The 54,306-nt window shown below is 49.8% G+C and overlaps 2 protein-coding genes and 1 pseudogene across 3 annotated transcripts; 1 reads left to right on the top strand and 2 right to left on the bottom strand.

The window, feature by feature from the left end:
- The first annotated feature begins 3,942 nt into the window (after positions 1 to 3,942).
- Positions 3,943 to 8,133, top strand: LOC311612729 (uncharacterized protein ANP32CP; annotated as a pseudogene). Its single transcript has one exon. The product of its transcript is annotated as an uncharacterized protein ANP32CP (transcript).
- A 1,549-nt stretch (positions 8,134 to 9,682) lies between these two features.
- Positions 9,683 to 29,251, bottom strand: ELK4 (ETS transcription factor ELK4). Its single transcript, XM_084865902.1, has 6 exons — positions 29,134 to 29,251; positions 17,572 to 17,787; positions 15,310 to 16,134; positions 14,253 to 14,369; positions 12,167 to 12,665; positions 9,683 to 11,956 (listed from the first exon to the last, which is right to left on the bottom strand). Exons 2-5 carry the CDS (start codon positions 17,776 to 17,778, stop codon positions 12,567 to 12,569), a joined length of 1,248 nt encoding a protein of 415 aa, XP_084722028.1. The 5' UTR covers positions 17,779 to 17,787; positions 29,134 to 29,251; the 3' UTR covers positions 9,683 to 11,956; positions 12,167 to 12,566.
- Positions 29,252 to 44,448: 15,197 nt separating this feature from the next.
- On the bottom strand, positions 44,449 to 50,625 carry SLC45A3 (solute carrier family 45 member 3; the record flags this gene model as incomplete). The annotated part of the gene is made up of 4 exons (XM_084865882.1): positions 44,449 to 46,191; positions 47,628 to 47,893; positions 48,593 to 49,381; positions 50,454 to 50,625. 4 exons carry the CDS (start codon positions 50,623 to 50,625, stop codon positions 45,754 to 45,756), a joined length of 1,665 nt encoding a protein of 554 aa, XP_084722008.1. The 3' UTR covers positions 44,449 to 45,753.
- Positions 50,626 to 54,306: the final 3,681 nt, after the last annotated feature.

The following is a 54,306-nucleotide window of genomic DNA, read 5'->3' as shown; positions in this document are numbered from 1 at the left end:
CCGGCGTGAAGAGGTGCGTCCTGGGCCTGTGGGCACTGCTGTCGGCAGCAGGAGGGATGTGGCCTCCGTGTCTCGCTGTGACCCTGGGCAGGGACGTCACTGAGGCTCCTCCAGCTTCGCTTTTGTCATCTGTAAAGTGACGTTTCTAGAAGGAATTGCCCTACCTCAAAGGAGTTCTGAAAAAATGTGGTGAATTTGTGGGACTATTCATATGCCTGACAAACTGCTTATACAACCTCCTCATAAGCAGCTTAGAAATGGTTCCTCTGTTTGTTATATGTCTATGGTTAAGTCAAACAGATCCAAATTCTTTTGAAAGCTGGTGGTCTCTGGGTATAGTTTTAAATATGTCAGTAAATACTTTAAAAAAGTTGCCGAAACTGGTTTGGCTCAGTGGATAGAGCATTGGCCTGTGGACTGAAAGGTCCCGGGTTCGATTCAAGTCATGGGCATGTACCTTGGTTGCGGGCACATCCCCAGCAGGGGGTGTGCAGGAGGCAGCTGATGGATGATTCTCTCTTGTCGATGTTTCTAACTCTCTATCCCCCTCTCTTCCTCTCTGTAATAAGTCAATGAAATATATATTTTTTTAAAAAGTATTTCATGCCAGCCAAATGTAAATGTGTAGCCTAACGGTAGGGAGTGCCTAACCGGGACAAAAAGAAAACAGCTATATTCTCTCCCCGCCAGGAAAATATCCTTTTTATACAGAGTTAGAAAGAAGAATCCGTGGCTATATCTACAATGACCAAGATTAATGTGTGACTATAGAAAACAAGACTGAAACAAATTTAAGACTGCCTTTTCTAAAATAAAACATTTTAAACACATTGAACAAGTGTGCTATCTATTACCAAGGGCCATTGATCCTTTTATATAACCCCAGAAACGAATGACCAAAGGTCCCCCCAAAGACAGGCCTATATCCCAGTGTGAGATCACATGGCTAATAAACAAAACCTTACCAGACCGGCCCGAAAACCACGATTCCCTCTTAGGATCAGAATGGAGAGAGGCGGGTGGGTGCTGACGCCAGGCTCACACTCAGCTTCCTGGTCTTCTTTTGAGTTGGGAGATTCCAGGCTGCTGTGGACGTTCCGTCTCCGGAGTTCCCTCTGCGACTGGACGCGGGTTCGCTAACGGGAGGTACCGTGACAGGAGCTGGAGAGAATTCACTCATTCGTCCAAAGGGATTTGTTGTGCCCCTACTATGTTCAAGGCACTGATCGATGTGCAAAGATGGAGCAGAAAATGCGATGGAAGGCCCTGCCTCCCAGGGATCACTCTGCAGTTGAAGACACAGACGGTGAACAGAGAGAGCACGCCACAGGATGCGGGATACCTGAGGGCCACAAAGGAAAGTAAAGCCGGGAAAGGGGTGGGAGAGGGAATGGCACGAGATGGCCTGGAAGGCCTTTCTAAGGAGGTACCGCTTGTGCAGAAACCTGAAGGACAGACAGGAGTGAGCCATCCAAGTACCTGGTCGAGACTGGACCAGGCGGGGGCCACAGTGCAAGGGCCTTGGGCTGCACTGCTCAGACTGTGAGGACTGGCGAGAGGCCAGCGTGCTCCCGTGCATGAGGGAGAAGAGTGGCAAGAAATGGGTGGGAGTGGGAGCTAGGGGCCAGATCATACAAGCCGTGTTAGGAGCTTAGATTTTTTTTTTTTTTTTTAAGTTATGTGAGTTATTAGAAGAGTTGTGAGCGGGTGTGAGGGGCAAGAATAAAATTGTGGACACAGGCAAGGTTACAATTGCAATAAACTACATAGGAGATGGTGCCTAGGACATAGATGTGAGAGGAAGGAAATGAGTAATTCAAAAAGCCATTTTGTTAAAAACATTTACTTAAAAAAATACAATTGTCCATATCTAGTTGCACATGTATCTATTAACATATCTATATAATTTGGGACTTTAGTAAATTTGATACAGTGCTTAAAGCCAGCTAGCCATCGTACAAAGCAAATTCCTGTCAGTTCTTATATAAAATAGTTTTTAATGTCATCTAATAAAATGCTTATTGTTACAGAATTTAACAAAATTTTTGCATAACACTTGAAGTGATAGGAAAAAAACACATGATCATCTGACACATCTCTTCTGTGTTAATGCCACAGCAGACTTTTCTTCTGAATTACTGACTGGGGGAGTGGAAGTTAAAAGTTTATTATTTAATACCATTTAATTTTCAAGTGATGTCAACACTGAAAATGAGTAGAACTCATTTAAAAATTGTTTGTTCTTCAAAATACAAAGTTAAACACTTTATTTTTTGCCAACTTGATTATTTGGTGACTAAAAAACATAATTTAAAAAAACTAATTTTAGTAAAATTTTATTGCCTCAAACCAAAGCTAACCAGTAGCAAAATGACTGGACTGAGTTTCATATATAACCTTCCCTACCCACAAAGATAAACGAAACTGCCAGAAGGCAAAAGTGAAAAAAGAGATATGACTATAATTAGAGACAATTGAATGGCCAAATGGGATAAATAGGCCTTAAGTAATAAAACAGTAATTGTATTGCTTTCTATCTGCATCTTAATTTCACTGATACAGAGCAGGGAAGTTCATCAAACATGCTACTTTACCACATAAGCAATGAGTATAATGTACATACAAAGGCCACGGTTCTATAGCCCTCAAAAACAACAATAAAAAAAATATGAAATATCTTAAAAGGAACTGCACCCCCTAAATAACAGACAGTAAACAACCATGATTACACAGAAAAGGAACTTAAAACTGAAGAGTTTACAAAGTTGAGTATCATCTACCAATTGCAAATCATCAAAAGTCATACATTTCTACCAAGCAGAATATTAAAAGCTTATAAGTTATTTAAAACATCTTAGGCAAAAGAGCACACCTACGGCAATTCATTTACCACTTCTCCAAACAGTCTTAAGCTCCAGAAAACATAAATGATAAATAAACTTTAATTCCCTGACTCTTAACATCCATAAGTTGGAATTTGACTAACAAAATAATCATTAAGTGCTTCCAGTTATTAAAAACATAAAAAACAGTGCTAATAATGGTGCCCCCCCCAAAAAGTGCCACGTGAATTAATACCAATATTTGGCATTCCCAGCCCTGAACTCCAGGCACACTTTAATGACTGCGTTGGCTAGAACTCTGGCACAGCCACGGGACACCCCCACCCCTGTCCAGAAGACCCCAGGCCTGTCCTAGCACTGCTCACAATCCTCAGAATGGACAACAAAGATGAGATGGAAAACAAAGCAAAATTGAGAACCTTCAGCCCAAGATACGCTGAGGTTTCTAATACTTATTACATACAAGTTAAGAGGTTAAATGAAGCTACCATGTCAGAATTCCTCCACTATCATACTAATCCATGGGCAAATCGGTACTTCAGAAATATGACAGTATAAACCTCTCCTGGAGAAACTTAGAACACAACGTAATAAGGGCTTTACACAAAAGCAAAAGTAAATGTAAGAAATGTTAAGAAAGGACATCCTTACTTGCTCAATAAAGCATAAGAGAACAGATTAAGATGACTTTAAAATATGTCACATACAGCACTGTAATTCTTTCTAAAATATTGGCAAGCAGTTAGTCTTTAAGGCCTATGAGTCTACGCATTTTAAAAAACTGAAAAGTGCAAGGCATTGATTTTTAAAAAGTGGCAATTGCAAAGTGCGCCCATTTCTTTTCAGTTTTAGTATAAAATAGCCCAGGAGGATGAAGAATAAATGGTTCCTCTGAAAAACAGATTCTCACATACACACAGTCAATATATACACATACACATTCCATGTACTCAGCCAATACATCAGGGCACTTGGGAAGAAATGTTCTAGTCTCCTAATTAAATATTTAAAAATAAAATTTTAAACCTCATAAAACTTCCTGATGTATGTTATACCCAAAAGACTAAAGTTCAAGCCATTTACTATGTTTGATTGTATTCCTCGTGAATTTTCCTGTTAAAGGTTTCATTTTATATTATGTTAACGGCAACCTGAGTTTCCTGGTTTCTAAAGAAAGCTTAAAGCCAACAGGTCCCTGTCCACAGACCACGCTGGATCCCAGCTTTCACAATGGCTGAGCGTGAGTGCAGCACCAAGAAACTGCTTATTCTGACAGGCTGTCAACCTGGCGATCGCCCCGCACCCCCACCCCCCGCCACCCCCCGAAAAATAGCCTGAAGAACCTGGCAGCTTCCAGTGGAATATTTATACTACAACCACCACCCACCTTTCAGATCTGCTCTGTTTACAGGTCAAAACTTGATTTTTATATATAACAGGTTCCACCAAGTATGAGAACTGAAATCAAACCACCTTCTTTTCTTGCCTAATACACTACCACCCACAGGATTTCCAGATCCTAAGACGAAAACATTGGCTTTGGAAAGCAGAATTCTGACCTCAGAGCAAGAACAGAGCACCTTGTTGCAGGCTATGCCTGCAGCATTAAAAACAGTAATAACACATTTACTTGCTGACCCCAAATCGAGAAGGTAACTAACAAAATACTTTCCATAGAACCCGTTCTCTGGTAAGAGCATCTGCTAAAGAAACACAACTATGGTTTACCTCCACTTCACTACTATGGATTAGTTAACTTCTTGATTCCTTTTTAGAAATGATATATCCTGTCACACCCTCAGATAACAGACTGCATATATTATGCGTCTTTTAACTTTCCTATTGGTTTGGTGGTTCTTCAGAGCCCAGATTTCCGCTCAGAGACCTGCATTTGCCTCTGTACCTGTGGACACACCTAAGAATGGTGCCTCAGCATAGTCCTAGCTTTCTGGCATGGACAAGTAAAATAAATGAAGTGATAAAGAGAACAGGCCCATCAAGAAAAGTATTTCTTCAGATGCTGAAATGTTACAAAGAAAATTTACTAATGCAGCAATAAAATGGAGGTTACTATGTATTGTAACATAAAAGCAACTTAAAATAATTCTGAATTTGTTGGTTAAAATATAATACTAATTAGGCTGGAGAAGTTTGTAAGCAGATTAGTAAAATAAAAGTACATTATAGAGTTACACTTACTATGAAGGAAAAAAGAGGTATCTGTCCAAAACAATAGCCCTGGAAAGCATTTGGTAATGGGTTACTTGGTAATTTATGAAAAAGAATATGAAATTTCAGAAAGTTGATGACAAGCCCTCCTGAAAAATTCCAAATCTCTCTGAGAGATTTTACATGAAAATCAGATCAAATATGTAAAGGATTTCTCTATACATCCAACAAAAGCATCCACAGTTGGTTTTGGGTTGGTTTTTTTTTTTAAGATCAGACTGAGAAACAGATCCTGAGTCAGCGTCCTTAGCATGCATGCGGCCAAAGCCGCCAGTGCAGGAAGAAATAAAACTTCTACTCAAGTCTTACATTTCTTTTTTCTTTAGAGAGTAAGGATGAGAGAAAAAGAAATGTCGATGTGAGAGAAACATCAAATTGGTTGCCTCTGCCCTTGCCCCAACCAGAGATCGAACCCACAACCTAAGTATGGGCCCTGAGTGGGAATCGAGCCTGACATCTGTTGGTGTGCAGGACCAGGTTCCAACCATCTGAGCCACCCAGCCAGGGCTTCAAGACCTCCTTTTTATGCCATCCTATTTCTATTTCTGTGTATGTCTCATGTACATATTACTTTAGTTTAGCGGTATATAACAGGTAAGAATTTGCAAGAGAGAATTTGTGTTCAAAAACTTTTACTGATGAAGGTGTATGGTCAAAAAGGTTGGAGACTGATTTTCTGAAATGCCAATGAGGGACATTGAGACTGATTTTCTGAAATGCCAATGAGGGACATTGAGACTGATTTTCTGAAATGCCAATGGGTGTCTCTAAGTTGGTTCCATTGTGTAATGGTTAGCACTCTGGACTCTGAAATGCCAATGAGGGCCTCTAAGTTGGTTCCACTGTGTAATGGTTAGCACGCTGGACTCTGAAATGCCATGAGTCTAATTTTTAAAATTCACTAGAATCACACAAAACTGCCTTTAGAACTTTAGAATCATAACACACACTGAGGTCAGGATGAAACAATGTCACCAGATGACGTCATACTCTGCCAGATGTGAAGGGAACTGTAGTAATAGCAGCAACAGAAAGCCTAAGTGAGTGGGGAACCGAGCGGAGCTGGCCGAGCCTTCAAAGTGGCCGGCCGTGGGTTCGGGGATTATCGATTGAATTCCGCCGGCGCGGGAGCCTCTGCAGAGAGAGAGCACGAGAGATGGAGAATGACACGCGGATCCATTTGGAGCTGCGGAACAGGATGCCCTCTGATGGGAAAGAGTTTGTGCTGGACAACTGTTGGTCTTATGAAGGCAAAATCGAAGGCCTCCCAGATGAGTCTGAAGAACTGGAGTTCTTAAGTACAATCAACCTGGGTTTCACCTCAGTCGCAAACTTACCCAAGTTAAACAAACGTTAAGAAGCTTGAACGAAGCGATAACAGAATCTCAGGGGGGCCTGGAAGTATTGGCAGAAAAGAGTCCGAACCTCAAGCATCTAAACATAAGTGGCAACAAAATTAAAGACCTCAGCACAATAGAGCCAGGAGAAAGTTAGAAAGCCTCAAGGGCTTAGACCTTTTCAATTGTGAGGTGACCAACCTGAACAACTACCAAGAAAGCGTGTTCAAGCTCCTCCCACAACTTACATTATCTCGATGGCCATGACCATGACGACAGGAGGCCCCCAGATCCCGACGCCGAGGGCTATGTAGAGGGCCTGGAGGAGGAGGAGGAAGAAGAGTATGATGAGGATGCTCATCTACTGGAAGATGAGGAGGAAGAGGATGAGGAAGAAGGTGAAGAGGAGGATGTGAGTGGAGAGGAAGAGCAGGATGAGGAAGATTATAACGACTGGGAAGTAGACCTCGAGGAAGATGAAGAAGATGCTGGTGAAGAAAAGGGTCAGAAGCGAAAACGAGAACCTGTGTTGGAGATCCGTGCAGATGGCGCATGCACAGCTGCACCCCCAAAGGTGTTGAAACATGAATCCTTCATTCTTCTTGAGTGCCCTTTACTTAGGAATAGCTTCGGCTGCTCCAAAACTTGTTGGAAGTTAAGAGGCACGATGACAACGGTGGAAGGCAAACGCACAGAAAACTATATGGCTCGAATGAAGGAGGATGGAGATCAGTGTGGGAGAATATGAAAATGATTGACCTGCACAGCCAAGAATACAACCGAGGGAGAGAGACCTTCACCTTGGCAATGAATGCTTTTGGTGACATGACCAACGAAGAGTACACGCAAGTGATGAATGGACATCAGAACTAGAAACACAAGAGGAGGAGTGTGTTCCGGGAACCTTTCGCTGCTGAAACCCCCCCAGCCGTGGGTTGGAGGGAAGAAGGCGGCTATGTAACCCCCATGAAGAACCAGGGTCATTGTGTTCTTTTTGGGCATTTAGTGCAACTGGTGCCCTTGAAGGACAGCTGTTCCGGAAAACTGGCAAACTTCTCTCACTGAGTGAGCAGAACCTTGTAGACTGCTCTCAGGCTCAAGGCAACGAGGGCTGCAATGGTGGCCTAATGGATAATGCCTTCCAGTAGGTGAAGTCCAATGGAGGCCTGGACTCAGAGGCATTCTATCCCTACCAAGCAAAGGTTGGACCCTGCAAACACAGGCCCGAGGGTTCTGTGGCCAATGCCACTGGCTTCGTGGACATCCCTGAGCAGTTGAGTGCCCTCATGAAGGCAGTGGCAACCGTGGGGCCCATCTCTGTTGCTAGAGATGCAAGCCACCTTAGCTTCCAGTTCTATGAAGATGGCATTTATGATATGATAAGCGGCCCTGCAGCAGCGTGGGTCTAGGTCATGGCGTTCTGGGGGTTGGCTATGGCTTTGAAGGAGAAGACTCAGTAACAATAAATGTTGGATTGTCAAGAACAGCTGGGGTGAAGCTTGGGGCAAAAAGGGCTACATAAAGACCAGAACAACTACAATGGAATCACCACCGCGGCCAGCTACCCTCCTGTGTGAGATGATGGCGATAAAGAGAGCACTGATTGAGAACAGGATATCCAGAGGAGGCATTTCTATCTTAAAACTGACCACATTTTACTTAATGGGATACAGCACTTGAATCTTGAAGATCCAAACTGTGATTTGAATTCCGTGATGTTTTACATTGGTGAAAATGTTATCATTTCTTTTATAAGGATGTATAAATTGTTACCTTTTTAAAAATAAAACTTAGTTTTTATTTTAAAAAAAAGATTAAGTGACACTTAATATGGAGAAGCTAGAAACTGTATCAGATAGTCCTGCCCCCTTATTTTTTTATCTCTAACCTAGTAAATAAATCTTTAAGAAATTCTTCCAGTTTTAAAAAAAATCCAGCCCTAGCTGGTTTGGCTCAGCAGAGTGTCAGCCTGCAGAGTGAAGGGTCCAGGGTTCAATTCCAGTCAAGGGCACATGCCTGGGTTGCAGGCTCGATCCCCAGTGGGAGGCGTGCAGGAGACAGCTGATCAATCATTCTCTCTCATCATTTATGTTTCTATCTCTCCCTCTCCTTCCCTCTTGGAAATCATTTATATATATCCAGACCCTTTTACTATATAGTTTAGGCCCATGAGCTCACCTTTCCAATCAAAATTTGAAGAAAAAGAATTAAACTTACTTTTTAGCCATAAATACAAGAAAAATTAAAACTATATTTTAATTCTAAGAAGCTGAAGGAGAGAGTTCTGGGAACCTTACGGGAACCTTACACTGTTGAAATCCCCCCAGCCGTGGACTGGAGGGAAGATTTTAAAAATCAATGGCAGGTGCCCTGGCCCAGGATCCCAGCTGGGGAGCACCTCTCACAGGCTCCCTCTGCCTTGCTGGTCCAGGTCCAAGTGTGTCTCCTGCCACCACATCTTTGAAAGCATTGCTAACAGATGGAGCCACGGAGCTTACTAACAGCGGTCCTCCAGGAGGAAGAGGAAGTGCTATCGAGGGAAGTCCACCTGGAGCAACAGGAAGCACTGGCCTTTGACAGGGCACCCAGAATTCGGTCCAAAAACAGGAGAGGGTGTATGCGGACGACTTTCTTCTACGACCCAGGCTGGCCAGACCGCTACGTTCCTGAACGTGGAGGATACTGTGGAGCTACAGAACATCTCAACTGGAAGGAGGTGAAGGCGGCCGTGGTGCACACGACACAGGCCATCGCTGTCACCAGTGCCATGATGTTTATTGGATTCGTGGTCAACGGCCCGAGGGGACTGGCCATCGGGGGCGCCGCCAGGGTACTCCTAGGGGCCTGGATGTCGTGGGGTAAGTTTAAGTCTGACCCTCAGATACTCAAGGAGAAGGAGAAGCTACACAGGCAGCCAGGTCATGGCCATCGCCAGGGACCTGAAGGGAATGGACATGAAGGAACCGACTAAGCAGGTCATGGCCAACAAAGCTGTGTAGGAGAAGCTGCTGGAGCTGACCATGGTTTCTTCACCAAGAAGCTGGAGACTATCTTACCAGTTAAGTTCAGTGAACAGAGCATCAGCCTGTGCCCTCAAGGGTCCCGGGTTCCATTCTGGTCAAGGGCATGTACACCTTGGTTGCGGGCACATCCCCAGTGGGGAGTGTGCAGGAGGCACCTGATCAATGTTTCTAACTCTCTATCCCTCTCCCTTCCTCTCTGTGAAAAAAAAAAAAAAATCAATAAAATAGAATTAAAAACAAAATTTAAAAAAAAAATCAATGGCAGTTTCCACCTTTGTTTGAACACACAAAATATGCCATGAGAAACTTAACATCACAAAAGCACTGTGACAAACCATGAGAAAAAAGATTACTGAAGTCAGACATGTGGTTTTAATTTTGTATTTTTAAAAATCAGCATGTGAAAAACAGAATGCTTTAGAAGCTATGTGAAAATCCACCACCCCAGGCAGGGAGGAAGGCAGCGGGCTGCTGGCTGAGGGCACGGCTGTGCGCATCCCTTCCCAGCTCCAACGTGGTCGCTAAGATCAGCCCTACGGGGAGAACTCGCACAAGGGAATCAGCAAATGCTACAGAGAAGGGCTTCTTCTCCCCTTCAGAGAGCCTGGCAGTTAAACAGTTTCCAGCAAACAACTGAGTAGATATGGACCAGGGCAGACAAAGAGCTAAGATCATCGCAGCAGATGTCTCAAAAGACTCATGCAGCCACTCCCCGATCTAAACTCAGGCTACCTCTGCCCACCAGCATTCATCCTGGCAAAGTGACTCGCGATGGATACCAGCGGCAGCTACCAAATGGAAGTCCCTCCAGTGTGCTGGTCCGCAGTGGCATGTCACTCCATGGATGTTAAAAAAATATATGAAGCTGAGACATCTCCAGGGTGGAGGTAGTTTACAAATAGAACTTGAGCGAAGGTTGTAAACTTTCATTTAAAAAAGCACACACACACACACACACACACACACACACACGAGCGTCCCAGATTAATGGATCTCACAGAGAAAGCAGGTCACCATCAGCCTCCTAGAGGCCCACACCACTCAGAGGCCTCCAGGATAGGTTTATGGACCGAGGGTTCACCAACCCTCGTTCCTAGGAAGTTGCTCTGAATCAGTTCCAATGGTGTCCTCGCTTCCCAGGCACCCCTGTGCTGAAACAGTTCATTATTAAAGAGAGCATCTGGGAAAACAAACCAATGGCTTTTCTCCTTTAATTCCAAAAGATATGTTTTGTGCTTCCACAATTTTAAATATCTAATTCAGTCAACCCATCAATATTTACTTATTGCCCTAACTGGCTTGGCTCAGTGGATAGAGCATCAGCCTGTTACTGAAGGGTCCCAGGTTCAATTCCGGTCAAGGGCATGTACACCTTGGTTGTGGGCATATCCCCAGTGGGGAGGGTGCAGAATACAGCTGATTAATGTTTCTCTCTCATCAATGTTTCTAACTATCCCTCTTCCCTTCCTCTCTGTAAAAAAATCAATAAAATATATATATTTTTAAATGTACTTATTCAATGTACAAAATGTTAACCTAAGAAAACTATTCCAAAGTGCTGCTGAGAGGTCCACCTTCAAACAGGCATGCGGAATAAATGATGCAGGGTGGGGGGAGGAGGAGGGGGAAGTCTGGGAAGTCTGCCTGCATCACTGCTGAACACCACGACCTCTCAACACGGCTACCGCACATCTCGGGGACAGGAGTATTTTATAAATTTGGTACTCTTGAGACAAAGGCCCGAATTTTCCCCTACTAATGAGGACCATCTAATTCCTGTGCATGGGAATTCCCAAAGGAATTCTGCTCCTCCCTGATTTAAAAAGAACCATACAAAGACATCAGCACACCTTTACCTTACTGCGGATCTGGAGGCTTTTCACCTTTCTAATTACAATTTCACAACTGTCACAGCCTCTCTTAACCTCACATTTAAAGGAAGATCAGCATACGGTAGAAAATGAGGCGCCAGGAACAGAAACGAGAAAGGGTCCTTCGTACAGGGATGTATCCTTGAACTGGGAAAGGCCACAGATGCTGTTTCAAGTTATTCACCTGGATCTTTTACTCAGAGATGCCTCCAAATCTCAAAACCCGGGCTTATTCTCCTAAAAGCGTCGCCCACGGATGTGGGACTGGAACACCCCGCCGTGAGCAGCCAACTTTTCTGTGCTGGAGACGGGGCCCCCTCTTCTCACTGGCTGTCGCAAACTGTGTTAAACCCCAGGTTGAAAAGTCTCCGTCTGCTGAAACGGACTAGCTCCACGCTCTGTAGACAGGCCCAGACAAGATCGCACACGTGTGGCTGAGAGACCCTCCTGAACAAACATGTAAGTAGGAGGCGTTTCCGCAGAGTTACTTCTCATTGGTCAGACTCCACAGCAATCCAGAGCACTGCTCCGGTCTTCCTCCGTGTGGACAGAAATGTCTTTTTCCTCTCCTGTTTATGCATAGCTCACTTCTCGTTATCCAACAAAGGACACTTAGTCTTAGAGAAATGGCCAATTTCGTTTAACTAATATTTCTTTAAATCACATGTGTCAAACACAAGGCCCGCGGGCCAAATCCAGCCCACCAGGCCTTGCAATGTGGCCCGCACCGCGCTGTCATCACTGCACTCCGCTGTCAGTTTATGACATTGTCAGTTTATGACTGTTCAGTAAACCATTCAGCCCGCGATTTAGGCTGGATTTTAGATTTTGGCCCCTTCTCTGATTGAGTTCGACACCCCTACTTTAAATAATATGCTCAAAGCATGATTTTTTTTCCCTGACCAAAGGGTCTCAAGAAGGCAGAAGGAATAACTTTGTTCTTAACTACTCTGGCAAAACATAGCTAGCTGCTAAACCCCACCAAACATTTCCTTAACACAAAGCTCAAGTTTTTGTTAGAAAAATAAAAGAAAGAAAAAGAGGAAGGTGGAGTTCAGACTCCACTTAAGGCATTGTTAAACACAGTCCAACTTGAGTCTTCTTGGAAGGGAATCCTAAAAAGGCATTTTGACGGGAATAGCAAAAACCACGAGAGTCTGTTACCAGCACTGTGCAACTGTCCGCCACTCACTCTGAAGGCAATCGTGTGGAGTGGCCCTCTGTCTCTTTATTCCTTGGTTCTCTCTTTCTGCAAGTGCGTCGTTATGTCTTCTGTAGATCTGGGGAAAAGGGGCCAGGGGTGGAAGGCCCATCCAGGCCAGACAGAGTGAACGGCCCATGACTGTTCAGAACAGAAGGAAACTGAGAAAGAAAAGAGAATACATTGTCATCCTTTGACTCAACCGAACGTTCACTTTCTGTCCCTTCTATGTTTCCTGAGCCAGAAGATGACAACCATCAGCAGTGGCTCATAGGACAAACGCAGTAACTGTTTATCATGAAAGAGGATGATGTTGTAACAAAACTTTAAAGAAAAGAATGTTGCCCAGCTGGCGTGAGCATCAACCTATAAACCAGGAGGTCGAGATTCAGTTCCGGTCAGGGTACAGGCCGGGGCTGCAGGCTGGATCCCCAGTGTGGGCCATGCAGGAGGCAGCTGATCAATGATCCGCTCTCATCTTTGATGTTTCTCTCTCCCCCTCTCCCTTCCTCTCTGAAATCAATAAAAATTAAAAATAAATAAAAAGAAAAGAATATTAAATATTAATACTCTTCAGCTTGCCCTGATGGAATGCAAAGCACAAACCTACACCTTTCCTCATATCCTAAGGTGCACAGGATGGCATTTAACTTCAGTTGAAGGTTTTAGAAAGGTTGGTAAATAACCCTACAGAGTATATTCAATCACAAAGCAAATCGCAGACTGTCCAAAAGAGGTCCAGAAAGAGACACTCACCTGTTAACTCTATAACGGTGCAAACAGTTACAGGGTGCTCATAGGAGAGGAGGGTTCCCCATCATATATGTGTATTTTTAAATTTCTTTATTGATTAAGGTATCACATATTTGTCCTCATCCCCCCATTCTCACCCCATCATATATTCTGAGGCCAATTCTAGAAGGAGATTCTAGGCCGAAGCTACCTGAGCAGGACTTTGCTTAAGGTCTCAGATCCCTCTATAACGCAATCACCAGTTTGCAAGAGGCAAAGAAAAATGAAACAAGGAAAATTCTCAACTTTTTCTACTCAATAATTTAGAACTTTTTGTCAAAAAATTCAGAAGTAGGAGCATTTTTAAGTTGTTTTCTTCTTTAACATTTCATTTTCATAAGAATTAATGAAGAGTTAAATCACAAAAACATAAGAAAATCCTCCAGGGAGTCACCTCTAAATAGTAAACGAATCAACCATAAGAAAGCCTACCAGTTATAAAGTCTAGATGTTCTGGGCAAAATAATTAAAAGCTGTGAGACTTTTCCTAAGATCTTGCTTAAGAGATAATGCAATAGTCATTTAAAAAATATATTTAAAATGTTAATAAATGTATATTTTGAGGGGGAAATGGGAGTATTTAATACATTATCAAGAGTTTTCTCTATTTTTTCCCCAAAAAAATCCCCTCCACACACACATACATTTCATCACTGTAGATTTTGAGACTATTCAGTTTTTTATCACTTTAAACTGTAGAAATCCTTTTTTATTAGGAAAAACATGTAAACACACAGATATTCATACAAATACACATACATATATTCATACACACACATATATGTTGTGTGTGTGTGTTTGTATGAATATATGAAATTCAAAACCAAAAGTAGTAAAGAATATTTATTAAATAGGAGTTTTATATAATGCTTAAACCAAAGAAGGGGATACTGTGTTTCTGCCTCTCTCTCCGTTCACCATGCCCCCTTACAAGAGACGGGCTTTACGCCACTTACCTGGAAAAGCGTGTTAGCACCTTGCAGCCTGGCTGGGCTGAGGGGAGCGACAGGGCTGAGGGTGCTCCAGAAGTGGATGCTGGAGAGCAAGGGGCTGGGAGTCAGTAAGATGGGCGTCTGCAACACACAAAGCAAAACATTCACTGAGCGGCGCATCGGGCTTATGCTTTATCCTGGTGATAATACCATAGCCCTGAACCCAAATACTGTCCTCGTCACTGTAAATCTCTCCGCGTCTGACATTTCATCACGAGGAAATACTCAAAAGTTATTTTTTACATCTTAAGAAAGATAAAAGTCAAAATATTTTCTAACCTATTTTTTGTAGAGTCTTTCTCAAACAGAAAAACGAATCTGAATTCAGCTATGGAAAAATAGCGGGTAACTGAGTCACAAACGTAGTTTTTCCTTAATAATGAGAAGGTCTGTGAGCGAGCCATCCATTTAAATGTTACACGTAAGCAAGTTGAGATTATCCCTGTTTGTTTGTTTTTAGTAAGATTTTTATACGAGAAAAAAAGAGAGAGAGAGAGAGAGAGAGAGAGAGAGAGAAAGAATACTTATTTTCTATAGAAGGAAGTGGAAAGCCAAAATATTTCTTACTTGTAGAACAATGAATTATTTAACACAGTGCTCCAAACCTTCTGTGTTGGTGATCCTAACCAAGATAAGGGACTGGGTGACTTTCATGGGGTCATTTAAAAACCGAAATAGCAGCTGAAACCGGTTTGGCTCAGTGGATAGAGCATCGGTCTGCGGAATGAAAGGTCCCAGGTTCGATTCCAATCAAGGGCATGTACATTGGTTGCGGGCACATCCCCAGTAGGGGGTGTGCAGGAGGCAGCTGGTCGATGTTTCTCTCTCATTGATGTTTCTAGCTTTCTATCCTTCTCCCTTCCTCTCTGTTAAAAATCAATAAAATATATTTTAAAAATAATAATAATTAAAAATAAAAACCAAACTAGCAGAATGAAAACTTGAGGTTATAAACCTGGCTTCGTTCGGGAAGGCGAGTGAACGCAAACCACGGTGGCACGGGAGAGAAGGAAAGAGCTACCTGTGAGAACAGTGCTGGCGTCAGGGACGCTGTGGGGAGGGAGGGGCTCAGGATGCCCCGGGGGCTGGGGTCGCTGCCCGTGATCAGGAGGATGGGGGCCAGCTCCAACCCCTTGGGCTTCTTGGATCTGGATGAGCTGTTTGTTCTGTCCTTTCCCGGCAAGGCCGAGTCCTGGTCCCTGGGCTCCAGCGCCAAGCTCTCCGGCAGCCCCACGGGCTGCGAGGCCACGGAGTCGATGTCCGTGTCGATGTCCGGGTTGGAGCTGAGCGGCGGGGAGGGTGATCTCGGGGGCTCCTGGAAGGAAGGGGACGGGACGGGTGTGCTGGGAAAGGCCGGGGCTTCCAGGGAGGGGGAGGCCAGCGTCTCCAGCACTTGGAGAGTCTCCTCCGGAGATGGGGAAACACCGGCGCCCGCTGGAACGGGGGCAGCGACGGGATCCACCGGTGGCTTTCTGGAAGGCGTTGTTACGAATTTAATGACGGACGGTGCTGGCTTCTGAGATTTCTTCTCTGCCAGTCTCTCGGCTGGGTTCTCCATCTTTATAGACTTGAGGAGCTTCCTCTTGGAGGCGTTCAAAGAGTTGAGGGTAAAGGAGGAATACAAGCCGGAGTGGATGTAGTCGTTGCGGCTGGAGGCCTTGGCACCGGCCTGCGGGGGCCGCTCCTTCCCTCCGCTCTCCGCGTCCCGGGAGCCGCCCTCACCGGCGCTCAGGGCCTCGCAGTCCCCCTCCATCCTGCCCACCTTCATCGGGTCCATGCTCAGAATCTCCGGGTAAGAGACGAACTTGTACACAAACTTCTGACCGTTCACCTTCTTTATGATATTCTGTAGATAGATAAAAAGCATTCTTATACTTTCTTATAATCACATCTCGAGTGAAAAATATTGACCTAATGGTGTCTTCTGTGTGACAAGCAGTTTACTTCAAGCCTCCAATTCATCCGACATCCTCTAAGTTACTATCTAGTCACGCTCGCCACAGTGCCTACTGCTGTGGAGCGTAAGTTAAGAGCATTTACATGTCATATTAACAACTGTACTGAATACATTACATAAAAGCAGATCGTAATTGCTTAACGCTCTCAACCAATGACCTGTATTGTCAAAAATCGCTGACCTACACACAATCTACAATAAGTCCAAAGGTACAGGCCATACACATGCAGAGTAAGCAAAAAGGAATTGAAAACATCACTTCTACTAAGGTTCCTACTTCCTTCAAAAACTCCAGTTGTTGCTTTTACTCGTATCTCAGACAGCAAAGCTGATAAGACCAACCACTTAAAGGTGAAAGAAATAAAGATCTCGGCTTCCCATTCCAGTTCTATCTATTTGAGTCACTTATTTTACCTCAGGGCCCAACGTGTATTCAAAATGAGAATTTAAAAATTTTAACTAAGAAGTCAATTCTATGGGTAAACAGGCATGCATTAATTGTGTTCTCTGGATTAAATTAAAAAGTAAAAACTAAGTAAAGCTAAGAAACAAGTACCTATGGCAATTTTTAAAGTAAATCATGATATACAAAATAATATTTATCTTCAAGAATCTCAAATTTCTTTTTCCTTATTTCAACCCTATCCTTACTTTTCCAGACAACTGTTTGGAATAAAATAGGTGCAATGGGGTGGGGTACTGAATAAGTTTGCAGAAAGACAACTGGAACATTTCTAGCCCCCATCTTAATTCCAAACTGTTCAAGTTATAAAATAAATTGGATTAAAATAAACCATGACAGTGATCATTTTGCAATGGAAACAAATATCAAATCATGTTGTATACCTGAAACTATTTCAATTATATCTCAACTAGAGGTCTGGTGCACAAAATTCATGCACAGGTGGGGTCCCTAGGCCTGGCCGGCGATCAGGGCTGATCAGGTTCCACCCCTCCCCGCCTCATCTTTCCCTTGCCACCTATATCTGCCACCACCCACCCCCAGTTCCCCATCCCAGCCCAGAGCTAAGCCCCAATCAGGTGATCAAGACCTGCAGACTAGGGGGAGGGACCAGGAAGTAGGCTGGCAGGCCTCATCAGTGATCGGGGCCTGTGGGCTGGGGGCAACTCTTGCGTTGAATGTCTGCCCCCTGGTGGTTAGTGTGCATCATAGCGACCAGTCATTCTGGTCGTCCCATTGTAATGATCGCTTAGGCTTTTATATAGAGAGATTTTAAAAATTAAGTAAATAAATCAGCATCTTTGTACCTATAACCTGAACAGAAGAGAAGGAATGCTTCTTGTTCTCGGGTGGGCGTGTATTACCTTTACATAATAGTATCTGAGGGCTCGGCTGAGCTTGTCGTAGTTCATATTAGGCTTGTTCTTACGAATCCCCCAGAGCCGAGCCACCTCTTCCGCCTGCAGAAGCTTGAACTCCCCGTTGTCAGAAGTCCAGCAGATCATGTGCTTGTTCTGAGGCTCCTGCAGGAGCTGAAGGAGGAACTGCCATAGGGTGATAGCACTGTCCATAGCAATGAGCTGGAAGAGGCACACAGGGAGAGACACAACAACATTAGCAGCTGACACTCCCAGATCACTGTACATCAGACACTGTTTTAAGTGCTCCAAATATATGACTTCTGTTCATCCCAACAGACATGATTGCAGCCTTATTTTATTTATGGAAAAACTGATTCATAAATAGCTGCAGCAATCCTGAGAAAGAAGAACAAAATAGGAGGGATCTCAATATCAGATATCAAGCTGTATTACAAAGCCACTGTTCTCCAAACTGCCTGGTACTGGCACAAGAACAGACATATAGAACAATGGAATAAAGAACCCAGAGGAGAAACCAAGATGGTGGCATAGGTAAACACCTGAATTTGCTGCCTTGCACAACAACTTCAAAACTATAACTAAAAGACAAAACAGACATCATCCAGAACCACAGGAAGGCTGGCTGAGTGGAAATTCTACAACCTGAAGGGAAGAGAAAAGCACACTGAGATTAGGAGGAACTGCAGAAGTAAAGGCAGAGGTATGGATGCTAGCACACAAAGAGGGCTGGCAACTGTGTAGGTGGCTGACATTTTCAAGTGAGAGGGAAACAAAAGCTCCCAACTGCTCTGAACTCCAGTTCTGGGTGAGACTCTGGGGACCTAAACTCATTCGGGGAGAAACTGGACTGTCTGGCCGTGGGCGAAACTCGAAGGCGGCTTTCTCTCAGAGGTGCTTGCAGCAATTACCAAGGAACATTGAGATCCAGGCAGGGCTGAACAGAAGCCATTGCTGTTTGCTCTGCCCTGAGATTCTACCCCATCCAAACTGTGCACATATGAATGGCCTGGTCCTTTGAAATATAAATTTACCTAAAAACTGCAGCTGAGTCACTGAGACCCAGAACATCCAAAAGAAGGCCCAAGACCCCACAGCAGCTTGCACTGCTTCACAGCTGGGCCTCATCTGGGCACCTCCAAAATCCAAACAAAGAAGAGAAGTCTGCAGATCTCCACATAGCTTCTAAATTAGCACCTCCTTGGAGATCCAAGAGGCAGTGTACCAAAGGGTCAGAGTAAGACCTCCAGATTACAACTCCTCAGATCCATAAGGGACACACTCAGGGGGAAGACTCAGTGAGCACCAAAGCCCCATTGAAGCAAGTCTTGCCTCATAAGGGTGTCTCCAGCACAGAAGATCACCCATTGTAGACACAGCTGATCCTTACAGCCAATTGGCCTGGAGGTCAATTCTTCTCAGTGATACCAACAACAATCAAGGCTTAAATACAACAAGATGGTGCACACAGCCCACAAAGGGGTGCACCAAGAGTTTCCACCTCAGGTAACTGGGAAGGCTGAGCCACTGGGCCCTATAGGACACCTAGCATACAAAGCCACTCTATCAACCCAAGCTCACAAATGAAAGAAATGGAGGAAAGCAAATGACTGGAAATAGAGTTCAAAACCACGTTTATAAGGTTTTTCGAGAATTTCCTAGAAAAGGCCGATAAATTTAGTGAGACCCTTCAAGGATATGAAAAAAGACCAACTAGAAATTAAGCATACACTGACTGAAATAAAAAATAGTATACAGAGATCCAGCAGCAGACTAGAGGATCACAAATATCAAGTCAAAGGTTTGAAAAACAAAGAAGCAAAAAACACTCAACCAGAAAAGCAAAAAGAATCCAAAAATATAAAGATAGTGTAAGGAGCCTCTGGGACAACTTCAAACATACCAACATCAGAATTATGGGGTCCCAGAAGAAGAGAGAGAGCAAGATATTGAAAACCTATATGAAGAAATAATGACTGAAAACTTCCCCCACCTGGTGAAAGAAATAGATCTACAAGTCCAGGAAGCACACAGAACCCCAAACAAAAGGAATCCAAAGAGCACCACACCAAGAAACATCATAATTAAAATGCCAAAAGCAAAAGACAAAGAGAGAATATTAAAAGCAGCAAGAGAAAAAAATTATTTACTTACAAGGGAGCACCCATACGATTGTCAGCTGATTTCTCAACTATGCAGGCCAGATGGGAGTGGCAAGAAATATTCAAAATGATGAATAGCAAAAACCTACAACCAAGACTACTCTACCCAGCAAAGCTATCGTTCAGAATTGAAGGTCAGATAAAGGGCTTCACAGACAAGAAAAAGCTAAAGGAGTTCATCACTGCCAAACCAGTACTTTATGAAATGCTGAAGGGTATTCTTTAAGAAGAGAAAGAACAAAAAAGGTAAAGATAAAAATTATGATCAATAAATACATATCTATCAAGTGAATCTAAAAATCAAGTGAATAAAAAATCTGATGAAAAGAATAAACTGGTGAATATAATAGAATCAGGGGCATAGAAAGGGAGTGGACTGACAATTCTTGGGGGGGAAAGGGGTGTGGGGGTGCAGAAAGAGACTGGACAAAAATCATACACTTATGGATAAGGACAGTGGGGAAGAGGGGGTAAGGGCAGAGGGTGGTGTGAGAACCAGGTGGAGGGGAGCTATGGGGGGGGGGGGGGAAGAGGAACAATTGTAATAATCTGAAAAATAAGGATTTATTAAAAAAAAAAAAAAAAGAATAGAGAACCCAGAAATCGACCAAAACCACTATTCTCAATTAATATTTGACAAAGGAAGCAAGAGCTTACAATGGAGTCAGGATAGTCTCTTCAATAAAAGGTGTTTGGAAAATTGGACAGGTACATGCAAAAAAATGAAATTAGACCAACAACTTACACCATACACAAAAATAAACTCCAAATGGATAAAGGACTAAAACGTAAGATAGGAAACCATAAAAATCTTAGAGGAATCCATAGGCAGCAAAATCTTAGACATATGCCGAAGCAATATCTTCACCAATACAGCTCCTAGGGCAATGGAAACTAAAGAGAAAATAAACAAATGGGACTATTTCAAAATAAAAAGCTTCTGCACAGTAAAAGAAACTATCAATGAAACAACCAGAAAGCCCACTGTAGGGGAGAACATATTTGCCAATGTTATCTCCAATAAGGGTTTAATCTCCAACATTTTCAAGGAACTCATACAACTTAACAAATGGAAGATAAGCAACCCAATCAAAAAAATGGGCAACGGACCTAAATAGATACTTTTTGAAAGAGGACATAAGGAAGGCTAAGAGACACATCAAAACATGCTCACAGTCACCAATCATCCAAGAGATGCAAATCGAAATGACAATGCAATACCATCTCACACCTGCCAGAATGGCTATCATCAACAAATCAACAAACAGGTGCTGGTGAGGATGCAGAGAAAAGGGAACCCTTGTGCACTGCTGGTGGGAATGCAGACTAGTGCAGCCACTGTGGAGAACAGTATGGAGGTTCCTCAAAAAACTAAAAATGGAACTTCCATTTGACTCAGTAATAATAATTCTAGGAATATATCCACAGAAACCAAAAACACCAATCAGAAAGGATATATGCACCCCTAGGTTCATAGCGGCACAATTTACCATGGCTAAGATTTGGAAACAGTCTAAGTGCCCATCAGCAGATGAGTGGATTAAAAAACTGTGGTACATCTACACAATGGAGTGCTATGCTATGGTAAAAAAGAAGGAACTTTTTACCATTTGCAACACCGTGGATGGACCTGAAGAGCATTGTGCTAAGCGAAATAAGTCAGTCAGCCCTAACTGGTTTGACTCAGTACATAGAGCATCAGCCTGTGGACTGAAGGGTCCGAGGTTCGATTCCAGTCAAAAGCATGTACGTTGGTTGTGGGCACATCCCCAGTAGGGGGTGTGAAGGAGGCAGCTGATCAATGTTTCTCTCTCATTGATGTTTCTGTCTATCCCTCTCCCTTCCTCTTTGTAAAAAAATTAAAATATATATTAAAAAAATAAGTCAGTCAGAGAAAGATAAATATCACATGATCTCACTCATTTGGGGAATATAATGAACAACATAAACTGATAAACAAAAACCGATCCAGAAACAGAACCATCAAACCTCAGAGGGAAGGTAGGGGAGGGTGGGGGTAAGGGAGAGGTCAACCAAAGGACTTGTATGCATGTATATAAGCCTAACCAATGGATACAGACACCAGAGGGGTGAGGGCATGAGTGGTGAATGGGGGTGAGAGGCAATGGGAGGATAAGGATACGTATGTAATACTTTAATAATAAAGAAAAAAACCGGATTCATATAAGAGCTAAATAATTTGTCTAAGATCACACAAGCAAACGATGGAGCTGAGACTTAAACCTAGGCAGTGGAATCCAGAGTCTAAACGCACAATCATGCCACACTGCTTAAGGGAAGTCTTGCTTGGGAGACAAAGCCAGTTCCATAAATTATAGGAGCAGCCTGACGCCTGCCAATCACTAGAGTATCCCTGTTATTAAATTTATCGTACAAGCTCATTGTCGTATTCTCTGAGGAGACCACCATCCCGGCATCTATCTTAATCAGCCCAGTTGATTTATTTGCCAGGATGTGTATGTGTGTGTCTCAGTGTGGCCCGGGGGTATAGAATAATCCACTTCTGCTCCACTGGTATTTCTCCTTCAAATGGTTTCCATTATCACAAATATAATTTACATATAAATTGGCAGCACTGAAAATTGGGCAAAATGTTCCCTGATTTCACCTGCAAATTCTGTCACCATCTATCTGCCCACAGGGGTTTTCTCCGCATAGATCCGCCATTTATTTATTTATTTAAGAATCGTTTGTTAATTTCTAGAGAGAGAGGAAGGCAGCGGGAGAGACAAAAACATCCATGTGAGAGAGAAACATCAATTGACTGCCTCTGTACGCCTCCTACTGGGGATCGAACCCACAACCCCAGGCAGGTGTCCTCACCAGGAATCAAACAGCAACCTTTCCTTGCACGGTACCATGCCCAACCAACCCAGCCACATTGGCCTGGGCAATCCACCTTTAATTTGATTAGTAACCTTTATTTCATTATCAAGACATGAGCTGAAAAATCCTTCAATATCCCAAGTTTTAGGACCTCCCTAGTTAGGTCAGAGTTTCCCAACTACTGACATTCTGGGCCAGACAATTCTTTGTTCCTGGAAGCTGTTCTGTGCATTGTTTAGCAGAATCTCTGTCCTCTACCCACCAGGTGCCTGTAGCACCTCCTGCCCACCTGTGACAACCAAAGATGCCCTCAGACACTGCCAATGTTCCCCCAGGGTACAAAGCCAACCCACCGAAAACCACTGGTTTAGGCAATGGAGCAGCAAGGAACTGCTTGCACAAAGTTATTTTTCTCATAAAACTTCAAAACACCTTGTTTAACAGGAAGAATTCTTTAGGGCAAAAAACTCTGGCCAAATACATATTGGCACATCTAAGAAGCCCGTAACTGAACAATACCAACCCACACACAAAAAAACAAACAAACAAAAAAAAAAACTTCCTTTTTTAAATCTAGAAATGAGATCTCAATGAATCGGGATAGGACTTGAAAACTATTAAGTCAAGCCATTAAAATACTACAAAAAACTCAAAACTTCTGTGCTGCACAGTAAAAAGAAGACTCTTTTACCCTTTGAGCAGCATGGAGGGACCTGGAGAGCGGCATGCTAAATGAAATAAGTCAGTTAGAGAATGTTAAGTATGACATGATTGCACTCATATGTGGAAGCTAAGTAACAAAATAACCTGATGAACGGAGTGGATGCAGGGACATGGAAGCATGGAACAGAGGGCGCAATCTCAGTGGGAAGGCGGGGGAGGTGGGTTGGGTGGGAGGTAATCAGCCAAGGACCTTGTATGCATATCTGCATGGCCCTTGGACACAGATGAGGCCATGCAGATATGGGGCAGTGAGGGCCTGGGGCGGGCTGGAGGGGGTCAATGGGAGAAAAAAAAAGGAGACATGGGTAATACTTTCAACAATAAATTATTATTTAAAGTAATAATAATAAAAATGAAACTTTATTGTGCTGCAAAAAATATCATCAAGAAGACAATCTGTAGAATGGGGAAAATATTTTCAAATCATAGAGACCTATATAAAAAAATTATAAAGAACTCTTACAATTAAAGAAGAAAAGAAAACACAGAAAAATAAAGGATTTGAAAAGACATTTCCCCAAAGATGGACAAATGACCAATATGCACATGAAAAGATGCTCAATATCATTACTTATTAGGGAAATAAAAATTAAAACCATCTTAGATACCACATAATTCTTAGTAGGATAGCTGTAATTAAAAAGACAGACAGTAACAAGTGTTAGCAAGGATGTGGAGGAAGTGAAACCCTCATACATTATAGGTGGGAATGTAAAATGGTATAGCCACAAGAAAGACAGTTTTGATGTTTCTTAAAATGCTAAATACAGAGTTACTTCAGGACCCAGCAATTCCACCCTTAGCTCCAGACCCAAGAAAAATGGAAATGTATGTCTACACAGACACTTGAACAGGAATGTTCACAACAGCATTACTCATAATATCCAAAAAGTAGAAAGAACCCAGATGTCCACCAACTAATAATTGTATAAACAAAATGTAACACAACCATACGGTAGAATATTATCCAGCCAGAAAACAGGATGAAGTACTGATACATACTACAATGTGGATAAACCTTGAAAACATTAGGCTAAATGAAAGAAGCCAGACACAAAAGGACAGGTATTGTGTAATCCCATTTATATAAAATGTCCAGAACAGGCAAATCTATTAGACATAGAAAGCAGATCAGTTGCTGAGGGATGAAGATGGTTGGGAAGAAGAGTGGAGAGTGACTACTAATGGAGTGATTTAAATTATTCTAAACGTAGATGGTGGTGGTGGTTACACAACTCTGTGAATAAACTAAAAGCATTTAATTTTACATTCTAGGTAGGTGAATTTTATGGTATGTGAATTATATCTCAACAGATGTTAAAAACATTAACTATAAACATTACAAAAGGTAGGCCTGCCTTTTGTAATGTTTATAGTTAATGAGCAGCTCAATCCAAGCCTATATAATAAAAGCCTAATATGCCAAGTGTCCAGTCATCTGTTCAACCAATCAAAGCGTAATATGCTATGATATGTTAAGGCCATTCAACCGCTCTCTATGATGTGCACTGACCACCAGGGGGGCAGTCGACTTGTCAACCAGTTGCTATGACGTGCACTGACTACCAGGTGGCAGATACTCTGACCGGTAGGTTAGCTTGCTGCTGGGGTCTGGCTGATTGGGACTGGGGGAGATGGGTCGGACATGCCCACAGTCCCTCCTAGCTGCCCAACCTCCCATGTGCCTCCCCAGCTCCGATTGTGTACCAGTGGGGTCGCTAGGCCTGGCCTGCGCCCTCTCGAAATCCAGGCTGAGGGGAACTCCCTCCCTAAGTGCACGAATTTTGTGTACCCGGCCTCTAGTAAGGTATAATTCATAGAGGCCAGGATCCTTAGGAGTCACCCATGCATGCTCCCAAAAAGGAGCAGAGATAAGGACCTGAAGTGGAAAATAGTTGGGTTCCTATTAACTTTTCTGAGACACTCAAAATGTCCCCCAACTACCCTCAGAGTTATCATGTTGAAAGCCGGTTATGTAGAGGTACTGTCACCCAAAAGCAGAGGAGGGGAAATAGCCAAGAACAGAAAGGGGGAGATGCCTCCCACAGTTCCCGAGTTCATGGAGAAGCTGAAGCCAGGAATCCAACTCCCTTTCACCACAGGTCACCAGCTGTTCATTAGGAAAAGTAGTCCCTTCATGGACAAAAGCATCCACACCTGGCCAGTCCGGTGTAAAGAACTATTACATATTAGATACTAAATAACCTACAACTATGAAGTGCTACTTTAATGCTAAGTAACAAAGCCCACTAGAAACCAGTTTCCCAAAGTCTCCCTTAAGCTGGGTTCAAACAGTAGCTTATATTCTATCCATCAAGCACTGGGGGGCATAAGAGGAGGTTTGCCTGTTATTTCTCCCAGTTTACCAGAGAGGCCTTCTTCTGATGCGTTCAAGGTAAGTTACTTTTTAACTTACATGTGTTTCCCATTTAAACAACTGCTTGTTACTCTAAACCTGTTAAAACTACTCCCTAGTACAGTGGTCGGCAAACTCATTAGTCAACAGAGCCAAATATCAACAGTACAACGATTGAAATTTCTCTTGAGAGCTAAATTTTTTAAACTTAAACTTCTTCCAACACCACTTCTTCAAAACAGACTCGCCCAGGCCGTGGTATTTGTGAAAGAGCGACACTCAAGGAGCCAAAGAGCCGCATGTGGCTCGTGTGAGCTGAGGTTTGCCGACCACTGCCCTAGTAAGTTTTAGCTAAGCCAAAGAAAGTGTCTCTACAATTCCAGGTATCATCTTCATTATCAAGAATGCTTATAGCTCTGGCTGGTTTGGCTCAGTGGCTAGAGCGTCAGCCTGCAGACTGAAGGGTCCTAGGTTCCATTCCAGTCAGGGCATGTGCCTGGGTTGCAGTCTCGATCAATCCCCAGTAGGGGACGTGCAGGAGGCGGCGATCAATGATTCTCTTTCATCATTGATGTTACTCTCTCTCTCTCTCTCTCTCTCTCTCTCTTCTCTTCCTCTCGGAAATTAATAAAAATTTTTAAAAAAATAATGCTTATAGGAGAAGTGTGAATGTTCGAATTCAATGATCATGGTGATGGAAAGATGGGGGAGGGAGAAGGGAAGACGGGAAGGGAAGAAGAAAGTAAAGATTACTACAAATGTGGTGCCTATAATTCCTTGTTTTGGGAAAAAGTCCCAAAACCAAATCCTAGAGTCTTGATACCTCTCATGTAGATCATACCTGAGCCGCACAGATTTGTAACAGCCAAGCTGTACGTGCAAAGACAGAACAACATCAACAGCGCCACGGTGAGCACGCAGGTGCCTCTGAGCCAAGGGGAGTTTCCCAAGTACAGGTGTTTCCGAGGTGCCTGTGCTTTTACAGGCTGGTTACTGGGGAGCGAGCGTACTCGGCTGTTTGAGATTTTAAGGCAGAACCTAACTGCTGTGGAAAATGCTGGGATAGACGGCTGTGAGAATAAAAGAAATGGCATTGTGGTTTTGGACTGAGGTACTGCAAAAAACAAAAACAAAATCCCACAAACATACAATGCATATCTTCAGAGGGCACTTTATTTATTTTAAATATATTTTATTGATTTTTCACAGAGAGGAAGAGAGGGGGATAGAGAGTTAGAAACATCGATGAGAGAGAATCATCGATCAGCTGCCTCTTGCACACCCCCTACTGGGGATGTGCCCGCAACCAAGGTACATGCCCTCAACCGGAATCGAACCCGGGACCTTTCAGTCTGCAGGCCGACGCTCTATCCACTGAGCCAAACCGGTCCCGGCCAGAGGGCACTTTAAAGAAACATTTTATTCACTCAATTTTGATACCAGGTTATTCCTTGTTTGAAAAGTTGGGGGACCTCTGGGTATAAGGTTAAGTTCAATGTCTTCATTTTAGTTCCTCGGTCATAGAAGAGAACTAAAAGGAAAAGATTTCAGAAGACCGTTTTAAAATTACAAAGGTGACATGAAGGGTCAAAAAATATACTTTTATTCTTGCCACCTACCAATCAAAAAAATAAAAACAACCCTTTATTTTTCTTCTCACGAAAATCTCATTTCCTACAATTACAGTTTTAAAAGTTTATTGTTTTGGGGGTTTTTTTTAAGAAATATGAGGGAGGAAAACATCTGATCCAAATTAAGGAATCTGGTTTTTGAGAGGCTAAATGGTGAAAACTCAACTGATTCTACCTTAACACTTCCAAGACAGTAGACAAATCCCTGAGCTACAATGAAAGAGGGAGCATGTTGAAATAAGCTATTAGGGAAAGGAAGTCTCTATTAAATGACAACTTTTCCACCCTAAATATGTTTATAATACACAAAGTCCAGTTGCTGTGGTGACCCACAGCCCAACTTTTTTTTCAGAAACAGTAGCTAAGACCCAGAAAAAGAAATGTCTCCAAATTCAGCGGGCTGCTTAAATGAAAACACCGGATTATAAAATGTATCAAGACTTGTCTTGAGTCAAAACATTGTCGTTGTCAAAAAGTAACCAGCTGTCTAACTGTACAGTAGCCTATACTAAGAGAATATTACTAAAAGTAAAAGTATACTGCACCCTAACCAGTTTGGCTCAATGGATAGTGTCTAAAAGGGTCCCAGGTTCAATTCCCGTCAAGGGCAAGTACCTTGGCTGCGGGCACATCCCCAGTGGGGGAGGGGTGTGCAGGAGGCAGCTGATCGATGTTTCTGATTATCCCTCTCCCTTCCTCTATGTAAAAAAACAATAAAATATATTTTTTAAAGTATACTGCTATGTTACAATACAACTGGAAGACAATAGTTCCCTAGGAATGTCATGAATTCCACTTATATAACTTTAATGCTTAAATAAAATCAAAGAGAGAGCTGGAGGGAGGGATTGAATCCTAACTACATTTTAACGAAAACACCTCTGACAGTCTTCAATGTGGAAGCACCAAGTTTTGCTTTGCAAGCAGTGCGGAGGGAAGATCCGACCCATTCACCTGAGAGATGGGCTGAACCGTCCTGAAGACTACAACTCCGTCTTTATATTTAAACTCCAAACAGCAATCAGCTGGATCATCGCCAACTGTACGCGCATCTTTCCCCCCAAACAAAACCTCTTCTTTCCCAGCAGAGCCAGTTAAAAGTAAGGTGACCAGACGTCCCGATTTTTAACAATTTGTCCCGCGGCGTTTTAAAAAAGTCCCGATTTTTGGAAAGAATCCTTAAAAAAAAAAAAAAATCGGGACTTTTTTAAAACGCCGCGGGACAAATTGTTGGGAATCGGGACTGTCCCGCCAAAAGCGGGACGAATGGTCATCTTACCTAAAAAAGATGACCCCAAGGGATCTTCCTAGGCATGAAGAAGTTCCTGGCCCCGCTCCCACGCGAAGCGGAAAGTGAAGGGGGAGGAGGTTTGCAGGCGCGAGAAGTAGGGAAAGACACGAAACTCGACACCGGATGAACGCGAGCTCGCGGGGCGGAGGCGGCAGCGGGGACCGTGCGCCGCGGGGAAGATCAAAGTCCGGAGGAAGCGCCCGCCGCACGGGCCCGGGGAGCGCCGAGTGACTGCACTTTCAGTTTCCGACTTCCTGCCACTGGGGCCCGACGGCCCCGCTGGGCGCCCCCTCCCCCCGCAAAACAAACAAAAACAAACAAACAAACCACCGCCCCCTGCGCCCGCGGGACCCGCTGGACCAAATCAGGGGCGACGCGAGCGGATGGGCGCAGCGGGTCCACCTGCGCGCGCCGCGGGGCAGGCGGGACCCCGAGGGGCAGCGCCGCGGAGGGTCCCAGGGGAGCCCGCCGCCCCCCGGCCCCGCTCCGCGCTCCCAGGGCGGCGTCCGCGAGACCCCGACGGGGCGCGCCGCTCACCGAGGACGCGCGCGGGGCTCCCTCCGGGTCTCCGTCTCCCGCAGGACGCCGCTCTCCGCCCGCCGCCTCCTCACGCCGGCACCTCGGGGACGGCGCGGCAGCCACGGCGGCCCCCGCGACGGAGCCGGACAAGGCGGCTGCGGCGGCCGAGCCCAGCCTGCCCGGTGCCGGCGGCCGCCCGCATCTCCCTGCGCCCCGCCCTGCCGCCCCCGCGCGCGGTTCTCGTCGGGCCGCTAAACGCGGGCGGGCGCGCGCTCCGCGTTCCGGGCCGCCGCTCTGCCAGTCGCCCCGGCCGCCGCCCGTCGTAAACCCCCCTGCGGCGCGGGCCCCTCCCGGACGCCGTAGCCGCCGCGTCACTTCTAGGGGCGTGGCCGCGGGCGCCGCTCCCCGGGGGTCCGAGCCTCGCCCGCCCCTGCCCGGTGCGCCCGGTTGCGCGGGCCGGCGTTTGCCTTGGCTCCTCTGACTCGCCACTCTCTGCCCCGCGGTGTGCGAGGCGCGGACCCGATCCCTCCGCACCTCCGCCGCCGCCGGAGCCTGGGCCGCCGGCCCGTGTTCCTCCCGCCCGGGGGAGGGTGGCGCGCCCGGCGCCCCCAGGGACCGCGTCTCTCCCTGCCCAGCCGGGTGCTGCCCTAACCGCCTTCGCCCCCGCGGCGAGGACGGAGAAGTTGGCGCCACCGCAGCTCCCCCTTCCACGTGCCCGGTCCCGGGACACCGCAGACACTGGATAAATGTTAAATCCGCCGCCCTGAGGCTCTCTAGCCTGGGGACTGACCCATGGGGCGCGGGTGCCATTGGGGTCAGACCTGAGTCCAGTCCTGGCTCTCCTAAGGTGACCACATCGTCCCGCTTTTGGCGGGACAGTCCCGATATCTAACACTTTTTCCCGCGGCGTTTTACAGTCTACCCCCCCCCCACACACACACACACACGCATTAACTCGGTGATCTTAGCAACTTTCTTCACCTCCCAAGACAGCTAGTCACCTATAACACGGAGAAAGCGCCACCGCTTACACTTGTACTAATGAAAGGAGATCAGGTGCATACATCACCCTGCAGAGCCTCTAGCCCAGTGTTTCCCAAACTTCTCTCATGATGAGAATCACCTGGTGGAATTGTTAAAACACAGATTCCTGAATCCCAACTAAGTGCTAAACTAGAATTTTTGGGAACATATAGGTAAAATTGTATACTTAACTAGTGATACAATTTTACCTATATGCTCCCAAAAATTCTAGTTAAGTATACAATTAGCACTAGTTAATAGTGCTATTAGTTAAGTATACAATTTTACCTACATGTTCCCAAAAATTCTAGTTTAGCACTTAGTTGGGATTCAGGAATCTGTATTTTAACAATTCCACCAGGTGATTCTCATCATGAGAGAAGTTTGGGAAACACTGCTCTAGCCCATAAGGTTTTCATTAGCTATAATTCCTAAGGAACAGGTCACACGTGGTACAAGAGGCTCCTTAAATAATTAAGCAGCTGAAAGGATGTGCCAGTCAATTAGCTGAACTGTGAACAAAACCTCCACGAAATAGATTGCCTGTTCTACTTCACAGGAAACCAAAGACAGGCCAGTGTGGGAGCTGCTTGTGCCTACCCATGTACCACGAGCTGTGTGACCTGCAGTGAGTTGAATAACCTCTCTGAACCTCAGTCCCTTCCTCCGGTACAATGCAGGTGATGATGAGCATTGCTGAGAACACTAGAAGAGATACAGGCTATGTTAATGTGCTGAGGGTATCACGTGGCACAGAGCAGGCACCTGGTGAATAATGATGTCCCTTATTCCTCCCCCACCCACAGCTGGATTCAGGGTAAAATTCATTTAAATATATATATTACTGATTTTTTACAGAGAGGGATAGAGAGGGAAAGAGAGTTAGAAACATCAATGAGAGAGAATCATTGATCAGCTGCCTCTTGCACACCCCCTACTGGGGATGTACCCGCAACTGAGGTACATGGCCTTGACTGGAATCGAACCTTTCAGTCTGCAGGCCGACGCTCTATCCACTGAGCCAAACCGGTTTCGGCAGGGTAAAATTCATTTGAATTCACTGAGTGAAACATGACCCTATCATTACTTTATAGGCTTTTGAAAGAGAACCACTTCTCCCTTTGGTTTCTAACCTCCACTATGATACAGAGTAATTCTAATACACAGAGGTATTCCTGTAAAAAGCAACGCCATCAAAAGATGTGAGATTCTCTAAAATAATTTTACCAAAGGATGTAAGAAATAACGTGTTTTTAAAGGGACATGGAATAAATATATGAAACCACCTACCACTCTTGGCACCTAATAATAAAAATTTTCCTTGCAATAGCTTTCATTAAAAAAAAATTTTTTTAAAAGAGGAAAAATAAGAATTTCTCAGGTCGGCTAAGGTGCATCCACTGGAAACGTTTGTTTATAGGAAGCTTCCTTCTTAAAGGCCCATACTAAGAACAGTTGATGGTGGTGGAGTTCTACCCTGCTCTGCCCTGGTGAGCAATGAACACCTGAGTCAGCCTTGGGGTCCACAGTTGCATCATAACCCCCTGAGACTGAGCCGACAGGATTGTCAGTTGCAATGCAGTTTAGGAAAAGACCCTGCTTTGGGAATTCTTAGCAAATCTGTCTGCTATTAAATTGTCTTAGAACAACAACAACAGTATATGTTGACAGAAACTAGAAGAAAAATAGATTTCAGATTAGTGGACTCAGGAGAAAAAAGTTTATTCACGTGCCTGATTTTCCCACTTAAGATTCTATAAATACAGAATCTCTCTCCATGGCTCCTCACACAGCAGATGGTCCTGTTTTTGCAAATTCTGTCGTGGTTATATTGGTCAACCAAAACAGTTGTGCTTTTTTTGTTATCTTGTTGGGTCATTTTCCCTCCAGATACACGGATTCCAATCTTAGCCTTAGCTATGGAGGACTATCTCAAATCAAATTTGCTTTGAGCGCTTGTTAAATGACCCTGTAATTATTGTATATATGGGAACTGAATCTTAGAGGAAAATCTACCTTTAAAAATAAAATGCAGCCCAAACCGGTTTGGCTCAGTGAATAGAGCGTCAGTCTGTGAACTGAAGGGTCCCGGGTTCAATTCTGGTCAAGGGCATGTACCTTGGTTGCGGGCACATCCCTGGTGGGGGGTGTGCAGGAGGCAGCTGGTCGATGTTTCTTTCTCATCGATGTTTCCAGCTCTCTATCCCTCTCCCTTCCTCTCTGTGAAAAATCAATAAAATATATTTTTAAGAAATAAAATAAATAAATAAATAAAATGCAGCCCTAACTGGTTTGGCTCAGTGGATGAACTTTGGCCTGGAGACCGAAGGGTCCGGGGTTCCATTCTTGTCAATGCACGTACCTCGGTTGCAGGCTCCTCCCCGGCCCAGGCCCTGGTCAGGCCTCATGCAGGAGGCAATCAATTGATGTGTTTCTCTCACACCGGTATTTCTCTCTGTCTTTCCCTCTCTCTTTCACTCTCCCTAAAAACTGATGGAAAAATATCTTCAGGTGAGGATTTTAAAAATAAATAAATAAACCTTAAAATTTTAAAAATAAAATAAAATGCAGGGTCGCTGTATATTGAATGTGGCAGTATTTGCTAACCCCACTACCGATTGAGGCCCTGAAATTTACCAAAGACGACCACAGAAGTGATGCTTAGAAATATTTTCACCAGCCCTAACCAGTTTGGCTCAGTGGATAGAGCGTCGGCCTGCGGACTGAAAGATCTCAGGTTCGATTCCAGTCAAGGGCATGTACCTTGGTTTCGTGCACATCCCCAGTAGGAGGCAGCTAATCAATGTTTCTCTCTCATCAATGGTTCTAACTCTCTATCCCTCTCCCTCTCTGTAAAAAAATCAATAATATGTATATATATTTTTTTTAAAAGAAATACCTTCACCATGGCTCTTATTGGGGCAAAGACGTTTAGTGCCCAGTAATAAGACTTAATCATCAGCAGGTATTCAAGGTCCAGAGAAAGACGCCTGAGCAGGCCCTAGAACAAGGTACTTACGGCCTCTGGGTTAGGAGGAAGGCTGGTGGCAATCTCTCAGCCCTGGCTGGAATCCATAGCGCATTGTTTCCCCGGAGAGGACATGACAAGACAAGCGTTCTTTATTGCCGCTACGTGCCCGGGCATAGCAACCAATACAGCGAATGACCTATCCCAAGCATACCTCAGGAATCACTTCATCTCGTTTTAATCTCTGGAATCTATACCCCGTCTACTTCCTCTCTCCTCCGCTAACATCTTTATTGGTCTCTCACGGATGTACTTTTCCTGGGCTTCTGAAATCGAGACGGAGTGTGTACTAGAGAAAGGAGGGCGCTTTCTCTATTGAATGTGGCAGCATTTGCTAACCCCACTACCAATTGAGGCCCTGAAATTCACCAAAGATGATCACAGAAGTGATGCTTAGAAATATTTTCACCAGCCCTAACTGGTTTGGCTCAGCAAATAGAGCGTCGGCCTGTGGACTGAAAGATCCCAGGTTTGATTCTATTGCGCTTTGGAAAGGACGTCCCCAGGAGCAGCTCCTGACGCCTACCTCCTGCTTGAACTGTGTGAGACTCTGGGTGTTTTGATCAGCGCCTCGTAGGGTACCTACTGCTCGGCATCGTAAGCCGGGAGTTGCGTTCCCTCTCTTGCACATCTTAGGATGGCCAGCTGGAAAGTGTTTCTTTTTCGATTGCAACTAACTCATGCCCTCTGGGGAGAGCATGAAGTTCCTCCCCACCCCGTGCTCCCAGCACCCGGTGTTCACCCTTCTTCCGCTGCACCCTTCCTGCACCCCAGTGATTTTTTTACTGAAACCTCTAAAGTGGAGAGGCTGGTCTCAGTCATCGCTGCATCCCCTCCAGTATCTTGTGCAGCCTCCAGACCATGGCCATGCATACACATACTGTGTGGGCCCTGGCTGGTTTGGCTCAGTGGATAGAGCATCGGCCTGCAGACTGAAGGATCTTGGGTTCGATTCCAGTCAAGGGCACATGCCCGGGTTGCAGGCTCCAACCCCAGAACGGGGTGTGTAGAAGGCAGCCAATCGATGATTCTTTTTCATCATTGATGTTTCTATCTCTCTTTCCTCTCTCCCTTTCTCTCTGAAAGCAATAAAAATATGTTTAAAAACAATACTGTGTGAAATGAAATCCTCTCTGCCCATGGACCAGTATCCTGGCTAGATTTTCTTTTCCTTCTTAAAAAAATTTTAATATATATTTTATTGATTTTTTACAGAGAGGAAGGGAGAAGGATAGAGAGTTAGAAACATCGAAGAGAGACATTGATCAGCTGCCTTCTACACCGCCCCCCCCCCCCCCCACTGGGTATGTGCCTGCAACCAAGATACACGCCCTTGACCAGAATCAAACCTAGGACCTTCCAGCCCGCAGGCTGACGCTCTATCCACTGAGCCAAACCGGTTTCGGCTCGGCTAGATTGTCAGGGAGCCACTGGCAGGGTGAAGGCCTGGAGGGAAGAGGGAAAGGAATGTATAATACTATTGTGTTTACTATACACTACACTGTTTACTAGAGAGGACACTCCGGACGGTTTTGTTCTATTTTCTAGGAATTTTCCGTCTCAGACCAGTAACCCTCAGGGACCATCCTCACTGTCCACGCCTTCCATCAGTGTTAGCGTTCTCACACATCACCTCTTGCTCAGACAAAGGATCCAGCTGAGGGTCCAGCGAGGACGGGGAGGGCTGACAGTGGAGGGAGAACAGGCTCTCGCAGGCTCTGCGGGCCCAGGCGGAGGGAGAGGAGAGGGAGCGAGGTTACCTCCTCCGCGGCCATGGGCGGAGGCCCGGAGACTCGGTGCTAATTCAGACGTGTGATGCCAGCTCCTCTCTTCCGCCCTGTATTTATCCAGCTGCAAAGCAGGAGGAGGTCCGCTCGCTCGGGAACTTGGCTGGGGGTTTGAGCAGACAATTCCGAAGTGTGACAGCCGCCAGTTTCCCTCCCGCAGGCTCCCGGACGCACACTGGCAGTCTGTCCAGGCTCACCCTGGGAACAGGGGAATTGTGGGGTCTGTGGGGCTTTTTTCTCTCCCTCCTTTCTCGCAGCTTCTCCCCGCTGCTCAGAAAATGCGGTCGAAATCAGATCCCCGTGAGAGGCATGGGGTTCTCCCACGAGGGACAGGGAACCCCAGCCAAGGCTTCCTGGGCACTGAGCACACAGTGAGGTTCTGCCTGGCACTGTGCTCTCCCCATTGTGCACACCTTTTACCTTCCTTTGCCTTCTCCTCACTCCTCATCCCAGCCCCCTCATCCCAGCCCTCTCTCTCAGCCTTATTTTTCTTCCATATCTACCTTTCCTTCTCCTCCCCCCCGCCTTTTTTTAAAGGTGTCTGGGATGGAGGAATCTGGAAGGGTAGTCGAGGCTCCACTGGCTGGATGGATCGAGGAAAGTTGCACCTATTAAAAGGAGACATGAGATGGAGTTCTGAAGTATGTATAGGAGTTTGACACTTTTTAAAAAATATATTTTATTGATTTTTTTTTTTACAGAGAGGAAAAGAGAGTTAGAAACATCGATGAGAGAGAAACATCGATCAGCTGCCTCTTGCACACCCCCTACTGGGGATGTGCCCGCAACCAAGGTACATGCCTTTGACTGGAATCGAACCTGGGACCCTTGAGTCTGCAGGCCGACGCTCTATCCACTGAGCCAGACCAGTTAGGGCTACACCTGCTATCTCTTAACGCTCGAATCTCCTCCATGACCCTGCACCAAGCTCTTGTCCAGCCCGCGTCCCAGGAGAACTCCCTGCCTTGATTTACCCTTTGACTCCATCACTAACTGGATTCCGTGCCTCTCTCCGGCCCCCTGATCTCGGGAAAACACAGAACCACCCACTCCTTCCTCCACGGAACAGCCCTTTAAATAGCAGGGACGGCTCTCCAGTCTCCTGAGGAAGCCAAGCCAAACACACCTCCACTTCCTCCACCCCTTCCCCACGGGATGGGATTTCAAGTGTCTTCACCATTTGGCCCGTGGCCCTGGCTCTACATCGGATGATGGACAATTCCGATACCGCATGGGGCAGAACATGGCTTTCCTTTTCAAAATATTGACCTGGGGAGAAAATTCCATCACAAGCTTCAAACAAGCAAAAAGAAAAAAAAAAAAAAGAAAAAGAAGTTGCCAGAAGGCTTGGAAACAGGCTACGGTTCCTCCCTGCTCCACACACTCTGCCGCCCACGCAAGCCACAAGGCTTCCCAGTGTCATCAGGGAGGCAGACGGCATGCACTAAAAATGTCTCCTTTAAAAACATGCAAGCAGCAGCTAACCGTCTGCATTTCCAGTAATGTTCTGGGAGTTCACCGAAATGAGGGACTGGCCAGCTCCAGCCATTTAACCCCTGTCCCCCCCCACCCTCCCCAGATGTGTACCGTCTCAGCTTCCCAGTGTCACAGACCACAGTGGCGAGGCCTGCGGGCCCGCCCTGCCCCTCCTGTACCACCTCCCCTTGCTCTGAGTGCCGTCTTTCTCCTTCAAGAACCAAACGATGGCCCGGCCAGTGTGGCTCAGTTGGTTGAGCGTTGTCCCGTCCACAGAGGTCACCGGTTCAATTCAGGGTCAGAGCATGCACCTGGGTTGCAGGCTCGATCCCCGGGAGGGGGCGTGCAGGAGGCAGATCGCTGGCTCTCTCATCCATGTTTCTCTGTCTCTCCTTCTCCCTTCCTGTCTCTGAAATGAATAAAAACATTTTAAAAAAATATATTTTATTGATTTTTTTACAGAGAGGAAGGGAGAGAGATAGAGAGCTAGAAATGTCGATGAAAGAGAAACATCGACCAGCTGCCTCTTGCACAGCCCCCACCGGGGATGCGCCCTTGATCGGAATTGAACCCGGGACCTTTCAGTCCGCAGACCGACGCTCTACCGCTGAGCCAAACTGGTTTCGGCTAAAAACATTTTTTTTAAAGTACCAAACTGTGCCAACTGTGTGGTGTTTGCTTCTGCACATCTCCGACGTTCTCGGTGAGCGAGGACCTGCGAGGGGGGAGGAACTGTGTCTGTCTCTTCGCCCTGTCCCCTGCCTTCCCCCACCAAGACCTGCTCTTCCAAAAGGCATGTTATCCGGCCCTCCCCATGCTCCCAGGAACCCGCGTCAGGACAGGACACCATTCCCGGCCGGTGGAATGTGCCGCGGACAGAGCCCTCCTTCCCGCGTTCCATCGCCTGCAAACGGAGGGGATGTTTGGGCTCCAGCCCTGGTCTGTAGGCGGTGATTTATGTGGTGTGGATAGCACCTCATTGTATTAGCCATGCCTCATTAGTCATCAGTCGATAGGCAGTTTCCTATGGGTTTCTCCAGATAGAACGGTTCATTATGAGGGATTGGCTCATGCAGGGATGGAGACGAGGCCTGGAAGCCGTGGAGCGGCTCCCGGCTGGGGGCCGACAGGCTCCAGGTCCAGCTGACGGTTCCGTTCGGGTCGGAAGGCAGGAAGACAGTGATGTCCGATCCAAAGGCAGTCCGGAAGGAGGAATTCTGTCTTACAGAGGCAGGACAGCTTTTTGTTTGTTTGTTTCTTTCTTTCTTTCTTTCTTTCTTTTTTTTTTTTTTACTGATTTCAGAGAGGAAGGGAGATAGAAACATCATGAGAGAGAATCATGGATTGGCTGCCTTCTGCATGCCCCCTACTGGGGGCTGAGCCCACCATCCAGGCATGTGACCTTGGCTGGAATCGAACCTGGGACCTTTCAGTCCGCAGGCCCATGCTCTATCCACTGAGCCAAACCAGCTAGGGCCCAGCTTTCTCCTTGTTGTTGTTCTATTCAGACCTTCAACGGATGGGACGAGGCCCACCTACCTTGGCTTTACTCAGTATACCCAGGTAAATGTTGATCTCATCCAAAAACGCCCCCGAAGACGCTCCCAGAATAATGTCTGAGCAAATATCTGTCCACCTGGGGCTCAGTGAGTTGACATAAAATTAACCATCACACGGTGAGAATCGAGACGGCCGTGCAAAAGGCCTGGCCCTGGTTGCGATCAAAGCATCTCATCGATGTTTTCATTGCTCCCTCTCCCTTTCTCTCTCCCGCACATCAATCTCACACACACACACACACACTCTTAAAAAAAGGAGAGAAAGGTCAAAGGGGAACGTTCTTTGAACACCTGGACTTAATGCCTCTTTGAATGCCTCTTCTCCCTCCCTCTTCCCCGTCAGCCTCAGGATTTCCACCCCCACGCCACAACTTTAATTCTCTTTCCTTTTCACATTGAGAAAAATGTAAAGCTCTATAAAACATGTTACCCATCCAATCCATAGGCATTAATAAATGAAATACAATATTCGGTTCTGCAGCACACGGAAACAAAAACCACAAACTCATAAAAAATAAAAAACACACACACATGAAACCACTCATCACTCACCCAGTATCACTAACGGAACGCAAAGGTCCAAAACAAGGCCTCCGGCAAACCACGTGACCTGCAGGGCAGACCCCGCTGCACGGCAGCAGCCTGCGGTGCTGGAAGCAGGACTGTTACTCGGAGGAGGTCCATGTGCTCAAAAGGAAGGAGGGTTTCATCTGCCCGCTTCTTCCGTTGGCTCACAGTTCATTTAACCAAGCTAGCCGATGCATCGAGCACCTGTTCTGCATCGGAACAGCACTCAAAAAGATGCAGCTTTTGCTCCAGAACTTGGGGGAGGAACGGGCTGTGAATGCCTGTTGGGGTTTCAGGTCTCATTTTAGCGTCACGCCTCCTATAAACCCTCTCTGGTTCCCCACCAGCAGGCCTCCCCCCGGACTGGGCCAGGGCCCCCCTTTGTACTTCCCTTGCCCCGTGGCCCGCCCCACGGTACTGCCACGTGTTGGGTGATTGCTTCTGTGGGTGGCTGCACCCCTCAGCGGCCAGGGACTGGAAAGAGGGTAGAGACTGCTCCTGTGTCCACCCTGCCACAGCCCTGGCACATGGGGGTTGCTTCATAAATGTTTGTGGAGAGAATTGGAAGATGAGGAAGTCAAATGACGTTTTGCCCCTTGTGCATGAGTGCCATAGCAGCTGCACATCACGGGAAGATGGAGGAGGACCTGATTAAGCATCGAGGAGCCAGAGAAGGAGATGGTGAGGCTGAGAGTCGAAACATAAATACAACTTCAGTTGACAGAGAAGAGGCAGAGCGCTTGCCATGATGAGAATGCATCACGTGCAAAGGCACTGAGGTCAACAGGGGCAGGTGTGTCTGGCCCGTGGGAAGATGCTCACAGTGGCTGAAGTGGGGTTTGGGGGCTGACGGGACAGGAGGGTGGCGGGCCACGGGGACAAAGAGCTCGGGTGCCATTGCCGTGTGCAGGTGAGTCTCCCACGGTGAGCCCGCTCGGTGCCTTGGGAAGACCAGGCTGCAGGGTAGGCAGGGACGGAATGGCCAGCCGTGGGGGTGAGCTGGGGATCGATGAGGTTAATGTATTAGTCCCAGACAGAGAGGACAGGACAGCGGTGGCGGCGGCGGCGAGGGCTAGTTAGCAAGGAGGCGATCGATGGGAGGGGTGTTTAGGATGCACAATCAATATGCCCGGGTGGGTTTCTGAATGACTAATGCACAGAGACTGGGGAGATGTATGTCCGGTCGATGGAGTGCTCATGGATTCGGAGAGCTCGTTCTGTGGAAGGCGCTCGTCTCTGTCCCCGTTTCAAACACACGCTCCGGTGGTGGTTCCTCCTGCCAGCGCCCTCTGCACTGTCCCGTGCTGCTGGCGCTGGTCACACCGCCTCGCGCTGTTAGAGAGAGCTTTTCGCTGGACACAGCTTCTTTCCCAGGGAAGTCTGAGAGCTCAGAGAGCAAGGACTGCCCACACCTCCACACCCGCTGCTGCCCTTCCCTCTCAGCTACCCAGTCAACACTAATGGTTGACAATTGATCAGCTGGTGCTTATCAGAAGGGCACGGCACAGATCAAAAGTCCTTCATATTGCCGAAACCGGTTTGGCTCAATGGATAGAGCGTCGGCTTGGGGACTGAAGGGTCCCGGGTTCGATTCCGGTCAAGGGCATGTACCTTGGTTGCAGGCACATCCCCAGTAGGGGGTGTGCAAGAGGCAGCTGATCGATGACACTCTCTCATCGATGTTACTATCTCTCTCCCTTCCTCTCTGTACAAAATCAATAAAATTAAATTAAATTAAATTTTAAAAAGTCCTCCATATTAAGAAGTCATCCTTTTATGTTGGAACTAGAGGCCCAGTGCACGAAGTCTGTGTACTGGTAGGGTCCCTAGCAGCTGCCGGCTGCCAGCCAGGGTCTCCCTCCCTTCCCCCGGCCGGCCCTGCCTCCTGGTCGAACTCCTGGACAACTCCCGGACTCGGGGACAATTTGCATGCTCCGCTTTTATTATATGGATATCAGAGTCACAGAAAAGCTGCAGAGACAACGCAGAGGCCTCCGAGATGCCCCTCACCTCCTCCCCGTCAGACCTGTGATGGTACAACAAGCAGTGCCCCGGGACCAGGGGCGGCATCTTCGCAGGCCTGTTTGTCGCTGGTGAGCGGGTGCCTCCCTGCCACATGCTATCCCCACGTCACTGCAATGAAGTCACCGAGCAAGGCCGGGGAGGGGGGCGCCCTGACACAGAGGACGCCCCCCTCCCCCACCGCCTCTCCCCAGCCTGCTTCTCGCTGGCTGACCCACACCTGGCTCTCCCCGGAGCCGCTTCCCCCAGAACCTGGATCCCTAAGCCGGTCCGGGGCTGCCCCCAGCGGCCTCCGCTCTCAGGGGTCCTCAAACTTTTTAAAGTGGGGGCCAGATCACGGTCCCTCAGAGAGCTGGAGGGCCGGACTATATGAACTACTAATTCCTACTGTAACACCTCGGCTGCGCTCACTGCCCAAAAAACCTGGCGGGCCGGATCAGACTCCTCTGCGGGCCGCATGTGGCCCGCGGGCCGTAGTTTGAAGACCCCTGCATCTGAGCTGCAGGGAGGGAGGGTGTGTTTCGTTGCCACGGCCCCAGGGCTAACACGGGTCCAGCATGCAGGAAGGCAGGCAGACACCATTGGGGGAAAGGAAGGAGCATCCACGGGGGCTGTAAATGGCTTGGGGGGGGGGGGGGAGAGCGGGGAGCCGCTCCGAACACGATGTCCTGGGATTCTAGCGCTGTGTCTACTCTACTAACCCCTCACTGTGCCCACAGGAGAATGACATGTCAAAGGTCAAATGCCAGCAAGAGGCAGACGGGGGTCAAGTGACCAGCTGCCTCCTCGGGTGCGCAGAGATCTAGTGACAGTGCTGGTTGTCAGGAAGCCCCGGCTCTGGGCTCTGAGCAGCCCTCCCTCTGGCCAACAGTGACGGAACAGCCAGGCCGATGTAACCAAATCTGACCCTGGAAACCAAGGGCTTTTTCCCCAGCAGCACGAGAGGTAACCCGAGATCCCGCTGTCCAGGCCATGTCCCCCACCCCTCCTCTCTCTGCTCCTCCATGTCCCCCACCACACCTCTCTCTGCTCCCCCATGTCCCTGACCCCTCCTCTCTCTGCTCCCCCATGTCCCCCACCCCTCCTCTCTCTGCTCCCCATGTCCCCCACCCCTCCTCTCTCTGCTCCCCCCTGTCCCCCACCCCTCCTCTCTCTGCTCCCCCATGTCCCCCACCCCTCCTCTCTCTGCTCCCCCATGTCCCCCACCCCTCCTCTCTCTGCTCCCCCGTCCCCCACCCCTCCTCTCTCTGCTCTATGTCCCCCACCCCTCCTCTCTCTGCTCCCCCATGTCCCCCACCCCTCCTCTCTCTGCTCCCCCATGTCCCCCACCCCTCCTCTCTCTGCTCCCCATCTTCCCCACCCCTCCTCTCTCTGCTCCCCCCTGTCCCCCACCCCTCCTCTCTCTGCTCCATGTCCCCCACCCCTCCTCTCTCTGCTCCCCCATGTCCCCCACCCCTCCTCTCTCTGCTCCCCCCTGTCCCCCACCCCTCCTCTCTCTGCTCCATGTCCCCCACCCCTCCTCTCTCTGCTCCCCCATGTCCCCCACCCCTCCTCTCTCTGCTCCCCCATGTCCCCCACCCCTCCTCTCTCTGCTCCCCCGTGTCCCCCACCCCTCCTCTCTCTGCTCCCCCGTCCCCCACCCCTCCTCTCTCTGCTCTATGTCCCCCACCCCTCCTCTCTCTGCTCCCCCATGTCCCCCACCCCTCCTCTCTCTGCTCCCCCATGTCCCCCACCCCTCCTCTCTCTGCTCCCCATCTTCCCCACCCCTCCTCTCTCTGCTCCCCCCTGTCCCCCACCCCTCCTCTCTCTGCTCCATGTCCCCCACCCCTCCTCTCTCTGCTCCCCCATGTCCCCCACCCCTCCTCTCTCTGCTCCCCCCTGTCCCCCACCCCTCCTCTCTCTGCTCCATGTCCCCCACCCCTCCTCTCTCTGCTCCCCCATGTCCCCCACCCCTCCTCTCTCTGCTCCCCCATGTCCCCCACCCCTCCTCTCTCTGCTCCCCCGTGTCCCCCACCCCTCCTCTCCCTGCTCCCCCCTGTCCCCCACCCCTCCTCTCCCTGCTCCCCCGTGTCCCCCACCCCTCCTCTCTCTGCTCCCCATCTTCCCCACCCCTCCTCTCTCTGCTCCCCCAGCCCACCGTAGCTGGCTCTGCAGGGAGGGCACCCCAGGCCAGAAAGGAAGATCCATGAACGTTCAGGGATGGGGCACCGCCCACTGACTCCAGCCCAGGACCCTGGGCTCCCCCCCCCCGCCCCCCCCCCCCCCCGCCCACTCCTTCTCTGGCTCCTCGATCCGAATTCCATGTGTGGAATTTATTTTGTTCTAATTTGAACAAAATCTTTACAAAATAATTTGAGATGAAAATGTGAACACTGACTGGATATTTGATTACAATGAGGAATTATTATTTTTAATAATAGTAATGTGACTGTGGTTTTTAAAGTAAGTCCGTATCTTTTGAAAACAGATCTGGCAGTATGGCTCGGTTGGTCGGGTGTTGTCCTGTGCACCAAAAGGTCGCCGGTTTGCTCCCCGGTCACCGTGTGCACAGGATGCAACCCACTGATATCCTTGCTCACATTGGTGTTCCTCTCTCCCCCTTCCTCTCTCCAATAAGAAAAAAATAAACATCGCCCTAGCTAGTTTGGCTCAGTGAACAGTGTCAGCCTGCGGACTGAAGTCACAGGCTTGATTCCAGTCAAGGGCACATGTCTGGGTTTCGGGCTTCATCTCCAGTAGAGGCAGCCAACCAATGATTCCCTCTCATCATTGATGTTTCTCTCTCTCTCCCTCTCCCTTCCTCTCTAAAATCAATATATATGTGTGTGTGTGTGTGTGTGTGTGTGTGTGTGTGTGTATGTCATTGCCAACTTGATAGGCAAAATATTTTGAAAAATAAAAATAAAAAAAGTTATATATATATATATCACACACACACACACACACACACACACACACACAGGAGTTAGGGTGCAGGATATGAAACAAAAATGTCGGAACATTCATAATTGTTGAACCTGGACTCATTATACCAGGTTCATTACTCATGTATGTTTGAAATTTCCATAATAAAAAGTTAAATAAAATATAGAACATTTAAAAAATGAATAGCCGAAACCGGTTTGGCTCAGTGGGTAGACCATGGGGCCTGCAGACTGAAAGGTCCCAGGTTCGATTCTGGTCAAGGGCATGTACCTTGGTTGCGGACACATCCCCAGTAGGGGGTGTGCAAGAGGCAGCTGATGAATGATTCTCTCTCATTGATGTTTCTAACTCTCTATCCCTCTCTCTTCCTCTCTGTAAACAATCAATAAAATATATTTAAAAAATAAAAATAAAAATAAATGAAAAATGAATAAAACTAGTTGTTGTTAGTAACTACTTATAGGATAGGAAGACCCATCAAGTTGAGGGAGGTGACAAGGCAGAGAAGCCTCTGAACTTGACCTGAGCCTGGCAGGAAGGATGAAGGAGATGAGAAAGGGCAGGACCAAGGCACAGGGGGGTCAAAATCCTCACCTGCATGCACATCAGGGGAGTTGGCACTGCTGTAGTTGGTAACGGGTGCTTGCTCCATCTCCTTGAGCCCTTTGAGAAGGAAAATGTCCCCACTCCCCTCCACTCCCAACCCTTAATCTCCCCCACATTCCCAAAGGAACCCCTCAACCCAGGGGGTACCACAGCCACAACCAACCACCAAAGGACTGGAGTATTGGTCTATGGCTCCACCTGCTGGTGACGCTGAGAACTGAAGCTGCCCTACCCCCCTCTCCCCCCCCACCCCCAAAACCCCAGCTCCAATGAAAAGGGATCAGAGGATAATTTTTGAGAAATCTGGTCCTTCCCAGCAGAGAAGATGAACACAGGCCGATTAAACATATAAGAAACCTTTAATTTCATCACCATAAACAGTATATTCTGATTGCTCACGTACAGTATAAAATATTTACTCCGCTAAATAAATAAGACATGACGTTATTGCAAACGGCACTTAAAAACCCCCCAGAGAGATGCCCTCCTTAGCCTAGGCAGGGGGTGCTCCTGAGATTGTGTGCGAGGGTCCCCACGCACAGCGATGCCCTGGGGGCGGAGACGGATCAAGGTTTCGAGGAGCCACACTGAGTGCTTCCGGTCCCGAAGCAGCCCCGAAGAGCGGCCCTGAAGCCAGTGGGGAAAGACAGGGGGTGGGCAGCTCCTTCATCAGCCCAGACCTAGAGGAAGCAGAGGGGAGGGGACAGGGCAGCTGGGCCGAGAGAGGAGGGAAGTCCAGGGAGGCTGCTCAGACCTGAGGCCCAGCCCTCCTCCTCTGCCTTGACCAGCCTTGGGGGAGAGGAGTTGGGATAGGCAGGGGCAAGCAGAGCTTCCAAGCTCCTGGGTGAGAACATTTTGGGGCCAGACCGATCCCCCCAGGAAAAGGGGATTCTGGCAATGCTTAGACCCAATAGCCAGGCATCTCAGGGGACCAGGGGACCGTCATTGAGATGTCCCTCCCAGACACCGGCCACACAGAGCTGGGAATCGACTCCCCTCTCTTTAAATAAATAAGTTAAGTATTTAAAGGCCTGGGTCCCTGTGATGGAGACACAGGGGCCCACAAGCCCCGCCCTGGTGAAGCAGGGCTGGGGGAATCTGTGGAAAGGCAGTGTCCCCACTCCCCTCATCAGACACCTGCCCCCCAAGTAACTTCCATACTTTCAAATTCTGTGAGGGGACAGTTTCACACTAGAGCAACATTGGGGGAACCTGCAGGATAGCAGGGCTCGGAGAGAGGAGACCTGGAGGCTGAGTTTCCTCAGCTCCCCAAGTGCCTTCTCTTGGTATGTCTTGATCAGGGCGCTAGCTGTGACCCCTGAGCCTGGGTAATCCCGCGAGAGTCCTGAATTCCAGTGCACGGTGCTACTCAAATGCCCTGACCTTCTCTCCCTGTAAGGCCAGACGTAAGCCCATGTGGACTCAGCCACAGCCCTAATGATTGGAGAGAGATGGGAAAGCCCCAGTGCCCTGTCTGTGCAGCTATGCACCTTACCGCCACGGGGTGGCAGCAGAGAGCCACGCCACTTGGGCAGCAATAGGAACTGGGAAGCCAGCAGCCCCATAGCCCTATGGAGCCTGGAAGACGGAGTCGGGGAGCCGGGATCCAGGGAGGCAGGCCCTGGCTCAGTGGGTGGGAAGTGCTCTACACTGAGTATTTGGCTAAGTCACTCTTGTCAAATACCACCCGAGTAGCAAAGTAGATGGCAACCAGCCCCAGGCCCGCGGCCGACACCATGTAGGCGGTGACGGACTGGCTGAGCTGGACGATGGAGCCCATGAACAGGGACGGGGCCACCTGGGACAACAGGAAGGCACTGTCCAGGATGGCGAGGTCCAGGCAGATGCCCCTGCCCGGGACGGCCCTGGCCTCGGGCGGCTCGCCCACCACCACACGCATGGAGACGTCGCAGGCGGAGGCCCCGCAGAGCGCGGGCACGGAGGGGAGCAGGCCGCTGCCCCCCGCGCCCACGTGTCCGTTGGGGAAGGGGGGCGTGGCCTTGGGGCCGGGCGGGAAGCTGGTCAGCAGGCTGTCTTCGGGGGCACCCCCTCCGGCATCTCCTCGGTGCTTGGGAAGAAATACCTGGGGGGACAGAGGAAGGACAAGGGGGCGAGGACAGGTGTGTACCCAGGCATGGAGTCCCCCCCCCCAGCGATGAGAACAAACCGGTCCACAGGCCTTAGTGAAAACCAGGCAGCGGGACAGGAGCCAGGGGGCAGGGACAGGACAAATCTGGAGCTAGAAGCCTAGTTGGCTGCATTAGGTCTGAGATCCACGGCAGAGCTCACCCCTGACCCCCGGGGAGCCCACCACTCAGGGAAGTGGGCAAAGACAGGTGCAGGCGATGCCTGCTACCCCAGGAAAGACCAGTGAGGCTGGAGCCTAGAGAGGCCCCTGGAGATAGAAGGCTCCTGGGCCCATGGGGAGGACCGGCCCCTGTATGTTCTCTGGCACCAGTGCACGTGCCTAAGCCTGGCCCCACCCGTCAGCCCCACGCCCGCAGCCAGGGCAGCAGAGGAGAGGAGGCTGATGAAGGGATCGGTGTGCGGACAGGGGTCTGAGGAACCAGGTTCCCCCAACCAGAACCCCGGCCCCTCCCTCCACCCCTTCCACCCCAGCAGCTACCGATCCGGCTCACCCCGCCTTCAGTTTGCTGCTTCTCTGCTACCCACTCACGCCCTGCAAGGGCAGAGACACGTTTCCCCAAGTCTGGAAGCCCTGAGGACACACCTGCATCTCCTCCCTGGGGACACCCCAGCTTCTTGCCCGTCTGGGCAGAGCTCTGCGCCCAAGACGGTAGCTCCGTGAGGCCAGCGGAGGAGATAACACTGACCATAGAGCCTTGTCAGGGGGCTTCCCACAAAAGGGGGGCCCTGGAGGGGCTAGTTAGTGTGAGGCCCCCACTTACAAAGTGTCCAGGGAAGTGGTGTCAGGTGAAGGGGGTGGGGAAAGGGAACAAAGGAAGAGGGGGGAGAGCAGGAGAAGAAGAGAGAGAACTCGATAGGAAGAGGAAGATAGAGAGGGGACCGGGAGGAGCCTTCCCCATGGGGAGACCAAAGCAGGCCCAGGTCAGTGGGCCCCTCCCAGTCTCTGCGGGACACCAGGCCTCGCCCACTCCTGTCTGCAGAGGCTGGGCCCCAAGGCCACCTGGCCCAGCCCCCCCACCCCCACCCCACCTCCACAGCACCACCCAGCAGCCAGAGGGCTTGTTGGCAGGCCGTTCCAGGACTCCCCCAGAGAAGGATTTTGCATTTCCTGCAATCATCCACTCAAGTGCTTTACAATCCTGACACCAGGAAGTCATTCCCAGAATCTAATCTATACCCTCCTTCCGCAGCCCACGTCTCCGGCCCCGGGGCCTGCGTGGCCTTCCTCTCTGATCAAAGACTGCTTTCTCCAAGGCTCTCCCTCCTGCCCGAGCCCAGTTCTGGGCTGGCCAGCCCCACTCCGCCCCACCACCCCCGCCGCAGCCACCCGCCCGCCCGCCACCCGTCTGCGGCCGCATCCGGTGTGAGTACCTGCCTCTCCCGGTGGTAGAGGGAGGCCAGCGTGTAGGGCAGGATCTGCAGGGCGGAGAAGGTGAAGCCTGTGAGCGCGGCGCAGGCGGTCACCACAGCCACGCTGCGGGACAGGCACGTGGCACCGGCAGCCACGGGGAAGGCCACCACGCTGGCCAGGTAGACGGCCCGCGTGCCGAATCGCTGCACCAGCCGGTCCATGACCAGGGAGAAGAGCAGGGAGGTGGCACACTGCAGGAACAGCCCCAGGCTGCCCATCCGGACTCCTAGACGGAGAGGCGGGAGGGGAGGAGGCAGTCAGACATGGAGGGGGAGGGGCCCAGTACCATCTGGGGGTGCTCAGAGTTAGGGGCCCTGGGTCAAAACCTGCTAGGTCAGCCCTGCTCCCCAGCACCCTCCCACCCTACCTGTAACCCCAGGAGCCTAGGCTGTCCCACTGATCTCAGGGGATGTGGCCAGAGCGGCCAGCTCAGGGCAGAGGAAGCTGCTCTGAGGATGGACGGCGGCCCAGCTAGTGCTCAGCTACCAGGAGGACGAGAGGGACACAGACAGCTCGGCCAGAGGCTCTGAGATTCCAGGACACCTGTGCCACAGGTGTTGGGATTTGGAAAGCTGGGGGATTTGAAAGTCAGGAGCAGGAGAAGGGGACACTGTCGACCAGGCAAACCTGACACACCGGCCTGGACTCCTCACCCCCTTTGGGCCTTAAACCAGCGCCACCTTTTGGGACAAGGACCCTGATCCAACTCGCAGAGCAGCCCCGGGCTCCACCGAGGCAGGCGGCAGGCCCCGCTGCCCCGGAGCCTGAGGAGCTGCCCGCGGAGGCTGGGCCTGTTTTCCTGACGGGGAAGTCAGGGTGCAGGGGTGCCCAGCTACCTGCCCAGGCACAGGTGGTGGGCGTGCCCCTAGGCCCGAGCCCCCCCTCCATCTCTCCTTCTCCCCCCTCCCCCGCCAAGGAGCCTTACCTTCATCGTAGTGTCTCCGGGCTTCGGTGCCTGGCTCGGCCCTGGGCACGCCCTGGTACAGCCCCTCGCCCACGAAGTCCGTGTAAAACAGCGTGAAGGTCATGAACGCCATCCAGCTGCACAGCTCGGCCACGAAGAGCCGGCGCAGGGCGCGCGGCACGCGGCAGCAGAGCTGGTGCAGCCGGGGCAGCAGGGCGCCCAGGTTCCGCAGAGCCAGGCGGGCACGGCCGGGGCAGCCGCGGGCCGGCCTGGGGGGCGGGACGGGCAGCGCTTCGGCCGGCTCGGCCGGGCCCAGCGCCGCCTCCTCGGCCACCAGCAGGGTGGCCGCCATGCACGTGAGGAAGATGAGCGTGAGCAGGCCGAAGAGACACTCCTCCTGGGTGCCCAGGTAGGGGGCCAGGGCGCTGGCGTCCCAGTCGATGGCGGGCAGGAGGTAGCCCAGGCAGCCCCCGAGGCTGATCATGAACGCGTAGACGGAGAAGGCCTGGCGGCAGTGGTCTGGGTCCCGGAAGAGGTCGGAGAGCAGGGCCTCCAGCGGGGTGAAGCACACCTGGCCGCAGAAGTCCAGCAGCCCCACGCCCACGATCAGCAGCGCTAGCTCCAGGGGCCGGGTGTCCGGGCACAGCAGCCCCGCCAGCCAGCTGGCCCTCGGGATGAGGAAGAGGCTCAGCAGGACGCCCAGGGACAGGGCCCAGATGAAGGGCCGCCGGCGGCCGTAGCGCCCACGCCAATGGTCACTGGCTGAGCCCAGGAGCGGGACCGAGACCAGGCCCAGCACTGGTCCGATGCCTGCAGGAAAGGCAAGCAGTGTGAGCTGGAGGCTGGGGCAGGGGCGGGGGCAGGGAGACCAACCTCCTTGGGAAGGACAGAAATGACCATGCTACTCCCACAGGAAGGACCGCTCCTGTCCTGGGTACTGTGCTGGGTCCTTGGGGACTCTAATGGACTCCTCACAGCTGGGATCGCGAACGCCCCATTTTTCAGGTGGGAAAACGGAGGCATGGAGCGAGGGATGAGTGAGACTTGCGTCCAGGGCTAGGGCGAGGAGGGCAGGGGGCAGGGCGTCAGCAGGCGGTCTGACTCCAGAGCCCATCCTCCCGGCAGGGCCCCTGCCGCCTGAAGACTCACGACGCTGCCCACTTGCCTTTGGTGGCCTTTGCAGAATCCATCCCACAGGTCAGCAGGAGCCCTGGCCCTACTACCCAGGAGCTAGCTGTACAGCTGGCTAGGTCAGCTGACTTTTTTTTTTTTTTTAATGTTTATTTATTATTTTTTTTTATAGAGAGGAAGAGAGAGGGATAGAGAGCTAGAAACATCGATGAGAGAGAAACATCAATCAGCTGCCTCCTGCACACCACGTACTGGGGATGTGCCCGCAACCAAGGTACATGCCTTTGACCGGAATCGAACCCGGGACCTTTCAGTCCGCAGGCCGACGCTCTATCCACTGAGCCAAACCGGTTTCGGCTCAGCTGACGTCTTAGAGACCTCCATTATCTGCTCTGTGGACTAGATGCCCTCCAAGGCTTGCAGGAAGCATTACATGAGATCATAGATAGTCGTTAGAAAGGGCCAGCCCCAGAGGAAGGGCCATTTCTCCCGTGTCTCCTATGAGTCGGCCCATGATGCAGGGCCAGGGGTATAGTGATGACCAGGGCATGTCCCTGTCCCCTTTTCTTCCTCTTGGGACCCTCTCAGCCCAGAGTCACCCCTGCCCCCAGCCAACCAGCCCAGCAGACTGCACGCCCTCCCCGCCCCCCCCCACCGCTCCCTCCAAGTGGCTCTGTGGACAGAGGCACCGTTGCCCCGTGCCCAGGGGGCATGGGTCTGGAACCGGAGGCAGGAGGAGGTGGGGACTTACCCAGCACCATGGTCATGAACTTCTCTTCTACCCCCACTTCCAGCAGCAGGGGGGGCACGTAGGTGATGCCCGCGGCCAGACACACCTCCAGGCCGAAGGTCAGCAGGTTGACCAGCAGGAGCTGGGCTTTCCGATGCCGCAGCAGGCGGCTCACCCACAGCCTCTGGACCATGGCGGGCCGGGCGGGCAGGGCTGGCTCTGAGCCCGTCACTCACGCCCGAGCCACCTCGTCCCAGCCCCGCTCCGGACGCCCAGGCCTCTCCTCCTCCTCCTCCTCGCTGCCACAGACTGCCGAGGACTCAGACGGGAGCCCATTGCTGCCAGCCCTCCGTGCAGGCCCCGCTCCTCAGCCCATGACAGGTGCCCGCTGCCCTGGGTGCCCCGGTGGGGGCATGGCATTCGGATCCTAAAAGGGCAGAGACACATCCAACACTGAGCACGAGGTCCTGGGAGCCGGGCCTCCGGGATTTGCTCCGACAGCCCTGAAACCTGGTCACTCCCAGGCTGGAGCTGGGCCCTGCCACCTCCTAGGTGCCACCCCCTGCTGCCCAATCAGGAAGTGCATGTTAATATTAGCCTAAGGCTGACATAATGAATAAGGTAAATATGATTGTTAAACCTCAGCACACTCCACAGCCAAACACATGTCGGTTATTCTCTGTCTTGGATACCCTTGCCATTGCCCTCGCCTGCTGGTAAGGGGGGGAGGGGGGAGAATCAAACCAACTGAATTCCCGGATCCCCGGATCCTGTTATTGGGGTGCCCCTGGAGACCCCCCAAGGCAGGGCCCATTTGCCTCTCTCCCGTCTCCCACAGCTGGGCCGCCCCAGGCCCCTTTGTTGAAAGCAGCGCCTGTGGTTCTGCACCGCCTGGCCCCGAGCCTGGCTGCACCAGAACGCCCACCCCCAGGGACAGGACAGGACGAGGGGAGGGAGGAGGGGCGGTGGTGTGCTGCGAGGGTCCGAGCCCGGCACTGACCCGCCAACAGAGCGCTCCTCCCCAAGAGCCTGGGCCTGATGCCGCTCCCTCAGCTCCGCCCGCGCCCGGCGTTCTCCGGGAGGAAGTGTTCCCACGGGTGCTGCCCGCCCGCCCGTCACGGGGCAGCGGGGCCACCCCTGGGCCAGGCTGTTCCCAGGTGCCCGCCGCACAGGGGTGTGAAACCACCAACTGTCAGCAACTGCCGTGCCCTGTGACCCCTGGGCTGGCAGGATGCCCCGCCACTTCCCCCCGCAGCCTTTCTCTGCTCCCAAACAGGCCCGTCCATTCTCAGCAGAGAAGTCCTCAGCCCTTCCCTCCAGGCCTGACCGCTGTGCATAGAGATCCCACCCTGTGCCCCACGCCAGACCAGGGGAAGCTGGCCCCCAGGTCCTAGCACCCTCCCTGTGCCCCCCTCCCCAGCCCCGGGGAAGCTGGTCCCCAGGTTCTAGCACCCTCCCTGAGCCCCCCTCCCCCTCCCCAGCCCCGGGGAAGCTGGTCCCCAGGTTCTAGCACCCTCCCTGTGCCCCCCTCCCTCTCCCCAGCCCCAGGGAAGCTGGTCCCCAAGTCCTAGCACCCTCCCTGTGCCCCCCTCCCCAGCCCTGGGGAAGCTGGTCCCCAGGTCCTAGCACCCTCCCTGTGCCCCCCTCCCCAGCCCCCGGGAAGCTGGTCCCCAGGTCCTAGCACCCTCCCTGTGCCCCCCTCCCCCGCCCCAGCCCCAGGGAAGCTGGCCTCCAGGTCCTGCTTCATAACAACAGCACCTACTGCCGTCCGCCCTGTTCAGAAGTGACCACAAAAGAGTGAAGATCAAGTCAGCCACAAGAGGAGGCATAGAAGGGGCATCCGGGTGCGAAAAGGCAAGTCCTCTAACCCAGTGGTCGGCAAACTGCGGCTCAAGAGCCACCTGCGGCTCTTTGGCCCTTGAGTGTGGCTCTTCTACAAAACACCACCTGCAGGCGCGCACGTACAGTGAGAATGAAACTTCGTGGCCCATGTGCAGAAGTCGGTTTTCGGCCTGGGAAAGTCTGTTTTGAAGAAGTGGCGTTAGAAGAAGCTTAAGTTTAAAAAAAATTTGGCTCTCCAAAGAAATGCCAGCCGCTGTGCTGTTGATATTTGGCTCCGTTGGCTCATGAGTTTGCCGACCACTGCTCTACCCTGTCCTCTATGTCAAAGGAGGTGGGTGCACCGAGCCCAGGCCACGGGGGGCGGGAGCCGGGGCCTCCCTTGCCTCGCGGGCTCAGTCCCACAGATGCTGGGTGAAGGCCACGGTGGCAGCGGGCCAGGCTCCGGTCTCTTCCGGCCTTCGCTCATCCCCTCTCCCAATCTCACTCCGCATCTCCTAATCTGGCGCGTCAACCTCTTTTATCTCTTCACATGACAGCTCCGCTGGGCCTCAACGTTTGTGTGTGTTACAAAACGTGCCGCGGGTGCTCTCCGCCCTGTGCCACAGAGACATCAGATGGCTATCGATCCTGGGCAGAGTTCTCCATCCCATACCCGCCACTGGGGCTCTGCAGCTGGCAGATCAGATAAGGCTGAGCCACCTCCTCCCCAAGGTTCCGCTCAGACCCGGCCCGTCGTCGGCGTGGGGAGAGGGCGCCCACGCGGTGGCATGGGAAGAGTGTAAATCACTGGCCCACCAGGCCCCGAAAGGGGAGGGGGCATCGGCTACCACGCTTAGCTGGGCAGTGGGGGTTCGGCGTGAGCCAAGCCCCTCCCCAGAGGCTGCCTGCCCGCAGCAGCCCCAGAAGGAACGCAGCAGACGGCACAGAGGCCAGGGGTGCTCTCCAGCCTGGAGGGAGGGGCTCTGGGTCAGAAGGCTTCCAGCCCCGTCCACTCCCTGCCCTCCGCCTGGGCGGACCCTGGCCACTCACCTGCTGGGGATTTTAAGGGCCAGGCCCTCCCTGGGCAAACAGACGTGGTCAGACCCAGCCTCACCCACCACCTTCCCCCGTTTCCAAATTGTAGCTCTCCAGCTGCCATGAATCACCCACCTGCCTCCCCGCCTCCCTGCCTCCCTCCCTGAGCCCCGCTCCTCAGCCCACAAGGGAGAAAGAGAAAAGGGGGTGCAGGCAGAGAGGACTCGCCCCTCATTCACCTACAACCCAGACAGCCCATGTGCCGGGCCCCCGCCTCAGCACCCCTCCCCTCCCCACAGAGGCGCTAACCTGGAGACCAGGGCCTGGGCCCGCGAGGAGTCCATGGAAAGGAGCAGGTTAGTAAGTTAGCTGGCTCCCCGCCTGCTCTGCCCACTGCTCTTAGGTCACTGGGCCCGGCTGCCCCTTTCTGATGTCTGTGCGTGTGCTTGTGTGTGTGTGTGTGTGTGTAAGGCTGCCGGGGGGGGGGGGGGGGGGGGTGCGGTCCAGGGCACTCTCGCCACCCTCAGGCTTTACTCCCGCCTGGAAGGGCCTGAGAATCCCAAGCCGAAAGAATGCTCTCCCCTCCAAAGCCCCCTTTCTTTTTTCTTTCTTTTAAAAGAAATATATATTTTTTTTATTGATTTTTTACAGAGAGGAAGAGAGAGAGATAGAGAGCTAGAAACATCGATGAGAGAGAAACATGGATCAACTGGCTTCTGCACACACACACACACACCCCCGCCCCCCCGGGGATGCACCCGCAACCAAGATACATGCCCCTGACCGGAGTCGAACCCGGGACTTTTCAGTCAGCAGGCCGACGCTCTATCCACTGAGCCTAACTGGTTTCGGCTAAAACGCCTTCTTCTTGCATTGTCCCCAGTGCCCCAGTCTGTCCCCTTCACCCCTACTCCGGGCCCCTCAGGGCGAGGAGGTGACCGAGGGCACCCTCAGCACTAACTCCAGTCCCTCCAGGCCGCTTCCCTGGGCACGGGGGGGGGGGGGGGGGGGGGGGGGG

Source organism: Pipistrellus hanaki (genome assembly GCF_964339955.1).
Source record: "Pipistrellus hanaki genome assembly, chromosome: 18".
Lineage (NCBI taxonomy): Eukaryota > Metazoa > Chordata > Mammalia > Chiroptera > Vespertilionidae > Pipistrellus > Pipistrellus hanaki.
Note: the sequence above shows the minus strand (reverse complement) of the source record. Positions and strands in the feature narration are given on the sequence as shown.

Excerpts from the sequence above, each read along its gene's own strand:
- ELK4 (XM_084865902.1), bottom strand. The coding sequence starts at position 17,778 with ATGGACAGTGCTATCACCCTATGGCAGTTCCTCCTTCAGCTCCTGCAG. Across the intron at positions 16,135-17,571 it reads TCAGATACTATTATGTAAAG|AATATCATAAAGAAGGTGAA; the intron begins GTAATACACGCC and ends ATCTATCTACAG. Across the intron at positions 14,370-15,309 it reads CGCCAGCACTGTTCTCACAG|ACGCCCATCTTACTGACTCC; the intron begins GTAGCTCTTTCC and ends TGTGTGTTGCAG.